At 33.0% G+C, this 72089-nt stretch overlaps 1 pseudogene; it reads right to left on the bottom strand.

Annotated features, from left to right (window-relative positions):
• Window positions 1–33534: 33534 nt before the first annotated feature.
• Window positions 33535–45316, bottom strand: LOC127557347 (pleckstrin homology domain-containing family A member 1-like; annotated as a pseudogene).
• Window positions 45317–72089: the final 26773 nt, after the last annotated feature.

Below are 72089 nucleotides of genomic sequence, written 5' to 3'. Positions count from 1 at the left end.
CCTTATCAAACATCCTGATGATTAAGAGTAAGGGGTGGTATGTTGCAAGATTGAGCAGAACAATTAGGAACTAAGGCTGAACAATTCAGGGAAACAAGGCAGGACAATTTAGGGAAACTGAGTCAGGACAATTAGGAAAACTGAGTCAGGACAATAAAAGGGAACTATGGCACAACACTAGTACTTTACTAAGCATTTGAAAAATGTTATTTCATTTGATGACCACAACAACCTTTTGAAGTAAATGCAATTGTGCCTACATTTTTGCAGAGATTCAATTACTTGTTAAGGTCATCTAGCTAGTAAGCAGTCTGATGATGAATTTTAACTAGGTCCTTCTATATTTTAAGCCCTCTGCTCTATTCACCAAGTTATTTAGTTTACCACTAGGCCACAATGCCTCTCATACTTTTATGGGCATATACAAAATAAATATAACATGATGTTGAGGGAAAGGCACCATCAGATGGGGCATAGAGAAAGGTCTTTTATAGCAGGTGATGCTTGAGCTCAGAATTGAAAGAAACTAAAGCTTCTTATGGATAAATTGCATTCTTAGCATGAAGGACAAATAATTCAAAGTTATGGGAGTGGGAAACAGTTATTATACTACCAGCTTGTTTGGACTTTAAAGTTTGTGGCAGGGGAAAGTGATGCTAAGGATTTAGAGGCATTCTGGGTCCAATGTAAAGGCCAAATATAGCAATTTATTTAGGAGGCAATGAAAAATCCATCTGATAAATAGGGAAGAGTGACATGCTCAGATTTATGCATCTGTAATATGAAAGACATTATGTGAAAGATGGACTGGAAAGAGAAGAGTCTGGGATCTAAGAAATCAATTATAAGTGAAACAATTAGCTGAAGAATTTCTGTAATGTTTTAAAACCCAAAATGACCTGTTACTTCCTTGAATGAAGTCTTCTACTTTTCTTTTTCTCTTTTTGGTAAGGCAATTAGGGTTAAATGACTTGCCTAAGGTCACATAACAAGTAAGTGTCAAGTGTCTGATCCAGATTTGAACGCAGGTTCTACTGACTTGCATCAAATACGATTTAGCTGCCCAAAATTAATTTCCATTAATTATATTATTAACTCCCCCATCTCACATAGCACTCTATTTTGTCTTATTCTAAAACATTCATATTTAACTATTACAACTATTATTATTTGTACACATAAGAATGTAAGCTCCCTTTATCATCTAAGACAGAGTTTTTCACCAAGTAGTTATGGGATAAAGGTTTGTTGAAGAAAGGGAGGAAGGAAGCAATGAATAAACCCACTTAGATATCAAAAATTCTCAACTTTGAACCTATAATATGGTATAGCAGAAAGAACACCTACCTGTCAGGCAACAAGAATTTATTAAGTGCTTATTATGTGCCATTCTACATCAGGAAACTTGGATTCAAATCTTAGTTTCAAGATTTTCTAGCTATATGTCTTTAAACAAATTATCTAATCTCTATGAGTCACAGCTGATTCATTTATAAAATTAGTGCAACAATAGTTATAAACAATTATTAGTAGCATGTACACTTTAAGTAATGTAAAGAACTTTACAATATGATTCTAGCAATAACCCTTTGAAATAGGAATGATTATTATTGCCATTTTATAGATAAGACAAAAGAAGATGAGAGTGAATAAAGTGACTTGCCCCATATCATTGAGATAATAAATGTCTTAATCAGGATTTGCACTCAGGCCTTTCTGTCTCCAAGTCTATGAATCTATAAACTATGCAACCTAGATGCAATAGTATGTATGCTACAGTGTTACTATGATTAAAATGAATATATAAATGTGAATTGTTGCTTTCATTACTTATTTTATAGGACTATTGTAAGGAAAGTATTTTATTAATAGTGGTTTTTAAGTTATTAATATTAACAAAAATGTTGCTCTAAATGATGTTTATTTTCAGTAAGGCAAGGCTGAGACATTTTCAGATATAGTTTCTCCCTCATTCAAACTAAACTTCAATAAAGATCTTTTACTTATATGATAAATGTTTAATGATCTTATATTCTGGTTATATTCTGCCCTACCTAAAGACTACTGAGTAAGAGGGTTATACTGGGTACTCCTCTATTCTATGAAATACTCCCACCCCCATTTTTAGCTCCCCTACTCTACTTTAGTACATGACAGGAGGGACTTTCTGACTCCCTCATCCCCTCCAACCTTTTCTGCAACATGGGTCAGTTCAGTACACAAAGGAGAGCTATTTACTCTTCACTGCCTCTGCTAGGGAGCGTGGAATGTCAGTCAAAGTAGTGCTTGCTGACAGCAATTACTTTTTTTTTTGAAAGGACTAAAACCCCTTTTGGACAATCTCAAACATAACACAACTCTGCTTTTTTCCCCCCACAATTATGCATACCTGAAGTTGAGATGACAGTGACATTCAGACAATGCTCCCAATTTTGCTTGTTTTAACCTTTTGCAAACATAAAACACCCTGAACAACCAAACACTCAGAAAATAGCTAAGAGAGAGGCAACGAATATGTAATTTCTTTTAGGACAGCTGATGGTTGGTATTGAAAGTCCATTACCTAATTTGTATCAAATGTTCTAGTTGATTGCTATTTCTGGATGCTGGGTACAGTGTGCATTTCTGTGGCTAGTTACATAAACTTATATTATTTTTAAATATTTAAGTATGATATAACTACACTATTCAACACCAAATGGGAGAGAGGGTATAGAACAGACAGAAGTATGATATAGCAGAAAAGAAATGGATTTAAGACCAAATATAGGAATTTAGAATATAGGGATTTAGAAACAGGGGAACCTGAGTTTGAATTCATTATTTTGCCTTTACTGTCTCATGTCTGCTTTTTTTCTATCATTCATCTTATATTTCTATCTAGAGTTTTTTCTGAATGTTTTTTATGTACTTGAATGCTCAGTCAATGATGTCAGAGAGGTAGCCTGCTTTAGGGCATAGAGTCTGGGATCTAGAATCAAAAATCTTTAGTCTGAATAATCACTTTGCTATTTAAGATATGTACAACACAGTTCAATAAATTACTGAACATTTAATAAGCACCTGTTATATGTCAGATAACTTGGTAGTCAGTAGGGCTACAAAGACAAAAATGAAATTGTCCCTGACCTCTAGAAGCTAACATGCTATCATGCTTTCAAGGAAACTAGATCAATTGATCAATAGATAGACAGATAGAAAGACAGACAGATGGACAGACAAATAGATAGACAAATAGGTAAGATAGATAACATATACACATACAATACAGAGAAAATATTGGACAGTAGGAATTAGCAGCTAAGGTTTCATAAAATGCCTAACTGGTGGTAGAGTGGAAGGGAGTGGTGTAGTAAATTACTCTTGAAACTTTTCCAAAGAGAGCTAGAAAATATACTGGAATAAAATCAGATGGAGAAATTGAAGCTCATTTTCCCAGCCTATGGAAAGAGTGAGATAGAGATGACTGTCACTACTAAGAGTTTTTAGGAATAATAAGTGTGAAGCATTTCAGTGCAAGAAGAGATTTTGTACCAGGACAGGCTGGATTTGCAATATCATAAGGAGCAAATCAAGACCTGTATCTTCATACATTAAGGGATCCAAGTTTCAAGGCAATTTTTCATACTATCTTGTTTTGAATCAGAAATCTAGATAAGTCTAAGGAAGAGATCTGTGCCTCCATTCTTAGTGAATGTCCTGGAAATATGTATATTGTGATAAGAGCATGTTCAGAAGCAAATAGAAGCTGTGTGACTCAGATTTCAAGAGCAGAGCTGGATCCCAGTTCTAGTTTCTAGCCAAGTTCCAAGTCTAAAGTTGAATAAGCCATGCAAGGAATTCAAGACTCAACAGAATCTTTGATCCTGTCACTCTAAGCTAGCAGAGCTTCTCAGTTGGCTAAGTTCAACAACAATCTACTGTTGCTTAGACACAAATCAAGAACAGGAATTTAAAAAGCTGAGACTGGGAGGATAGCAATAACATTTTGGGATCATATTCAGATAATTTTGGGAACACTGAAAGCTTAAAAGTTTCCAACTTGAGTTGTCCCTAAGATACTTTAATTTTACAACATTCAATATTTCAAGAAAGATACAACAGGAACAGCCCAGACCTCTTTTCTAGAAGAATGTTGAAACTGGCCCTAACATGATGTCCAAGATCAGGAAGTAGCCTAGAAAAATAAGCAAATAAAACAAAAAAGAATTCCTCTATAAAAAGTTATTATGGTGACAGGCACCCTTAAGACACAAATCCAGAAGAAGAGAATGTTTCTAAAGTATTAACTAACAAAACTTCAAAGAAAAGCATAGCTTAAGCACAAATTCAACTTTATATTCAACTAGAAGACATGAAACAGGAGTTTTAAAAATATGTTGTCAGTGAAATGAGAGTATTATTATGAAAAAAATGAAAAAGAAACAAAAGCTATAGAAGAATTGGAAAGAAAATTGTTAATTGATCACTAAGCTACTAAGTTCCAGACACTATACTAAATAATAATATTTATTATTATGTAAATAATAAATAATAACAAGTAAAAAAACAAAAATAAATCTTTTTGTAAGCAGGATATTCCCTGAAAATTAGAATGGATCAAATAGAAGGCAAAGATGTCATACAACAACAACAACAGTTACAATGTCAAAAGGCTGAAAAAAATATAATAAAATATAAGATATCTCAGGGCAACTTAAAAAAAAAAAACCCACAAAATCCTGATATATAAAGCAGATCAAGAAGGGGGAAAAAAGAAAAGAGAAGAATCAAAACACTATAAAAAAATTCTAAAAAAAATTCTTGGACCTAGCCACTGGGGAAATTTATTTTGTTTGACTAAATATATTTGTTGCAAGCATTCTTGTTATTCTTTCTTCCTCAATTGGGACTAAGGGTAGGATGCATTTTTTGTTGTTGTTGATAAAAAATAAAAATAAAATACATTCTAAAAATAAAGGCCCTTTTGCCATAAATGGAAGATGTTTGAAGAAAGCTAGTATTTGTAAGAGGCAGTGCTGAGGATGGAATGCATTTTAGGCATGTTCAAAGGCATAGGAGGCTATTGTAATAGTTCAGATCATCCTCCCATTCACTTGTCAAGTTAAGCTTCCAAAAGTGCAATTCTGACTATATCATTTCCTGTATGAAGTAGAATTCAGGGACTACCTGTTACTTATCTTCTGTTTGGATTTTTAAAACCTGTTATAACCACAGTCCTTGCTTCTTTTCCAGTGTTTTCATATCTAATTCTTCTTTAATGCTCTTCAATCCAGTGGCATTATCTTCCTTGCCATTCCACACATATGACATTCCATCTTCCAACTCCAAACATGTTCACTGCCTTTCTTCTTCCTTATTTCTACTTCCTGGCTTCCCTGATTTTCTTCAAGTCTCAGCTAAAATCTTACCTTCATCAAGAAAACTTTTTCAGTTCTCCTTAAATTTAAGTCTTTCTCCTAATATTACTTTCATTTTATCTTGCATATATGTTTTTTGTTTATTCTCTCTCCCATTATTCTCTAAGGTCCTTGAAAGCAATTTTTCCCCTCTTTATTTTATCTCCAGCGATTAGCAAAGTGCCTACAACACAGGAGGTAGATAAAAATGGTAGCTAACTTGACAAGGGTCTGAATACTATACCTTTTTCTATACTCCAGTTTCTTTATGAATAGGCTAGAATATATGCTATCTAAAGCCTAAAAACTTTCAATTTTTTGTCCATTTTAACTTCTGAGAATCTTTTTAAATCCAAGATCAAAGAATAGTATTTCTCTTTGTCCATTCTGTTGGAGAAAGTTCTATAAATTCTTCTTTCTCAAAATGACAACTAACTGGGAACTAAAATCTTTAGTGATGTAAAGTGTATTCTCAGAATGGAACTTGTTTTTTCTCCTTTTTTTTGGGGGGGGGGGATAAGATTTGGTTTCTTCTAACCTAAAACTTTTTATTGACATTCACCTGTAGTTTTATTAAAGACTACATGTGGAAACTCTGATTTTTGTTTTAACAGTCATGTTTCCTGCAATCCCTTTAAGGCAACATTCCTTGTCTGTTCTTACTTTCTAATTCCTCCATTACTGTTTTATGGGAATTTTTTTCCCCTCTTATTTGTATACAATGTGGCTCATCTTATTTTCTTTTTTAGATTCTTTACATTTCCTAAACATCTTCTTTGCTGGATTTATTCCAGAGGCTTTCTGATTTTTGACTCTTCTTTGTAAGTTAGTATGATAATGAATTGACCCGGTGTGATATTGATCCAATATTTTTTGTAGGCATGCTAATTTTACTAAGACTTATCCAACTTTGATTCCAAATGATATTTTTTTCCTCCAGTCACAGAAATGCTCCCAAACTATCTATTTCGAAGTTATAATGTAGCTCTGTGATTTGCTTTGGTGAAGGGAGTGCCGGCACCTACAAGATCATTACTTCTCTAAAATCCACTTAAATCTTGCCAAAACTTACAAAAGTACAATATTTATTTTTAGGAATTCTGAAATCCCCCTAATTCAACTATAATCTATTGACCTCTAACTTCTCTTATGTAAATCTATTCTTCATCTGCATTGTTACCTGCAGTCTCTTTTCCTATGTGTAGCTAGCTAAACTTCCGTAAAAAGACTGTTTATAATCTGCTTCCTTTTTCTCACTCACTCTCTTCTTTATCCATTACACTCTGCCTTTTAATTTAATCACTCTACCAAAACTGCTTTCTCCAAAGTTATTAATGATCTTTTAGTGACCAAATCAAATGGATCTTTTTCAATCCTCATTACTTTGATCTCTCTGCAATCTTTGACACTTTATACCACTCTCTCTTCCTTGACAGTCTTGTTTCTCCGTTTTTGGGACATCACTCTTTCCTTTTTCTTCCTCTTACCTATAATACTGTTCCTATGTCTTCTTTGCTGGATCCTCCTTCAGATCAGTCCCTTTAACTGTAGATGTTACTAAAATTTCTGTCTTGTTCCTTCTTTTTCCTGTATACTACTTCACTGAGTCACTTTATCAGTTCCCATGGATTTAATTGTCATCTTTATGCTGGTGATTTTCAAATCTACTATTCAGTTTCACATCTCTAACTGCCTTTCAGACATCTTAAATTGGATGTCTTGTAGACATTTTAAACTTGATATATCCAAAACAGAAGCCATTATCTTTCTCCCTAAATTATCCCCTCTCCTATTTTCTTTATTACTATTGAAGGTAACACTATTCTCCTGGTCCCTCAGGCTTGTAATCCAGGAGTCAATCATGGCTTCTTCACTCTGTCTTACTCTATCCCTACTTCCCATATTCAAGTTGTTGCTAAGGTGTTTTGATTTTATTTTTTCAACATTTCTCTAATGTGTCCCCTTCTCTTCTCTGACACTGCTACCACTCTAGTGCAGAAATTTACCTCTTCATTCTGATTATTACAATAGCCTGCTAGTAGATCTAACTGTCTCAGGTCTCTCCTCACTCCAATTCATCTTCCTTTCAGCCACTTGATTTTCTAAAATATAGGTCTAATAATGCCATCTTCCAATTAATAAACTCTACTGTCTTCTTATTACTTTTAGGAGCAAAGATAAAATACTCTGGTTAGCATTCAAAGACATTTATAATCTAGCCCTTTCCTATCTGTTTTAGTTGTCCACAACTATCTTTTATTCAATGACAGTGGCCTCCGGGCTATATTCTGTGAATAAAACACCCTATCTCTTGCCTCCAGACATTCTCTTCTGTCCCTGAAGACTAGGGTGCTTTTCTAACTATCTGTCTTGGTTTTCTTTAGTTATAATTAAAATCCATCTTCTACAGGAATCCTCTTAATTTTAGTGCTGCATCTATGTTAATTATTTCTAATTAATCCTGAATCTATATATATATATATATATATTTTTTTTGATACTTACTTGTATGTTGTCTCCTTCATTTGATTTTGAGCTTTTTGAGAGCAGTAAGCCTCTTGTGGGTTTTTGCCTCTTTTGGAATCCCTACTGCTTAGCATAGTGCCTGGTATATATTAAATACTTACTTAACAAATGTTGATTGATTGAGGAAAGTGTCATGATTCAGCAAAGTACAAATCTTTTGAACATAAGAAAAAAAAAAAACAACAGGATGACATGAGGGAGTGAAGACTGATTTGATAAATTAAAAAATTTAGCAAATATGTCGGCTATAAATATTGAAGATTTTTTTCTCTCAGTTATTATCTGCTGATTTTTATTGCTGAAACTGTGGTTTTGTAAAAACTATACAGTTTTCCTAATACTTTACTCTAGGTTGTTGTTTTTTTAAGGTGATCTGATATAGAAAACATTTTATTGCTATTTCTGCTTTTTCCAACACCTACTATTCTTGATATGTTCTTTATCCATTCTCCTCCCAGAGAGACATCACTTTATAACAAAGAATAAAAAACAACAAGAAAACCAACAACAGTTCTGTAAAACTAAGCAACACATCCAACAAGTCTAGCATTGTATGAAATGTTCTACACCCAAAGTCATTGATCTCTGGCCAAAAGGCAGAGAAGTAACTTCTCAAATCTCTATAGTTTTACTATATTCAGTTATAACTGTTTTTCAGATGTCATTATTGACATTTACACTGTTACTATCATTATTTATATTGTTTTTGTTAATGTGCTTTGCTTTCAATCCAACTCTAGAGGTGTGAGATATGTATATGACGCTCTCTAAGAAAAAGAGTGTAGTTTTAAAATGTAACTTCTATTCATAAATCAGGCTTTGACTTATTAGCTTCTTACAAGGGAAATCAGGAATCACAAAAAAGAATCATCTTAATTGTATATGTGTGTCTGCATATGTGTGTGTGTACATGCCAAGTCAACTAAATTGGCACATATTAAATATCTACTCAATACTAGCCACTGTGCCAACTGCTGAGTGTAATGTTCTCTCTAAAATGTAATGTTCTCTGTTGAGGTTTTCTTGGGGTCTCTGGGAGGAGCATTCTTTTCAGTTCAGTAATCACCACAAGAATAACCAGGGGTTAAAGTCCAAATCCTTTATTATCTCTTTCAAAGTCTTATCTCCTTCACTTGGGGCTTGGCTAGTTTTCTGGAGGCCTATCTCTCTTCTTGGTTCCAGGAGCTAGAGCTCCTGCCTCCTTCTTTGCCCCCTGAATCTCTTGGAATCCAAAGGTTTGTGCTCCACCCTTTAGCCTTCAGCCTCCAGCCTTCTGTCAGCTTGTCTCTCAATCTCTGAATCTCCCTGGTTTAGGCTTCTAGCTTATATGCTACACACAGAGTATAAACCAATCATTATATCACTAGGAAACCATTATTTATTGTAGGATTAAACCAATGCTAAATTAGATTTAACCACTGTCTCCTCAATTCCACTTAGTACCTTGTTTCAAGTTCTGGCCCGTAACATCTCCTTGTAGGATTAAATCAATCATATGGAACCATGCTAAATTACATAACTATTAGCTCTCTCAATTCCACTGACTTAGTACCTTGTAAGAATCCTTTGTTTCAAGTTCAGAGTTCTGGCCCATTAACAGCTGAGGACACACACACAAAAAAAACAAAAAACCCCAACAACCTAATATTTCAAGGAACTCATTGTCCAATGGTGAGAAAACATGAAAAAATGTATGTACAGCCAAGATATGTACAAGATAAATTTGGGGTATTCAGAGTGAAGGCAAAAAGATTAAGAAATGGTGGGAAAAGATCCTTGCAGAAGGTGAAATTTTAGGTAATATTTGAGGGAAGACAGGGAAAATAGGGAGTAGAAATGAGGATAGAGAAGATTCCAATTATGCAGTTTTAGCCAGCGGAAATGTTTAGAGATGGAGGAGGGAGTATCCTGTGTGAAGAACAGCAAGGAAGCCATTGTTACTGGATATAAAAATGGAAAGATAGATGGGAAGGTAATTGTAAAAGCCAAATTCCATTAAGAATAGCTAAAATTTAAATATCCTTAAGAAAATATATACTTAAGATAATAAAAAATATACCAATGGCTTTTATCAGTATTTTTGTCACATTTTGTAGTTTAAAATCTCTTTCAAGATTAAACAGAAGCACTTGTCTTTCCCCTATAATCTTGACATCAAAATTGCAACTTTTAGCTGTATTCACTAAAAAATCCTTAGTAAATGAGTTTAGAAAGTTCTATAAAAGAGGAATCATCAAATTTAAAGCGTAGAGAACCAATGCCTCAGGAATTTATAGTCAGCCAATCACCAAATTCCTGACTAGACTATAGTTTGGATGAAATGGATAGGGCAATATTCAAGTTCTTTTGAGATCAGAGATTAGTAGAAATAACCAAATTAGCATGTATTAAAACCAATACTTCATTGAAAAGAAAAATATAATAAAAACATGTTACATGATCATTATGAACATATTTTCATGTACAAAACAAAAGATAATTCCCGACATTTGTACCCTTGGAGATTGGGCATTCTTTCCTCTTAATTGTAATATTTACTTTACATTTAAATTTCTTCATCATTACAGAAAGTTTTTGTAAAACATTGTGGTAAATGAGTTGTTTTAAAGCAGAAATTGTTAATCTAGAGTCTGTGGTCAGATTCAGGGGATCCATGAACGTGCTAGGGAAAAATGCATCTTTATTTTCACAAACTTCAAATTGAAATGTATCATTTCCTTCCATTTAAGATTTTTAAAAAAAATTCTAAAAGTGGTCTATAATTTTGGCCAGATTATCATAGGGATTTGACGAGTTAAAAAAAACAACAACAACAAAGAAACAACTTAATAACTTCTACCTTACAAATAGGGGAATTGAAATCTGGGTTTTGGAGATTGTTAATTATAAAAGTTTATTGATTTTTTAAAAAGATAAATTAATTTAGTCACACAAAGGATATACTGTTGCTATTGTTCAGTAGTTTCATTTGCATGTGGCTCTTCATGACCCCATTTGGGATCATCAAGCAGATTTGTTTACAAAAATGGAGGATCTTGTGGTAACAAAAGTGCTTTGCCATTTTCTTGTTGTTTTTTTTTTTTTTTACAGATGAGTAAACTGAGGCAATAAGGATTAAGTTACTTGTCCAGGGTCACATAGACAATACAAAAAATGAGTCTTCCTGATTTAGGCCTGACACTCTATCCATTGCACCTCTTAGGTTACCTAGTACAGACAAAGAATTCAATATTTCCAATATTATATGTCCTACATACATACACATTATATGTATATAATGCATATGTATACATACATTTTATCAAATAGATCAAAAAATTATTTTAACTTGCTTACATTTCAAGTCAATAATTATTTTATCTGCAAATAATAAGCATAAAAGAATGCATCATGCTGAGGTATTAAAATCTCATTTCTTGCATTTTCAATTTGAGGACTATTTTATATTTCTGGATCTCGGTTTCCTCAACTATAAACTGAGAGAGTTGGATTAGATTTTTTTGTTATATATTTCCTTCAAGCAAAAATGTGTAGCTATATGCTATTAGTAACTATCAGCCACCTTTTCATCCTTTCTCTCCATATCATCCCATTATTAGTGAGATATTTCAATTTTCAAAGAATTTTCTTATCTGTTATAGTCCTTTCTAATGTAATTCACTATTTTAAGGTGGTCCTGTTTGGATATATTAAATTGGAAAATGATGGTAATAAACAGCAGCATCAATAACAACAATAATGACAATAATAGCTTTTTAAAAATTGTATCTTGTTCTGGTCCCTGTGAAGACCATCCCATCATCTACCACATCCTGCCAGGCAACAACAGAAAATAAGATTGAAAATAGGAACCAGGAAGTCATATATAAACTATCTCAAAGATCAAAAGAGCATAATTTACAAAATGTATTATATATTGAACAAAATTCAGAACATAGTAATATGTACTGAATCAGCAGAGGCAATCTAGGTATTCCTGTCAGGTAAAAAGATCATTTTCTTATTAATCCTATTTACAAGGAATTGATTTTGTCCTCTAACTGCTTTGTCTTGCAACTGCTTAAGTCATCTCTCTTTATCTCTGAACTTCCTTCATATTTGTTTCAGAATTCTGCTGTCCTGTAATAGACTTTTTTAAAATCCAACATTCAGATTTAAGTGACCTAGAAGATGTGTGTGAATGCAAGGGAGTCGGACCTTTAAACCCTATGAGAGACATCTACCCAAAATGAACAAATAATACATCAACAAAAATCTACACCCTGACAAAAAAAAAGTCAAGCAGATTTGTTTACAAAAATGGAGGATCTTGTGGTAACAATATAAAACAAACTCACTGTTATAAAATATTAGAAGGTCGTTTGTGAGAAACATAGCCTGTAGAGCAATGAAGACTGCATGAAAATGGGGGGAGGGAGTAGCATAACTTCAAGTTGCAAAAAGATATATCCCCTTCTAGCTAGAAAGATACAGAAAAGAGATCAGAATTATGTAATAGAGGCTTCATTAAGTAACAGAAAACAAAATTTTCTACTACAAATACTCAAAACTCAAAATATCTGAGAAGCAAATAAATTATATGGATTCATAGTATTATCAGATATAAAATAAACTCCAACAACTGTACAGACATAAATTGTCTCACAAAGATATAAGAATGTTTTAAAAATATTTTCCTCTTATAAACACATATCAATGATATGTGTTTAAATATACATATATAAAATCCTCATCTTCCTGGCTTTTGAAATTTTCCCAAAGACAATTTTGATTTGGGTTATTCTACAGAATATGAACTTGCATCATAATGCCTTAATTCAATTACAGAAATTATTCTATCCTCCCCAAAAATTGTTTATTAAGTACTAAACTCTAAGAATAATGTCACTATAGCAGGTTATTATAAGATTTTTTTTTCTCTCTGAACTTCAGGGAACAAGATGAGAAGGACAAAAGGACACTGATTGGTTTGATCTTTTTTCCTATAACCCTCTCAAGACCTTTTAATTAAACTTCTGAAGTAAGTACATTTCTTTAAAACATTAATCTCCCCCAGGATAGTTTTGTTTCTGATTTTTATTTGAAGAACTTGAGGTATGAATGTCCATTTAACGTGGGGCCACTTTAATCCTCCTTTAGCCACTGGATATTATAATTGAAAGTAGCAGCTTACTTTTTTATATGTTGAGGTATTTTTCCTATCTATTTTATTTCTCTATCCCTTATGCTATTGTTTTTAAAGGAATATTTGTATCCATGAATACATTTTAATATTTTGATGGATTAGCAATTTCTTGAGGCAGTTTAACTAAATAAATCAATCACCAAAACAAAGAGACAAAAAGAATTAGGGAATTACCTCAATCACCAAAAATTTGCTCTCTCTACCAAACATAAATATTTGGTAGCCCATGGCAATGGTGGTTCAGAATATAATATATTTGTAAAATCTTATGATATGCTACAAGGTTAGGAGAGGTATTGTTTCATAAAACATCAAAAAGCAATACATAGAGGAAAAAGTTTTAGAAAGAATAAAGAAAGATCCAATTAAACAAAATTACCCCAATGACAATTCAGAATGAAAATGGAAAGAGAATAATGAACAGACAGAACATGAGAAAGAAATGTACAGATCTCCATGATAAACTCTTTTCTTCATCATTAATCTTGAAGCCATCACATTTCAACCTTGCATGTACTGGATGAATAAACAGAAATGACAGTACCAAAAACAAAAGAAAGAGGAGCTGCATAGTATCACATAAATACACACACAGAGCAAACATAACTATATAAAATACAACATAACTACAAAGTCATGAGATTGTAGTTTGACTTGAATAGTCAGATATATTCATTCTCTCTCTTTCCTTCCCTCTCTCCCTCCCTTCTTCTCTTCCCCCTCCCTTCCCCTCACTTTGTCTCTCTCTTTCTCTTACTCTCTCTGTCTCTGTTTCTTTATACTTGGAAAAAAAAAAAAAAAGAACCTGGAGTTAGGGACTTGATTTCAAAAACAACTTCTAATACTTAATAGATGAGTGGTCTGGCTTTCCATCCCTTGCCTCCACAATTTCCTTTCCCCAAAAGATAGAAAGGGGGGAGATGATGCATCAGAATGCAGGGTTTGTTCATAACTGCATATCTAGCTAAGGAATTTGGAGCAATAAAATCTCTTATCTGTTTGTCTCTTGTAAAAATCCCAGCCTGTCTGACTGACAATACCTTGCTAAAAGACATCCTATTTCCTTACCTGAGTGAAAAGACAACCAGACTCCTATCTTATCTATACCTTGTTCTCTACATGTAAGCTGTTAGCCTGAAAGCTAAGCTTCAAATTTCAGCATATAAAAGCTCTCTCAAACTTTTTAAATTGCCAGAGTCTTTTAGAAACTAATCATTTAGCTTTTTTCTTTCATGACTATAAGAGAATCTCTTTGAATTCCTTCAAATTATAAACCATGACTCTCACACACTTTAGTATTAGCCAAGTTACTACCTCTATGAACCTCAGTATCCCCATCTGTAAAATAAGAATAACTGACACTTGCGTTTCTTACATCACAGATTTATTGTGAGAATCCTTTTTTAATCTTAAAGTATGTTTATCCATGATTTTAGCAATCTAATCATTGTTTCTTGAGATTAGACAAAAATATAAAAGCTAAAATAGTTGATTATTTGTCTTGTGTCATAAGTGGTTTTAAGTAAATAATATATCTTTGAATGTATGACAATGTCATTACTATTATTGCTTCTTTCCCTACCAACTTATGGATACATGAAGATAAAAAAAAATCCTATATCATATTCATAAAAGAAAGTCCTAACCTTATTTTCCCCACTTAATATTTCCCCCCATTCAATGTATATATTGATACAGCCTTCTAATAGTACTTCTTGAGTTTTTTAAATCATTTTTAAAATTGCTCAATTGAAATTCCACAGTTGTATTGTCATTTGTGATCAGATGACCTTTAACCTTACACATATAATAGCTTATTCTTCCAAACAACTGAAACTTCAATCTATAATATCTCTTCACTTTTAATAGTTTCATAGATGCCTTTTGGCATTTCTATCAAACACAGCTGCAGTGGCTTTCAATTTGGACAGGACCCTCATTTGTCTAAGAAACTGTACTATAAGCAAGACTATAGGAAGTCTGAGCTTAAGAAACTCAGAATCAATGGTATTTCTTTCTTATTAACTTGAAAATTCTTAAAGCTTTATCTTTCTTTTTTTTTTTTTAATTCAATGAGTTTTTCATATGGTACTAACCACATATAGAGCTAGAGAGTATGGATTGAGAGAGATGTTAAGATAAATAAGCCACAACCTCTTGCCTCAAGAAGCATGCTATAGATTAGAAGAGACAAAATATAGCAAAACACAGAAAGGGAGAGAGAGAGAGGTCAGAAAAAGTGAGAGAGAGAGAGAAAGAGAGAGAGAAAGAGAGAGAGAGAGAAAGAGAGAGAGAGAAAGAGAGAGAGAGAGAGAGAGAGAGAGAGAGAGAGAAGAGAAGAGAGAGAGAGAGAGAGAGAGAGAGAGAGAGAGAGAGAGAAGAGAGAGAGAGAGAGAGAGAGAAGAGAGAGAGAGAGAGAGAAGGAGGAGGGAGAGAGGGAGGGAGGGATAATTTAAATAAGAAACTATATTCTTATTTTCAGAAAGTTGCAAAAGTGTAAATGGGTGAATTGAAAGGACCTTGAAGATAATTTAACTTCCTCATTTTTCAAAAAAGGCTAAGTAATGTTTAAAATCATAAAATTAGCACTTCCTAAAAGCTGAAAAATATAGTCCAATAACTTACTGATTTGACTTAATGATATGTTTGTGACATCTAAAGTATATATTTACACAACCCAGAAGACAATTCTGAAGTTCAAACATTTTGTTTCCTCCCCATGAAATGTCCATATGTTTAAAATGCTAAATATATGGTTATTTATTTATTTCAATCTTCCTTCCTTTCCTCCTTTGCTTCTTCCTTCCTTCCTTCCTCCCCTTTTCCCTTTCCTTCCTTCCTTCCTTCCTTTCTTTAGAACTTTCTTTCTTCAAAACTTCCTTCCTTTAGAACTTCCTGCCTCTATTTCCTCAATATTGTCTCTTCAGAATTTTTTAGCTTGCATTTTCCCCAGTCACTGCAAATTTTTTTTCTAAGATTTCACAACTTTTAATTGACACATCCAATAGCATTTTCTCATTCCTCATTGTCCTTGATCTTTCTATGATCTCTGGTGCTAGTCACTCTATCTGAGGCAGGTGGAACTTATGGGAAAAGTAGTTTCAGTTTAAATTCTGAGTCTCTAATCAACAATTTCATAGTTGCTTTGCCCTTTTCTCATTTACAATGAGCAATCAAATGACTAATGGAAAGTGCCTGAGTACTTTCATAGGTCTCACTAAAATGCTTGGGATATAGAGACAATACTTAATACTTATGGCACTTCCTGGAGTTTAACACAGACAGAATGTCTGAGGCTCTTTAATTCTACTGGGAATATAACAGCCAATTATAATTGACTGTAATCTTTCCTAAGGACTTGGGCTAATTGTGATTTGATTCTCTGTATCTACTAGTCAGCACCACATAGCAGGATGTGATAGCACTAACAATAGATGTCATAGAGAGTTAATGATTATGACATTCCTCTAATTTTTCCTAAGGATTTTCAGGCTTATGATATTTTATTAATTAATAAGATTTTGAGTTATTAATTGACTCTAAAAATTGACTCTATTTTTGATAGTCTAACCAATAATATATTCATAGCTTTTTTCAAAAAGTAAAGAATTTCAGAGATCATCATAGTCCAGCCTCTGTGATTATTCATAGATCTTACAGACAAAATCCTTAAAAATAGTCTTTTAATATTTCTTTTTGAATATTCACAGTGATTAAAATATTAGTACTTCACAAGGAAGCCCATTTAAGTTTGGTACAGCTGTATTTAAAAAAAAAATTTCTGACTTAAGAATGGAAAGTAGTGATTATTCCACCACCCCCCATACACTTATTTTGTTAGCCAAGAACACTTTTTGACTAAATCAATAATAACAAGTTATAAGCTTGAAATTGGATACCTCTTTGATTCAATGACATTTCATTTACATGCAAGAGGAAGTCTATCCCAATTGGGTGAGAGACTTGGTCATATCCTTCTCAGTGCATGACATTCCTGTAAGAACAAACAGTTTATAAAGTGCTTTGAAGGACAAATGGGATTTTATATTGATTTTGAAAATGTAAGGAAGCCACTGAATTTTACTGAATGGGAAAAGAGTAGAAGAGGATGATATCATCAGTTTTGAATTTTAGGAAAATCACTTTGAAGCTGAATAGAAGCTAGATTAAAAAAAAAAAGGGTAAAGATATGTTATGGGTAGAAATCAGGAGGCTATTGTAGAAACAATTCTCTTTTTGCTCATTTTATTTCTTTACTTGTATTTATACTGTTGTTGAGGATGGTGCCTCCAATGTAGTTCAATGGAAGGCTTCTCTACTACCTATAACCACTTTTCCTTCTCTATCACCACTCAGAAAATTTAGCAGAAGATATTATGGAAAGAATGTAAAATAATATTGCAAAAGACATTCTGTCTATAGTAACAAAAATGTAAGAATGTGATCCATGACTCTAGAGTTAATGTAAATTACCTTGAAAGAACGTAAACCAGCAAAAGAAGCTCCAGCTATCTCATAGGAAAACTTGCACATGACTCTAGATTATCCCTAGTATCATGGGGTTTTTTTTGGTTATTGTTGTTCTATTTCTTTATAATATCTGACTTGGCCTAAGAGTGATGTGGAGATCTACTACTCAGTCCTTTTGACAATAAATACTGGTCTAATGAATAAAATTTCTAAACTCCTCCAATTAATTCAATAAACTCTAAAAAAATCTACACACATATCCTCATGTTGCTGTGGAATGCCTTTTCTTAAGTATCTTGGTATTCTCTCAGCAGATCTGCCATTTTACAACTGGCATAATCAGGGTAGGCATTAATTTTTGATTATTGATTAAAATAATTATTTGATAAAATTATGATTGATTACAATAATTGATTAAAATCGATTAGTGTAGTCAGAGGATCTGCATTTTTACAGTAATTCAGACATGAGGAGATGAAGGCTTACCATCAGATGGTGGCTGAGTCAGATGATGAAATGAATAAAAATGAGAGATGTTACAAAGGTTAAACTGACAGATCTTGGCAATAGATTCAATATAGGGGGTGAGTGAGAGGTGAGAAAAAAATCAAAAGTTGAATTTGACACTTGATTGAGAGTCTGAGGTGATTGGGAGGATGTTGGTACAGGAGGAGAAAGGTTGAATTTTTTTAGGGATGTGAGAAAACTCAAAGAAAAGCTTCTTAGCATAATCATGAATATGTTTATAGAAAGAAGAGATGGATTCAGTGCAGAGAAGGAGAGGAAGATGAGATGAAAGAAAAGGGAGGGGGAGACCATTGGAGATGTGGGATTAGAGACCAGCAGAGTTTAATTTTCTGTATAAATAAATTTAAAAATCATCAACATAGAGATGATCATTGAATCAATGAGAGTAGATGAAAATACTGAATTAAACTGAACTGAAAAAAAAAAGATGACTCAGAATATGTTTTAAAAGATATCTACAATTAGTGGATGTGCCCTAGATTAAGACAGAGCAAAAAGATTGAGAAAGAACAGACAGTAGGAGAAACAGGAGAAAGAGAACTAATAAAACTTGAATGTAGATAGAAGCATTTTTACATCATTATTCTTGTTTTTTTCCCCCTTTTTCTAACATGGCTTATAAGGAAATATGATTTCACACATATAAATGATATCGCAGAACTCAAAGTTAAAAATTAATATTGATAATAAGCATTTTTAAAGAAAGAAAAGAACAGCTCTGGGAATGAGATAATGGCAGGAAGAAGCCAGGTAAGAAGACCAGCATGAAATAGAAGAACAAACTCAGACATGAGAAGTTGTGGAGCTGGAATAACGGTATTAGGCAACAAATTTGACATAAAGACAAGTGAAGAGACAAACATGATAGCAAAGTGGAAAACCCATGTGTCTTAAAAATATATCTGTGACCTTACTATGTCTATGTGTAATGTAGTTCAAAATATCCAACAGACAATTGGTGATATAGGACTAGCATTCAGGAGTGACATTAAGGATTGATATATCTCTCTGGTTTGTGTTGTTATTCAATTATTTCAGTCATGCCTGACTCTTTGTGACACCATTTGGGTTTTCTTTATTGGAGCAGTTCACTATTTATTTCTCTAACTTATTTTATAAGTGAAGAAACTGAGGCAAATATGGTTAAATGATTTGCCCAAGGTAATACAGCTAGTAACGGTCAAAAGTTGGATTTGAATTCAGGAAGATGATCTTCTTGGCTCCGGGTCTGGAACCCTTATCAGCAAAGAGATGAAAACTGAAACCATGGAAGCTAATGAAAGAATGCAGAGAAAAAATGAAAAAAAAAGTCCTAGGACATTTAGTGGATATGATATGGAAAGTCATCTAGTCAAGGAGACTAAGATGAGGTTGAGTATCAAATATTATACAGAAAGACTTTAGCTTAAAAAGTCCAAGGTCTCCCACTGTATCCAGAACTATCTGCAGTCATCCTGATCTATATCTTGCCACTGGACCCAGATGGCTTTGGAAGGGAAAGTGAGACAGATGACCTTGCACAATTAAATCCAATTCACTTGTATGTCATGAATCACTTTCCTGATATCATGATCCTCTTCAGGAATAAAGGATAAACAACAATAGAAATCAAGAAGGATGAGGGTTAAGAAGAATCCCTTAAACTTGGCAATTGTGAGATCATTGGAAACTTAACAGAGAGTAGTTTCATTTGAATGAAGAAGTTGGAATCCAGATTGCATTTGCTTCAGAAGAAAGGAAGAAGTGAGAAAGTGGAAGCAATGAGTACTTCCACTCACTGAAACAATTTTTTCAAGTTTGGCTGAAAATGATTATATTTATATCAATATTTATCTATTATAAATCATTTTGCATATGTGAAGCTTCCATCAATATAGAAACTATCCCTCTTAATTTTTACATTATCTGTAAGTCTAATAAACACAGATATGCTTGTATCTAAGTCACTGATTAAAAAAAAAAAGTAAGCCTATGCAGAGCCTGAGGCCTCCCCACTAAATACATCCTAAGTAGATCATCATCTTATTAATGACCTTAGATCATTTGATAAGAATTCATCTAATCCATATATTTTTTTGTCATAAAGAACAGTATATTTTTCATCACATTGAAATTTGGATAGACTATATTTACAGAATTTCCCTAATCTACACGTTTATTGACAGTGGAGATTTGTACTGGAGACCTATCGCACCTTTTGTTATTCTTATGCTTCTGCTTCTATCTTTTATATAGTTTTTTTTTTTTTTAATTTGAATTCTCAAAACTCCTTATATAGCTATGTCATTGTTTTAAACTCCTTCCTTTTTTTTCTTCCTTATCAACATTATTCTTAATTATGTTATCAAAATTTAATTTGTGAGTGCTTCACCTAATTTTCTCTTTCTTTAATTTCCTGACTGTCCTTTCTTAATTATTAATTTCAATGTGCATGTGTGCTCCTATAATTTTTTCAATTTTCACATTAATTTTTGATTTTATATTTCATATAATGTATATGCTTCTTAATATATTTTCAAATGTTTCTTTGTTCACAACAATTAGAATTAATCATTTTAAAATCTTTAAAGAGAACTTACATTGCCTAAACATATGCACAAATAAATAAAAGTAAGTAGAATTACAAATGAGCAACGAGACTGACTTCATAAACCATTTTCCACTTCCCCCTTTATTCTACTACAGAAGAACATGATTTATACTTAATTCTTCTTTATCAAATTCTTCCTCTTTTAGCTATTAAAATCTTTTCTCATAATTTCCGAAAAATCATTAGCCCCATAATAGGCATTAATATTTTTAACACCACACACCTAACAAATGACCAAAAGTTCTGTTCCATTCAAGTGAGAAGAACAGTATTAGCTCATAGCTTTTCCTGTGTACTTTTTTCAGAGTCTTTACATCATAGACATAATTTCTTGACTCTTTTGCCAACCTCTGTGCATACTGTTTTATTCTATATAATCTCAATAAGGAAATATCAATATTTAAAATACTGCCTAAATCAAGGCAAACACATTCCTTCCCCGTGGAGGTACTATGTTTATTTTATCAAGATATTTGGGATTCTCAATTCTTCCTTTTCCAAATTTGCTTTTTCCCTACTTTCAGAACCAATTTTAATTTAACTGGGGCTCACTATATAAGCAAAGGCAGGAATATCATATAGTTTCAGCCTTATCTCACTGCATTTTAAATAAATATAGTTAAAATGGAAAAGTTTCAGTTTGGGGCCTCTAGCAGAAAGCACACCTGTTATTCAAAGATCAATTATAGTAAAATTCAGGGCTGAGTCTCACTAAGAATGGCCACAGTCACTCCTAACAAGAATCTACTTGAGCACTAAGGGGTTGTGAATCCTGTCTCTGCTTGGGTTGCTTAAATGGAAGAATTCAGATCTTTTGAAGTAAAAATAATTAAACTAAATAATGTAACTTTATAGAGTATGATTGGCTTAGATAAAAGTGTATGAATTTTACAAATAAAAATGTGTCTAAAATAAATGTTTATGACTCCAACTGGATAAACTTCTTTTTGTAAGGATACCTGTAGTTAAGTGGAACTCCCACTGATTTAATATGATGTCTTTCAGAAAAGGATAAATCAGGCAAGACGCAGAAGGAAAAAAAATTATAAAATCTTTTATCTTGCCCTTCTCTTCACTGACTTCCTCTCAATAATTTTTCCTCTTGAAGTAGCAGAAGATACTTTAAATATATCCCTGACTCTGACTTCTATAAGAACCTAAGGCCCTTAGTATTCTTCCTTTATCTGAGTTAGCCTAAATGACCAGGACAAGCTCATCTTTCATCTCTACCCTCATTGTAACCTTTAGATCTGTTTAAGATTTAGCATAGTCCTCACTTTTTTACAGTAAAACTTTCCTGACCCCTCAAGGCCAAGGTATTAGTATTTTCTTTCTTACTTCAAATGAATTTATAAATACTTATCTATTTTATTCACCTTGTGGAAGTAGAGGACAGGGACTGGTCAAGTGCTTAACAATCAAGGCCTGGCAGGAATTGATAGAGTGTGGGATTCAGAAGATTCATTTTTAAGAGTTCAAATTTGGCCTACAATACTACCTCTGTGACCTTGGGTAAGTCACTTAAGGTTACTTGCCTCAGTTCCTCATCTGTAAAATGAGCTGGATAAAGAAATGGCAAACCACTTAGCATCTTTGCTCAATGGCACCATGAAGAGTCAGACATGATTGAACAATGAATGTCTGGCACTGTGCTATGCCCTGGGGATATAAAGAAAGACAAAAAACATTTCAGGCTTTCCACCAGCTCAAATTATAATAGGTAAGACAGCATGCAAACAAACTAAAAAGATTTGTACAAGATAAATTGGAGATAATCTCTAGGGGAAGGCAATTTTAGCTGAAAATTGAAAGGGTTTAGGGGGGAGAGGAAGGCAATTTCAGCTGAAAATTGAAGAGGTTTAGGTGGGATAGGATTCAAAAAGGAAAAGGAGAGAATTCCAGGAATGAAGGCCAGCCCGTGAAAATGCAAGAGTAGGGAGATTGAATGTCTCATGCAATGAACAGCAAGGAGGCCAATATTAACTGCATTGTAAAGTACTTGAAGGAGAGCAGCATATAAGGCAGAAGGTAGGAAGAGGCAGTTTTAAAGGTCTTTCAAAGCCTAATACAGGATTCTTTATTTGATGTTTTGCTTTCCTTTTTGTGTCACAGGTGCCTGACAAGGAGTAGGAGTAAGTGTCTGTAGAAGTCAACTGAACAGCTTTGAGCCAGGATCACCCTCTGTGTCACTGATCTAAGAATACCAGAAAAGGCCTTGAAAGACTTTATTCCAGGACTTTCATTTCAAATCAGCGTTTATGCAATTCTGGCATGCTTTGTATTTGACCAAATAATTAAAATAGGACTTCTCAGTCAGGCACTGTTTTCCAAATCAGCCTTCTTTATTCCACTTCCAGCTGTGTGCCTCTCCATCAAGACCCGACCTCAGCTATGTCTCACCAGGTGATCTCCCTCCCTATGGAAAGTCCCTTTGTCATACCAGGCTCCTTCTCTGGTCAGTTCCTACTGGGAGCTCCCTTTTGGGGAATGATCAAACCTGCCATCTTTTATTTCCATCCCAGCTATTTTTCTGATTTTCTGGACCTTTCAGCACCCTTTTGTATATGGAGAAAGTAAGTTTGCTGGCAATGACTTTCTGTCTGTCTCTGTTTGTGTCTCTGTTTCTCTTTGTTTTTGCTTTTCTTCTAGTCCTGGAATTCACACATTGGAGTTAGCTTTTGCAGCCTCCCCTTCAGAATGGATAACTCCTACCTGAATTGCCAGGTAATATCTTAATATTTAATATCTTAATTCCTCTCCAGGCTGCACTCCAGACTTTTTTTTGGAGCTGAATTGCAGCTTCCTTTTATTTATGGTCTCCTTCCATTAGAATGTAAGCTCCTTGAAGGCAGAGACTACATCTTTCTGCTTGTATTTGTATTCCCATTGCTTAGCCTGTGACTGGAACATAAATCAGTCCTTAACGAATGCTTGTTGACTACTTGTCCCTACACCTCTTACAACAGTATGTGCCACAGAGTAAGCATTTAATAAAATCTTGTTGCTTTGCCCTTGCTCTTGCCTTTGCCTCTCCTTGTCTTTTGTTTGTAATATCTTCCTACATTTAGGTACTTAGTCATTTTTTTAGGTAACTTGTGTACCATCAAGAGAAATTTTAAGAAAAACATTGGTACTCTACTCCTTTTTGATAATCAGCCCTTTTCCTTGATTATTACTAAGAGATAAAAATCCAAAGAACTGATCATTTCCATAATGTTGTAGTCTCAGGCATATATTCAGTTACTGAGTTACCTTTAAGTTTTCACATATTACATAATTCATGTTGCTTTTCTATCTTCTTACAACTGAGCAAATTTATATTAAAAGAAAAAAAATTAGCAAAGCAGCAGTAGGCTCTTAGTAGAACAACATTTCTTTCAATAAATTACTTCAAAGACATTTCATAGATATAGGATCCAACTATATTCTCATAGCTTAAAGAGAATTTCTACTTTTTCAAGAAATTTTAATTATATTTGCTTTGTTTCCCTCTAATCCATACACAAAATGTTGCCAGATTAATTGTCCTACAGCCAGCTCTGGTCACATAACTAAGACTCTTTCTTTTTTTTTTTTTTTTTCAAAAAACCTTTAAGGCTCCCCCTTACCTAGAGAATAAAATCCAAACTCCTCCATTTGGCATTCAAGATCATTTGTAAATTAATCCTAATCTATCCCTTTAGGTTTTTCTCTCTCCACCTCTTTCCTTAATAATGTCAACTCTTCCATTAAATTTTCTTAACTATTCTCTCTACTTCCCAAAATAATTACTTTTTAGTTCTTCTGAAGTACCATGGAATTTTATATCTTACATTGTCCTTTAATATTCTCTTTTATAATGTAGTTATCTCCATTTCAACCTCATTTTTCCTACTAGACTTGTTGTTTTTGTCTTTTATTCTTGAAGAGGATCATAACATCAGAGAGATGATGCAAGTGAATTGGATTTAAGTGAGGAGGGGCTGTGGAAGATCACCTGCCTCACTTTTGCCTCCAGATCCATCTAGGTCTAGTTGCCAGATACAAAACAGGACACCTGGAGATGACCCTGCCATACTACATGCTCCATGAGAGCAGGGACTATGTCACATTCTTTATTTTCCACAGTGCCTAGTACCTGGTAGTAACATAATAAATATCCATTTCAGGCAGGAAAGCAAGAAGAAATAAAATAAGGACAGATGAATTTGTTTTTAAAAAAAATCCAATAATGATTTTACTAAAAAGAAAAAGAAAAATGATTCCAATGACTCTGGAATCAAGAGCACCTAAGTTCAAATCTGGCTTCAGATAGTAGCTATGCAACCCTGGGCAAGTCACTTAATACTGCTTGCCTTAGTTTCCTCATCTGTAAAATTAACTGGAGAATGAAATAATAAAACACTCTAGTATCTTTGTCAAAAACACCCCAAATAGAGTCAGAGAGAGTCAGACATGACTGAAACAATTTAACATCAACAACAACAACAACATTTTCAGAGGGACATGCAGGGACATTAGAAATCAACTCCATAACCAATCTGTATTCCATGTGTAATATGTTTTATTATGTAAGTTTTAGAATGCATAATTTCAGAGATAAAATAGGCCACTGTACATATTTCAAGTTTCATTAATACTTCAAAGAATCTATGACCTCACCATAGCACGCATTCTCTCCATAGATACAATTCTAAGCAGATCTACAATTTTTCATTGTGTTTTATTCTTGTACATATTCTTCCAAAGAATTCCCACAGAGGATCTGTTCAGTATACTAAAGGCCTTCTTCTAGGATGATTTTTTTTTTTCAAATTTTCGAATTTACCTGTGAAATGGCTTTTTTCATATATTCATTGTTGCTACATAATGAGACCACCTCATTTTCTGATCATACATATATTCACATATATCTTAAGCCATTTCTTGAGTAAAAATATAGTAGAAATATCCTAGTTTACTTGAACCCATAATATAAATCTTTAATTTGTTTTCATTTGATATAGGTCTCATGTTACTTAAAGTTATAAAGTTAACTTTTTCTGCATTTTTATTTACTATCAAATTATCTATACATCAAATTATTTATTTTAGAATTGTTTTAAATCTCATTAAACCATTTTTTAAATTTTGTATCTCCATTTTTATTTGAACTTCTGGATTTTTTAAATGCTCATTTCTTCACTCTATATAAAATAAATAAGATCTAGCCTATGAAGTACTTATTTCAGTAAAGTATTGAATAAATATTTAGTAAAACAGGAGCTCAGAGCTCAGAGGTCAGGCTCTATACATGTACCAGACAAAAAAACAAATCTAAGGTCTCTTTGTCTATAGTATTATCTATGAGATAAGAGTGTTTGATGGTTTTGCATAATAACATTTTATATATCTGTAGCATATTTCAAATTTGGGGATATATATATATATATATATATTTCACTTATTGACATTTTCTTAATTAGGCCGCATGGAATAGTGGATAGGGAGCTGAACTCTAAGCCAAGAAGACCTTAGTTTAAATTTAGCTACTAAAACTGTGGCTGAGTAACCCTGATTAAGTCATTTAATTTCTCTAGGCAACTGGTTAATATTAAATTCCATATAATAGTGAAATCACTGGTCAAGTTCCTGTCCCTATCCCACATGGGTGTATGTATATTACAAACTGGGAAATAAATAAGATTATTCATTTATTAAATGGTAAAATCAAAATTCAAGTCCAAATGTCTAGAAATATAATCTAATTTGCATTTCATATACAAAAATATATGGACTACTTTATTTCTCTTCTTTGCTTATGTTGTAATCTTTACAATCTCCTAGCTAAAAATTCATGCATTCTTCTCTGGCAACTGAGAGTATCCTTATAAAACCAATAAGGTAATTGTGAAATTGGAGTTTTATCTCAGCATTTTATTAATTTGTTCATTTGTTTGTTTTTAACAGAGAATTCCATGATCTTAGCAATTAGCTTAATTTTTGTGAAACCTAAGAACTCTAAATATGTTCTTTAAAAAATTTATAATTATTGTTTAGCATATATTGTATTGCTTGCCATCTAGGGAAGAAAAGGGGGAATTTGGAACACAAGATTTTACAAGGGTCAGTGATAATTTTTCAAATTATCCAATGCATATGTTTTGAAAATAAAGAGCTTTAATAAAAAAATAAAAACACATCTAAACAATTGGAAAAAGATCAATTGTTCATGGCAAGGCTGAGCTAATATAATAAAAATGGCAATTCTGCCTAAAAAAAGTTGTAATTAGATTGATTACAATTAGTCTTGAAATTTACAGAATATCACTCAGTCATCAATGATTTCCTTTCACAGGTGACAACATTCCAGATCATCTGCATTGTTATTCAGATGTTATTTTTTATATTTGTCTTAACTAAAACTTATTTCTATAAAAAGCATACATGCCTGCTGGTAGATACTTTGTCCATAAATTGGGCCCTTTACCTAAAAAACAGGTTCAAGTTCAAGATATTCTACACGGAATTAATTAATAAATGGTTTTTAAAAATATATTCACCCTTTTCATCTTAACAACTAACTAGAGCTAGGCTTAAGATAGCCAGAAGCTAAAAGGAGCTTAGAAAGAATTTTTTATATAGGGATGATTCGAATCATTCACTTGCTTTAGTTCTGTGGTTAAATTTGACGAAGAACACTGAATGGATTTTTACTTGAGAAATGCTAGGTCACTTAGATTCTGATTCATATAAATGCCAAGTCTTTTACTATAAAATGTTTCCCAGATCTTTCCTTCTAAGTCCATAGGCTACAATAATATTCCCTCTAGCTAGATAGGAGAAAGAAAAGCTGCTCTATTCTTCCTCTAAAGTGAAAAGGCAAATTCACTTTCTTTAAAAAAAGATGTTTTATATGGACTTAGAACAATTTCATCTGGTTCTTCAGGTCTGATAAATAAACTAAATTTTTATTTATCCACATAAAATATGAGTTTATATCTTTTTACTAGATGAAAATCATGTAGATTAAAGATCTGGTATGCATTAAATTCTCAAGTATCTCATAAAACTGAGCTCAAATTCACTGGATCAACTTTCATGAGATGACTGATTTTATTATTTAGATTATTGAAACAATGAATAAACTCTGATTGTTAAAAAATGGGCAGAAATCATACACTGGAACACATTTTGATGAATATAGAGCTTCATTTACATAATACTAGATGAATGATGTTAATCAAAGGAGCAAAAAGCAGATAGAAGCCTGATGAAAAAGAGAAGAATTTTATTTCTTGTTTTTCTTTCTGCAATTAGTAAGTTATGTATCAGATTAGATTGACTAAATTACAGAAAGTGGGCTAGCTTAAGCAGCCAGTCTTGGAACTAAGGGTAGGTAAGGAAAATAACAACAAAATGAAGGATACATAATACTTTATATTAAGGTTTTTATTTTGCAACTCAAAGTGCTGTATGCATAATAGGTATTTATGATAAATCAAATTGCTTTATATTAAGGATTTAAAGCTTCCACTAGACAATAAAATGAAGGTAATATGTTTTCAAATCTTACCTAAAGCAAAATCTATTAACATCCTATAGTCCAGAAAATGATCCTGCATTCTAGAAGGCTATGGAACCCAAAGGACTGCCAAGTTCCATAAAGCTCTGAGCTATAATTTTGAATATAGTCATAGAGATAACCTGCCTCTTGACAAAAGGAAAGCACTTTAAAATCTGGAAATGCTCATTTCCATGAGTCTGACCACTAACGGATCTTTCTACCTCTAAGTATTTAGAACACAAAGAAAAATGGTGATTTGATTACTAAAAGGAAATATCTATGGACACTAATCACATCATAGACACATGCAGTTTGGGTTAAGGATTAAGGGTTAAGGGGGTATTTTGTTTTCATCTGTTTTGTTTGTTTTAATAATAAGGGACACCTGAAGAAATTTAGGGGGAGGGGAAAGGAACCAAATAGTAGAGAGGACAAAAATGATGTTTCAATAAAAAAAGAAGTGATAATTAATGATACAAGGACATGTAGAAGAGGTTGGAAGAGGATAAGAAAAAATCAAGAGCATTGTTTCTCTTAAGCAACTTAAGAGTAGATGGAGATATAGAGAAGGCTATGTAGAAGAAAAACTGAGGGACTCAGATCTATCTGCTCACAAGAGGAAGTGAGAGTTACTACTGAGGCCGGAGAGAAAGGAAAAGTTGAAAATAAAGAATGAGATTTGATAAAACAGCAGTGTCAAATATTGTTCATAAGGAAGGAACAAGGATTGCTGAGCAGCAGAATGAGTCCAGGGGAATTTCCATAGTGTGGATAAAGTTTGGGGATTTAAGGAACAATGGGATGTCTCAAAAGGCTACTAGGAGGAATTAGCCAATGGACTAATAGGGAAGAATAAGGCCCAGCTGGATAGTAAAGGAGAAAAATAGCAACAGGACAACTCTTATGTCCAATGTGGATAACAGGGATAAAGAAAATCAAAGATTGGAAAGGGGAAACATCCTGAATTTTTTAAAATATGAAATTATCAATAATTAACTGACTTTAATTTGTTGTTCTGTATCTTTTCTCATCTCTCCCCACCCCCACCACCTCTATCCTTTGAGAGCATGAACACCCACAAACAGAAATATACAGGGAATATGCTTAAGTGATGACAGACAGATTTCTTAATTAACTAAAGGCTGAGAAAAGGCCACAACTTCTTCCAAATTAAATCATGTGCAAACATTTTTGTTGCACAGATGGGAAAAGAAGTTGAGACATCTGAAAAGAAAGTGACTTTTACAGTTTTCCTTCACATTCTCATCCTCCTTTCCATTTTAGTTTTTAATGAGGAAGGATACATAAGTGTCTTGACACATGGTTCAGCAGCAGAGCTGGGTCAGATCAAAAAACCTTACTTCAGTGAGTTATGCATCTGAGATGGAATCCCAATAGAATGTTGCCTGCTCCTGAGAATGTATTTATTTCCCACTCAAAAAGTTTAGTGGCACTTGCAAATATTCTAGTAACTCCTCTTCTTAATCAGATTTCCATTTCAGGGAATAATCTTTTAGAACTTTTTACTTCCAGAACATTTTCTTTTTGTTAAAACCTGGCAAGTCTAAAACCTGTCACTTGTATTAATTCAAGACACTGTCATCATACCTGTATAACTACATGATATTAGAATTAATATGAAAGATAAACATTTTTAGAACTGGAAATAACATTAGAAATTACCCACACTAACTCTGTTTTTTTTTTTTTTTTAAATTAGGAAATTAGGAAATGAAAACCTTGAGACAGTAAGTGACTTACCCAAGAAAGAAGGCTAGCTAGTAATAGAGTCAATAATAATAACCCAGGCTCCAAATGATCTAATATTCCTTTTTTTCCACAATCCTCATTCTTTCTCGGCTAATCCTTATCACATCTAGGATCAAATACAAAATATTCTCTTTGGAATTAAAAGACTTTCATCATCTAATGTCATCCTACTTTTGTAGGATATACCCCTAGATGTACTCTTTGACACTAATCTCCTTGCTCTTCCTAGAAGGAGACAGTTCATCTCTTGCTTCTGGGAATTTTTCTTGTTTCCCAAGCCTGGAATACTCTCTCTCTTTTGCTCCACATGTTGAGTACTCTAGCTTTCTTTAAGTCTCAAATAAAATGCCACCTTTTATTGGAAGCCTTGTCTAACTGCTCTTAATTCCAAAACTTTTGCTCTTCTGATTTCTTATTTATTTTGCATATCAATTTCTTTTCATATATTTGCCTGCATGTTTTCTCTCCCACTAGAAGATAAAGTCCTTGAGGACAGGGACTGCCTTTTATATCCCTAGTACTTGGCATAGTATCCAGCACAAAGTAGGTACTTAATAAATATTTCTTGTTTGATTAATAATTTTGAAATAAAAAAGAAAATATAAAACATGCAAATCTTGGAAGTTTTTCATATACTTACATGACAATGGCAGAAAACTTCTTCAAAAATAAAAATAAAATAAAGTTTAAGGGAGTTAGTGATGTCTTCAATGAGGCCCTAAGGGGAAAAAAAAAATGGCTTTGTAGTCAAAAGCCTGCGTTCAAATCCCAACTTTGTTGCAATCTGTGTGATTTGGGGCAAGCCATTTGTTTCTGAACCTCAGCTTCTCAACCTACAAAATCAGTGATTATGGAGTAGATGTCCTCTGAGTATCTCTGAAGCTCTAAATCTGTAAACTTGTGTTACTCTCATTTTGGTAGCAACTCACTGCCTATTCACTGAAATTTTCAATTCATCTCTGAATTAAGAATTTATTACCTCAAAGTATCTTTAAGATTTAATATCCCTTGTGAATTTCCTGATATTGCCTAGGGTAACTGGCATTAACCAACATCTAATGAATTTATAATGGCCAAGTAATGACTATATAAGTCAAGCAAACATCATAAGATTTAACTTGTCCCAAAGTGATCTCTGCTAAGTGCAGTGGGGCAGTGCTATAGGATTATTGGTGATTGATTGGAGCCCTGAAGTATTATATCCAATGCAAGCAAAGTCCATGTCAGTACATCCTGTTCAATTAAGTTAGCAGGACCCCATAAAATATAAAACTACTTCAGGAAATGCTCTAGTTCATAATTGAACTAATAAGCTCTCTGGGGACTACTCATATAGTTCATCAAGAGTTAACAGAACAAAACAAAACAAAACAAAAAACCTTTTCCCTTTAGGCACATAAGTGGTTTTTAGCTACCAACTAGAAATAATCACAAATAACTGCTTATAAGATCCATTGGCTGCTATGGTTTGCCCCAAGATTAGAAATCATGATAGAAAATCCACCATTTGTATGCCCATTTCTACATACTAAGTCGATCTTGAACACAGTTAAGAAATTTTTCTACTTGAAAACAATGATGTTGACTAAATTTATAGGATCATAGATTTAGAGTTGAAATGTACTTTAGTTCAAGTCCTTTATTTCACAGAAGAGTGAATTTAGATCCAGAAAGGTTTAACATATACATTGCTCCTACATACTAAAGGGGAAAGATGGTATTTAAATCCAAGTCCTTGGTTTTCCTACTATACCATATTGACTCAAGCATATGACTTGGCTCCTTTACAACTCTAAAATTATAAACTTCTATCATCAATCAATTAATTAATCAAAAACATTCATTAAGTTTCCTCCTATGCTTAGGTAGGGGAAAGACAAGGACATTTGATATGAACAGACAATTTTCAGATGAAGAAATTGAAACGATTTGTAGCCACATGAAAAGGTGCTCCAAATCACTATTGATCAGAGAAATGAAAATTAAAACAACTCTGAGATACCACTAAACACCTGTCAAATTGGCTAAGATTTCAGGACATGATAATGACCAATATTGGAGGGGATGTGGAAAAACCAGGACACTGATACATTGTTGGTGGAACTGTGAATGGATCCAACCATTCTGGAGAGCAGTTTGGAACTATGCTCAAAAAGTTATCAAACTGTGCATATCCTTTGATCCAGCAGTGTTTCTACTGAGATTATATCCCAAAGAAATCTTAAAGGAGGGAAAGGGACCCATATGTGCAAAAATGTTTGTGATAGCCCTCTTTGTAGTGGCAAGAAACTGGAAATGGAGTGGATGCCCATCAATTGGATAATGGCTGAATAAAGGATGGTATATGAATGGTATGGAATATTGTTGTTCTTTAAGAAACTACCAGCAGGATGATTTCAGAGAAGCATATGCATGCTACTTCAAAATGGCAAATTTTAATCACAAAAACAGCAGCACATAAAATTCAAGATTCGTTAAAGTAAATGTTTTCAAAGCTGAATCATAAAATAGTACATGCTTTATTTAAATTTACTATGAAATATATGAAACAAATATTCTTTAGAATTATTAATCAATTTATGACATTGCATAATATAATCTAGTTTTAGAAATGTATGTATTACACAGCTAAGAGTTGTAATATTAGTATTTTGATATCCCTAGTTTGAGACATTATCTTAAACAGCTTAATGCAAATTATGGTACTCAAAAACAATCATGTCCCAATGTTTTAAACCAGTAAGGTAGGATCATGAACACGTTGCTCTCAAAATGTTTAGAAATAAAATGAGAAAACACAGACATTGTAATATAGATTATCAGAAAACTTATAGGACATAAAATGAATAATTAAGAGGGGTCCATCAATTATGTCTTTACATATAAAATAGACATGAAATTTTTCACTAATCTAAATATTAAAAACAAGAAATATTCACAAAATAATGATAAGAAAAAGCAAATCTCTCAAAAAATCACACCAAATAATTTTCAAAATACTGAACAAAGCAAGGCCTTATATAACTCAGTATAAAATGTATTTGATTGAAATGTTTAGAATATAGTAGTTTGAATTCCCATTTTTCTCTTTAACTCAATTTAACCAAAACTCTGGTTAGATTGATGGTTCAATATCTGATATGAAAAAGTTGCCACTCACTTTAAGAATCAATACATTTTTAAAAAGGGAAAAAAAAGTTTAATTTTCAGAAATGTCAATATTCTAAAGAAAATTTTGTAGCAGCACACACTTAAGATGCAAATGAAATATTAATCTGGTGATTTTTCAATAGATATTGTTGATCAATCAAAAAGTCTGGATGTTAAAATATCTAAGAGGCATTCACATCAACTTCTTTTTAGAATACCAATATAACCTTTCCATTCCCTTGAAAAATTTATGTTTTTAACTTGGTATGTGTGAAATTGTCAGATTTTTGAAGAGCAATTTACACAAACTTTTAATCACTCAGTATAGCACATAAAACATTTTTTAAAAATTTCTTAGTAGGTACTTATATAAGTATTTATTGAACTGAATTTAATTCCTTGGTACTAAAATATATTTGGAAGATAGTTTTCTTGGAGTGAGAATCTGGACCTTGAAGTTCCCTGGCTTGGCCTTCGCAAGAGATTTTTAAAGTCTTTTCTTCTCCATGGTAGAGCTTGACCCCAGAATGCTATGAGAGTCTGTGGAATGTGAGGTGGCTGCTGCTACATGGACAGAACAAAAAGTTGTTCTGTTTTGAAGAACATTTGGAATGCTCAGAAGATGCTAACCTTCCAGGGTCCTATTATGCTACTATGGCACCAGAAATTGCTTTAAACCAATTCTCCTTTGGACTATTAACCCAAACAAAGACAGTTCTAGATATTGTTACAATTGCAAAGAGATTATCTTCCATCATTACGTCATTCTTTATAGTCTTGGATTTCATGAACCTCCAAAAGTGTTGGAGAATCCAAAGAAGTTCCTTTTGCAGTTCATATCTGAATAGTCTATTGTATTTTCATTGAATTGAAAGCATCTTCTCTCCCATTTCTTCATCCCTACTTCTTGTGTAATACAATAACCACTTTGATAACTGCATTATCTGAAGATGGCACAAAGTAAGGATGATGGTTTTGTGACCATTTCAGATTATTCCTATCAGTACTGTCACCAGATCCATTTATTTCTTCTTTCTGAGTTGGTGTTATAACAAGCACACCACCCACAATTTTTGTCCTGTGAGACAGTTGATTTTTACTACCTGGAGTTTAAAAGTGGCCACTTAAGCTACAGAATGAAAATATGGTTTCTTTGACCAAGGGTGCTTCTGAAAATTTTTAATACAAGGATTCTTGAGTCCAAAGAACAATTTGTAGTAATTCAAAGAGGCTGAACCTTTTAGAATACTTTGAAAATCAGTATCCTGCTGCTAGATGATACTTTGCTTCAACTTATTTTCATTAATATATTTCAGCACAATTTCTAATGGACATCTTCATGGCCTTTGAGTTTTTAGAATGAAGAGTGGTAAACTTATTTCTGTTACTTTTTATATTTTTGTTCAAAAAATTTTTTGATTCTATTAGGTCTTGCTGATCATTGACTTGTAGAAAGCATTTCCTCATTTCTCTATTCATTATTATCAAAATAGAATTCTGCCTTTGGCCTGACTTAGGTGTATTGCTGATTTTTGAAATGTAGCTGAATTTGATAGTTCTAATAAATAGGGATCTAGAAGGAAGGTGAATTATCCAGATATCAGACTAGATAATCCTCTCTGGTATCCTATCTGGTACCTCCACAAAAAAAATACTCCGTGTTCTCATTTTCTTCAATGTCTAGAAAACCACAAATTTGAGTATGACAATCTATTTAAGGCATTTTTCAGCTTAAATATTATATAGGGTCTAGAACCAGTTCTCCCAGAGTGGGATGAGAGGGATGATGCCTAGAGCCTTGGCTCAACTTGGTAGCACTGTTCCTACCCATGTCCCAGGGATTCTCTTCTTTTAGCTTCTGCCCCCTCTCACCTCAGGCCTACCCCTCTAAATGGATTTCTTTCCCATTTTCCTCTTACCTGACTCCCCCTGCTCCTCTTTCAAAAACTTTATTAGCTCTCTCTGCACCTACTGAGTCATCTGTTCAACCTTAAGTTTCCTACCAGATTCCAACCTGAATCTATCATCTTAAGATAGTTTTGTACAGTATTTGATTTACAGAAGATAAACACACTGGGATGAGACTACAGAGCAGTGAGCAAGCGGGTAGTCAGTAATAGTTTTGTTTTTAAAGTTACCAAGTTTTACCCTCAGAAAAAAGAATTGTTATTATTATTATAGAATAAATAATTAGAGTATTATTAATGTAACCAAGATATAAATAGTAATTTCTACATATTTTCCAGCATATCAGTTTTGCTGTTGCTCATGAAAGAGACATTCAGTTTAGAAATGTCTGTCTTCTAAAACTTGCTTCCTTTAAAGAACTATAATTCTGTGTGTAGAACTTGGAGGGAGTTAATGGATGTCAATTTAAAGAGTGTCTGTTTTGCTTCAAGAGACATCAAGTATATCACCTTGTCTACATGGTTTTGGTTCCACCCACAATGAAAGTAGCTATCAGAAATGATCCTGTCAATTCCTTCTGTTATGTTTCCACAGAAATCCACCCCCTTTGTGAGAATCTATTGCCAGCAGGGTTTTCCTGCCATTCTTGCTAAATTCTAAGACAATGTCATTAGTCATAAAAACACTAAAGCTAGCTTTAGCTTTTAAGATGCTTAAAAAGTTAAAATACCAGGATGTGGAGTGGATACACTGGAAGTTGAAGTAAAACAATGAGAAACCCCTTTTCAGTGCCCCCAGGGCTTTTTTTGAGGTGCTGGAGCAAAAGTAGAAATAAGATATATATGGATCTTTTCACAAAAAGCAACACATCACCTATCCAGCAATTTATATTTTCTAGGCCCAACCAAGTAGAAGCTAGATTAATTAGACACTTTGCTGGATGCAAAGTTGGAGAACCTGGATTTACTACTGTTTACTTTGAACCTGACAGTTTATCTGGGACTCAATTTCTTCATCTGTAAAATGAAAGTGGCCTGTCTAGTTCTAATCTTATCCACTAAAAGGAAGGCTACTAAAGAAAGCCTCAGCAGATAAATAGACATTGTAAAGTCTTCACTCAGATCTTATTTACTCTTATCTTACACAGGAGCCCAGAATAATACATCATCTGACTCCTCAGCTAACAACAAATTAGAAATGAGAGAGTGGAGGATTTAAGATCTGCAATACAGAGAAGCAGAAGAAAAGGATGATAATTGTCTTCCTTTAACTGAAGATATAATAAAGAAAATATTTTTCAAAATATAAAGGAACTCAAAACACGTAACATATTGAAACCATTTAATTCAGGGACAAATCTCTAACCTCAACTATTTCTTAGCTTGTCTTTGTATTAATGTTACATTAATGATATCTACAATGATAACTAATAAGCATATAAAACATTTAAAATATTGTTTTGTATAGAAAAGTGTTAAAATTATTAATAAAAAATCACAAATAATATCATACTTTAAAATTTAAAAGGCAGTTTAAATGTTATTCTATTTGATGGTGTCTTAAAAAAAGATCACATTGGGGTAGCTAAGTGGAGCAGTGGATAGAGCACCCAGTCCTGTAGTCAGGAGGACCTGAGATCAATTTGGCCTCAGACACTTAGCACTTACTAACTGTGTGATCCCGGGCAAGTCAGGCAAGTCACTTAACCAACAAACATATTTAAGGAGGTAATCTTTGACTACTTTCAGCACTAACTGAAAAGTATACACACATACACACACAGATCTGCATGCATTGTAAAATCAAAGATTCAGCTGCAGAATGGTCCACAGAGATGATGAAATCATAAAATCACAGGTCCAGGGAATGTGAGGAATCTCAGATGTTAGCTATAAAGATCCCACTCCTTTATTTTACACATGGGACATTGATGTTTAGGAAGGTCAGGTAATTTGTTTAAGTTCACAAGAAAACTAAATGGTAAACTGGGATGCAGAATAAGGTACAACACATCAAATTAATTCTTTCTACCACTACCTCTCATCAATGGAAATTACATATGTAATTTCAACTGATCCTCAGTTGGTCCTATCTCTAAGGAAATGAGAAAGTATGATATTGAGTATTTCCCCATCCATAAGTTTCCTAAAAGTCTAGAATTGTCCAAATTCTTCTGAAAATCAATTTAAAAAAATGAAAATAAGGACCTATTCCCCCTCCCCCATTATTCTCATTTCTATTATATCACTTAATTAGGTATCTCTTTCCTGCAAGCTTTCTTCCAAATCAAATCAATATAGGTATATGCAAAATTTAACAGAATATAGTACAAAGAAGATCAACCTTGAAAAATACATGTCTTGAAGAAATATCTATTTTGAAGTCTTTTCTCTAATAAGTATTTGTTATATGATCATGAATAGTTACGTAACCTCTTAGTCAAATTCCTAAGTTGTTGGTAACTGTAGTTTTATTTGTTCAGTCATTTTCCAGTCATATCTGACTCTTTGTGACCCCATTTTGGGTATTCTTAGCAAAGACACTAGAATAGTTTTCTATTTTCTTCTCCAGCTCATTTTACAGATGAGGATCTGAACTTGCTCAGGGTCACAAGCTAGTATTTGAAATCATGAAGATGAGTATTCCTTATTGAAAACGAGCATTCTATCTGCTTTACTACTTACTGCTATGGTAATAATAGTAAGATATAATAACAATAGTAGTAGCAGTGATAATAATATGTGTAGTAATCACAATAGTCATAATAGTACATGTAGTAGTATATTACATTTAAATTTTGCAAATGAATATGAATATTATCTTAATTTATCCTCATGACAATCCTAGTGGGTAGATGTTATTATTATCCTCATTTCACAGATGAGAAAATTGAGGCAAATTTGCCTGGGTCACATAACTCATAGCTGTTCAAGGCTTGATTTGTTCTGCATGAGTGAAAAGAGCCAAGTCCATCACAGTTGATCATCATATAATCTTGCTGTTGCTGTGTACAATGATCTCCTCATTCTACTCACTTCATTTAGCATCAGTTCATGTAGGTAGGTCTCTCCAGGACTTTCTGAAATCATCCTGCCGATCATTTCTTATAAAACAATAACCTTCCATTACATTCATATACTATAACTTATTCAGCCCTTTCCCCATCCACTCAGTGGAAACTTCATTTTAGTCCAATTAAGATCAATGAAATATTTTCTTTTGTTATAGTTACTTTATGAGGGGAAAGAAACAGTGTCACACAGTGATTTTATTGGTATAGAAAACTTCCACTGAAGAACACCATTTATCAATGCAGGTAAACACCAGCTTCCTCTTCAATTTATCCTTGAGAACTTGTGGTGGGATTGAGTGGGGGTAAAGGAGAAGTCACATGCCTAGTTCAAGATACTATCCAGTATTGTCAGTATTGTAAGAGATATTATTATTATTTGACTTTTTAATAACTATCTGGAAGCCAGTTCTTTCTGATTTGGAGTTTGGCTTTCTAGGTATTATATTATACTCTTTCTGAATGCCTCAAAGTCATTCCCTTAAAAAAACCAAGGATCTGTGATTATATCAGTGAAGTAAATCATTGCATCATTAATAGATAGTAATATCTCTGAGTCTTAGTAAATAGTTTCATGAATTACTTATAGTTGAAAATATCCTCACTGGGTGTTCATCCTTTTCGTAATGAACAATCTAAGCTTAGCTAAATTGTTAAGAATCTACTAGAGTTTATACTTGATTAGGCTAATATTCAAAACCCTTTGTCACCTCCATTCTAAAGTAAGACTTCAGTGTAGGAGCTTAGTTGAGAATTACTTTTTTTTTGGTGATTGTGAGGAGAGTAATGGGATAATAAACACAAATGAACCTATTTAGAGCAAAATATGTTGCTTAAGAAAATAAGATGTAGTTCTTGCATTTGAGATAGGTCCCAAAACAAAGGCTCTCAAAAGCTGCCTTTGAACTGAGAAAATCAGCTGTTTCATAGGAATCTGATAACCTATGAGTTTGCAGAGTTAAGATAACTCCTCTAAAGTGATTTATAAAACTAAAGTACAAGACAGTCATGTGGCCTGATACAAATCAAGATGAACTATAGGAAGAAATGGGAGAAGAAAACCCTTATCTCTTAGCTATGTTAGTGGCAGAAATGTTACAGATTGATGGAGGACAAATCCTTATCCTTCAAAGGAGAGAGCAAACAGAGAAGAACAACAATTGTAATTTCAGATACATTGACATCAGCTCAGCATTGGCTTTGCAGAAAATCTTGCTTTTTAAATAAAGCTCCCTTATATTCTTCAAATTAATACCTCACTTAATTGTTCCTCTTGCCAAATGAGAAATTTGACCTCAAATTTACATTATTTAAAATTCCTTTTTTGATCTCCATCTTACTATAAACCCATACCCTTATTTTCAGATAGTAATTTTCTCATTTAATATATGTATCTGTTTAGTATATGTTCAGTTGCTGGTACTATTTTGATTTATTTTTTAGCATCTCCGTAGATTCATTCACTAATTTATTCATTCAACTAACGTTTATTGAGCATTTACATCATGTAGGATATGTTATTAGATAGTGGAAGATGCACAAAATTTAGATAAAATATGGTCCTTGGCATCATTGAACTTATAATTACAGATTCATGTTAAAAACAGCAATGATACAAAATACTACAGGCTAAGTATATTAGAGAGGCACTAAACAAAGTACTATGTGAGGTCCTAGAGGGAAAGTCATCACTAACTATATAATAAAGGAAGGCTCCTAAGTATATGACATAGGAAGTTAGATTTAAAACATGGACAGGACAGAAAAATTATTTGGCAATAGGAATAATTATCAATTATATGTAATAATTATTATCACTAATTATAATTATCAATAATATATAATAAAAGGTCATGCCCAAAAATTATAAACATTTTTGAGAATTAATAGAAAAGTATGCTTCCACATTTCCTGTTTAAACTTAAATTAAGGCCTTCTAAGAAAGTTCAATTTTGGGGGCATCTAGTTATCACAGTGGATAGAGTACCAGCCCTGAAGTCAGGAGGACCTGTGTTCAAATCTGGCTTCAGACATTTAACTCTTCTTGGCTATGTGACCCTGGGTAAGTCATTTAACCCCAATTGTCTCAGCAATTTTTTTTTTTTTAAAGAAAGTTCAATTTTAAAAAAAGACTTAAAATTTCCTTCTTTTGGGTATCTCTTTTGTATTTCTCTTTGAGATGATAAAATTTCGAGGATAGACAAACATATGAATAGACAAAAAAGGAAAGTTAAAAAAAAAAACAGTTGCTTATAACACAATTGATCATTTTGCAGATTAACCTCATTCTATGCAGAAATCTACAGATTTCTCCACATCAATTTGGAATTTGAGTTACAGATTTAGTTGCAGTGAATAGATTGATTTAAATGAAGCCCTACATAGGAGGTTGGACCTCAATTTTGAGACAGCAAAAAAGTCAGCAACAACATGTTATTCCTATGAATTTAACTAACGTTTTATCACTGACTAGTTTAAAGATTTTTAACCTAGGCTTCATGAACTTTTGTTTTTTGATAACTGCATTTCAATATAACTGGTTTTCTTTAAAATTCTATGTAATTTTTTATGCCTTTAAAATGGCTCTGAAAAGGGGACTTTGATATAAAACATTTAAGAATCTATGGTTAGTAGGCTCAAAATACTAGTACCATTTTCAAAAGAAATAATGGTGATGAGGAAGCTAAACCACCAGTATTAATTTAGAGATAAACTCTCCATTTTCTCATAATCCTGATAGACAGAAAAATCTAAATTTGGGATTTGAATTTTTGTGTAAAATTGATATTGTCAAAATATGTTAAAAGATGAACAGATTTTAAAATATCAAAACTGAGTCAAGTTTTGTTAACCATAGAACAATTGGCTTATATTTTTTATATTTGTAGGTGTGTATATGTATTGATATGTTTACCTGATTTTTAAAATTTTATGGTGTGTATTTCTATTCACCAGTACAGATTATGATCCTTTTATGTATGTATGTTTGTATATGTATGTATGTATGTATCACAGGAGACTATTAGATCCTAAGAATTCTATCTCTAAGAGGGGGGAAAAATCACACATTTTTCAGTTCAATAGGCATTTTGTTAGTTTATCCAAAGCCCTGAGAAAAGACACATATAGTTTACATAAGAGAATCCTTCTCCACTTGAGCCTATAATTATGTTTATATTCATTGTTACCAAAAAAGACTAGTCTTTTTAATTGACTGATACAGAATTTGGGAAAAGTAGGATGCATTGGTTGATAAAATAATTCATATTCCTGATTATAAATTTATTTGATAGAAAAATATTCTTCAGAGCTACTGACTTTACTATGTTTGGGAACATATAAGGCCATCTCTCATGAAGCTACCCATACTGTTGGGAAGAAAGGACTATAGAGATACAATAGAAGCAGTATATTCCATTTGAAAGGGTACTGGTATTTAGACTCAGATGATCTAGGTTCAAGTTTCCACTCTGGCTCATTACCTTGTGATTACAAGAAAGCTTACAAACCTCAATTTCTTCAACTATATCATGTGGATACTATTATGCTATTTTTTCAAAGGGCTATTGCAAGAAAATTTTATGTCTTTAAAAGAAATATTTTATATCTTCAAGTATTAAATAAAAGTGTAAATCTTAGTACTTTGCTCATTTTCTCCCTACTTGAGATATACAATTAATCAATCAATCAACAAATATTTATTAAGAGCCTATTATTAGCAAGCATGATTTCACTGGTTTTATACACACATATAAATGCATGTAATTGTCTTCTTATTCATTTAATTCTTTGGTTTTATAGATCTTTTTCTTCTATTAGCCTATGTTTAGTTTAGTCAGTTTATTCACATTTAAAGACCTTCTACTCACCAATGTATAATGTATGTTTGAGTTCCAGATGGTAGACCTGTTTGTAGATAGGCTAAAGTATTCAATTACAAAATTACCAGGAACAAATTAGCACAGTATAAAGGGGAAAAAAGTGAGAAAGAAAATTCAGAATTTATGCATAGTGGCAAGCCAGTTATAATTTTCCACAACCCATGTTAATCTGTCAATACAGGCAATGATCCAAAATTCTTAAGTCCATTAAATTCTAAAATGCAAATTTTAGAATTTAATTCTGAACTTCTCAATCTGTGTTTTGATCTACAATCTTCCAACTTTATTACCAATAATGTCCATCATGTTAAAAATCTCTGTTTAATACTATTTTATCAAATATATATTCCAAAGACAATAGGAGAATGGGCCTTTGGCAAATCCTTAAGCCTAAATCCCTAATGATTTCTTGGTAAGGAGATGAAATTATACATTCAAATCTCCCTTGTTATAGGGTGCTTCTATATAAGCAGTTTCCTTCACTAGGTAAATTACAAGACTGATTCAGAATAAATTCTATGTTTAATCCATTAAACCTTACTGATATATTGTTGAGCTATTAAATTTCATAAGACTGATTCAACTTTAGAGATTTCTTCACTTCATAACTATCTCCCATATAGTTAGATGATAGAGATGGATATATATATGTCATATTTATATATATATATGTGTGTGTATATATAAACATACAGATATATGTGTATACATATATGGTTCATACTACGTATATTTTATGTATATAATTATAAAGGGAAGACAGTATGACATAGTAGTCAGAGAACTGGCCTTAGAGACAGCAAGATTTAGACCTGTTTTACCTATGACATCTAGCTATATGATCATGAGCAAGTCAACCAAATACACAGTGCTCTAGACAAGCTTTGTAAGACTTGTTGAAGAAAAGGTTCCAACCTTCATTTGTAAGAATTTCCACACCAGGAATTTCCTTATGTAATAAAAATCACATCTGTCTAGATTGTATTTTCTATCTAGTACTAAGTGCTAAGTACATGATTTTTTTTCTTTTGATAGAACATAAACTTTTTGATAGCACAGATTTTTTTGTCCTCCATAAATATATTCCCGAAATCTATCACTGAGCTTAACATGTGGTAGGAACTTATAAGTTGCTAATTAACTGATTTATTGATGAATTAGAAATTTAAAGGGCCTCAGAGGCTCTCCAATTCAATGGCTATTTTATTCCAAAAGCCATGAAAGATGCTTTGGAATACTTAGAATTTGGTCAGTTATCAAAAGCCAAAGTTATCCACTGAATTCTGGGCCATTCTCAGTTGTCTTGACCTTTATCCTGACATTGTACTTCAATAAGGCCGAAGAGAAAGTGAGACTGATAACTTAGTGCAACTCTGCCTCCCTTAAATACAACTCACTTATAAGTCAAGACATCACCTATAATGGTATTTGTCCTTTTCAAAAAGAAAGCACAAACAATTCAGTGGCCTCATTTTTCAGATGACAAAACTGAGGACCAGAGGGCTATATAATTTGACCAAGGTCACACAAGTATTAAATTCCAGAAATGGGACTCAAACTCACGTTCTTTGACCATGAATCAAGTACTTTCTTCCTTAACCAACTATACTATATCTCAAAGAGATCCTGTGATATATATTAGCTGGAATTTTTACATTTCTATAAAATTAACATATCAGACACTCATAATTTTTGGACATGCCTTTTTTCTCCAATTAGATCTCTCTCTCTTCTCGTTCTCTCTCTCTCTCTCTCTCTCTCTCTCTCTCTCTCTCTCTCTCTCTCTCTCTCTCTCTGTATTTATATTCATTCCCTCTCCAGAGGCAATTCCCCTAGTTTCCTTCCTTCCTAGTTTTCCACTGGGGTCTGAAACAACCTGTGAGAGCTAGAAATGGCCTCAGGGAGTTTTTTCTCTTTCAAATCTGAAGCTAGGGCAATTCCCCCATCTGGTATTTTCATTGTCTACATGAGAGTCATCAAACACAACAGCAAATGGATCAGTTGGAAACCTTTCCCATGCTGTGAGTAAACAGTAGGGCTCCATGTCTTTCCTTGAAGTGGCTGATGAGGATGATATAGTTATACGAAAACAGCCTAGAACTACGTATATTGGTCTGTTTATTATTTTTTTTCCCTCAATTGGAGTTTAGCCATATAGATGCATATTGTGTTTTTCATTATCCCAAACTGCAAGAATGCATGATTTCCTCCTTGTGAATGATATTCCTTCTACTGATATAAATCATAATTTCCTCCTTAACTCTGAATCAGCAATTTGATGTAGCCCCCAACAACGAATGAACAAGCAAATAGCAACAATATGAAAACTCATCAGCTGGTGATTAATTCTATAATGTTGAGCCACTTTGGATTTAGGGAGTCTGGCTTTGGAATACCACATATATACGGTATCACTGGGTACATTCTCAAAACATTTACAGCTTGCAAATCTTTCTACTGTCATAACTATAGGCAACCCACTGTCATTCCTACACTGTGAAGCAATATATATAAGTAAGACTTCAGCAGAAAATGGTCTTACAGGATGTAGAGAGAGAGGAAGATATATTTGAAGACTAACCTTCAGAAAGAAAATAACCTTGAGCATGTTAACACGATATTAGGGAAAGTGATATGCTAGGAAGTGGCATAAGAGGAAAGTGACATGATCAAGGGAACAGAACAGGAATTAATTCAGGGGTTTTCAACTCTAGTTTTAGGGCACCTTATGTCATTGATTAACTTATGGGGCACTCTGAAAATCTTAAAATCAAATCTTAAAACAAACTTATCTTTATGTTATGGTAAAATAAGTCCCTCCCCTACACTCTATGCCCCTCCCAAAAAAGTAATACCTTTAGCAAGTAAGAAAGGTGAGAAAGAATCAAATCAATTTAAGAAAGCCTCCTTACTAAGTTCACTATACTTTTACAGCTGTTCAAAAATCTTTTTATTCATTCTTATTGACTCCTCATTTCATTCCAAATAGCTATTCCTCCAAATCCATTTCATTCTTCTGAAGTCTCCAACCTTTCCTTCTCTCTGGAGAATTCATCTCCTAATTTGTTGAGATACAGGCCACATTATGTGAGCTCCTTCAATTTATTTCTTCTCTTCCCTAAAATGTCTTTGTATCCTGACCTATATTTTTCTATTTCATTGCTCTCATATTTGAGGACAAAATTTATTTTTCTTTTTTATGGTTCTCCTATGCTACTTATCTCATACTTTTCAACCTCCTCCAGGGCTTTGATCTGTCGATTAATCCCAGTCCCCACTGAATCTTCAATATCATCCTCTCTAGGATGCCCCATGCTAGTCCCTACAAATGAGCTCCAGGGGAAAAAAAAGTAAGAAAGGGAAAAAAAAATAAGAAAAGGAAAGAAATAAGGTGGACAAAGGTAAAGAGAGAAAACAAGAGAGCTTACACTGATAAAATCATCTATTTCATGCATTAAAAGTATATAAACTAGATTTATAATCAGAAAAATCCTGTTTCAAAAGCTGGTTCTATTAATTGCTGCCTGAGTGATTGATGTTGAATCACTAAAATAAGCTCTCTGAGTTCCAGTTTTTTTCCTGGGCAAGGTAAATCAGTTGGATTAAACAATATCTAAGATACTTCCATCCTCCATAGAGCTGCCAAAGTGATATTTTTAAAGCATACTTCTAATCATGTAATTCCCTTGCTCAAAAAGTTACAGGGGCTCCTTACTGCCATTGAAGATATCCAACAAAATAAGCCTTAATTTAAAGCTCTTCACAATCTATCTCCAACCCATTTTTTTAGGGTGATGGCATATTGTACTGTTTCATACATTCTGTATTGTTATGTCTCGTACACAGCATTTAGACCCTATTTTCATGTTTTTGTATAAAATTTTGTATATGTCTGGAATGTCCTCCCTCTTCATTTAGAATCTCAATCTTTTTTCAAAGCTGATATCTTACATTAATTTCTACTGCCAATAACCTCTACAGTAGCTAATCCTCACTACAACTACTAACACAGCCTTGTACTTACTTTGTAAATTGGAGTCCTGTCTGTTCTATTCAAGAAACATTCATTAATTGTTTGACATAGTGAAGATCTCATTTGAATACTTATTCACTGAATACTTATATTCAAAGTATATAAAAAGAAAAGAATACCATTTTCAAGGAACTTATCTATTCTGAATTTTTCCTGAATATGGTCAGACATTTTCCATCTTTGCAATTTCATTCTATACTTTCAACATCACCTCCTCACAAAACTCCATTTATTTATTTTTCATTTTTCATTTTTTTTTTTTTTTGCTTTTTGCTGAGGCAATTGGGGTTGAATGACTTGCCCAGGGTCACACAACTAGGAAGCATTAAGTGTATAAGACCAGAATTTGAACTCAGGTCCTCCTGACTTCAGGGTTGTTGCTCTATCCACTGTACCACTTAGCTGTCCCTATTTATTTTTTATCTTAATGTCTGTTTCAGATTCTTCTCAGTAATTAAAAATAAATCTTCTGTGATCTTCAAGTCATGTTACTTTACCCTTGAATCAAAACCTATGATCCTTTATTACTTTCAATATGATATTGCAAAATTTGAGACATTGATAATGTGCTGCTTTTATTATTATTATTATTATTTATCTACATAGCAAACAGGATGGTTCTTTGTGCATGTTTATCCCAGCCTCTCAGATTATCAACCCTCAAGGACAAGGCAAATAGTACATCTATCATTTTATTATTTACAAGTTCAGTGACATAGACATACAATACAATGAACAATTATCACTGAAGTGCACAACAATAAATAGCAAGATGTTTTGTATTATTTTTTCATATACTCTTGTGAATTACTTCTTCCCCTTCCCCAATCCTGTAATTTTTCTTGAATGAAATAAGAGGAGCAAAGATAAGAAGAACATATGCAGAAGACAACAGAGAGTTACTTCAAGGCAGCATGATTTTATAGGATCATTACAATTCCCCAAAGGGAAAATCATCATCAAACACTGGAAGGACCAGAATTTAAGAATATCTCAAAGAAACAAGAAAATAAATTATTCTGACAATTGATATGTCAGGTGTTCAAAAGGTTTAAGCTTAGTGGGAAATATAACATGATGAGTTTGAAATCTGACCAAAAAAACCATCATTGCGACATTGTAAAACTTGAGATTTTCAATCAAAAGGAGTTAACTATTGTCATTTTGGCTAGACTTGAAAAGCTGGGCTGACTCAAATGAGAATGAACAGGGAGCAAAATGATATGTCATTACTTCTTTCCAGTTCCCATGAAAACACCATTACTTATTTTATCTTAAACTGTTAAATGCCTTTGAAGATAAATCAGTCTCCAGATTCCCCCATCTCTGGAAATTTGACTCACCTCAGACAAAAAAAAAAACAAACCTGAAAACCAAGCCAATACTGTATTATAGAATCTTTGCTTATGGGGTAGAAAGAGTTTCAGATTTTAAATAAATTTCAGTCTAAAAACATCTTCAACTAATTAACCTTATGATACCCAATTTACCTTCTATCTTAAACTACAGAATGAGAATCAGTTTTATTCCAGTATATTTCTCTCTTAGAAATCCACAACTCTACAACATATCACTGTCTCTTCAAGCATTTATTTTGCTCATTTCCTCCCCATGGAAAAAATAGCCTTTAGAGGGACCAATACTGACAAATGGCAATATAGTGGTTATTAGTGCCAGCAAAGTTCATTGGTGTTCAGTATGCTTGACAATTGCATGAAACCCGCCCCCTGCACTTAGAGTCATGATAAATGTTTCTTATTTTAGGAACATGAATTCCTCCAAGGTGCCCCTGGAGAGAAGCCCTTCAAGCTTTTCCGACTTCCTCTAAATGTTTAAAAATTGGACTCTCCTCCAGTGTTCTGAGTAACAATTACTTGGTTTCTCTGTAGGGGGAAAAAGGCAGTTTCTCTTATTGGCTTCATGTGACATCTTGCCGTTTCCCAAACTTGTTGCATTAGCTCTATCATTCAAATGCTAAATTAATGTTTCAAGTGTGCTATGCCCTTTCTAAGAACTGAACTATTCATGGCAAAACTAAGTGACTCAAATAGCTAAGGAAAAAGAAAACATATGAAATAACTTAGTGATGATTTAAAGGTAAAGAACATCCTAAAGCTTTGCAGAATCTATTCATGGGATGGCCAAATTATCAATTTAAGCAAACTACCCCAGTAACACAAACTGACAAAAGGAGCTTCCCATTTAAATTGCACAGAGAGAATTTCTTTCATATGATAAAAAATTCAAATTGTTCTCCTTAAATCAACTTCCCTTTATAAGGTTTGAGGTCATTGTCTTGAATTTTAAAACTCTATTTTATATACATATTTATATACATGAAATATATATATATATGTTTATAGTACTAATCACATATAACACAAGGAAGATATTTTGAAATGTGTTCTACATCTACTATTGAAAGTTTTTTGGTTGATATTTACTCTAGCCTAACAGGGTTATGATGCATGTGACTTATTATCACACACTGTATTCCAGGTATAGGGAATACCCACATCCATGCTTTGACCAGGCTGTTTCCTATTCCTTGTCTACATTATTTTTCTTACCCCCTCTTCATAAAATCTTTACCTTCTTTAGAGCTCAATTCAATTGCTATTTCCCACAGTCTTTTTTAATGTCCCAAACAAGTACTATTTCTCCTGTCAAAATTTCTTAGTATTTACTCCATAAATATTATATTTATTTTATGTGCTGATATGGTTTTCCACAGTCAAGTATAATTTTCTGAAGCCAGGTATTATTTATAGTTTTCCTTTTTTTTTTGTATCTGAAGCATACATAATGCCTAGTATATAGTTGGCACTTATTAAATACTTATGAATTAAACCATGAAACATTAATTGATATTAAATGTATATGAGTAAGAGAGAGAGAGAGAGAAAGAGAGAGAGAGATTTTTAATCAAATCCTTTACAATTGTCTTATATCATGTATTGCTGACAATAGCTGTCATTCACAATTGTTCATTGTACAGTGTTGCTTTTATTATGTACAATATTGTCATTCTGCTCACTTCACTTTGTATCAATTTATGCAACCCTGTGTAGGATTTTCTGGAATCAGTGTGCTCATCATTTATTATAATGGAATACTATTCTATTCTGTCACAATCATATACCATAACTTTTTCAGCCATCTTCCAATTGATGTTCATCCCCTCAATTTTCATTTCTTTGCCACAGAAAGAACAGCCATAAATATTTTGTATGAATAAGTCTTTTTGCTTTTTCTTTGTTTTTTTTTTTTTTTGAATTATTAGACCTATTAGTGGTATTTCTGGGTCAAAAGATATGATTTTGATAGACTTTTGGGTGTAGTTCCAAATTGTTTTCCAAAATGGTAGCATTAATTTGCAACTTCAGCAACAGTATTTTAATTTCCCAATTTTCCCATATCCTAACCAATATTTAACATTTCTTTTAATGACATATTAGCCAATCTGATGAGTTTCAGATTTGTTTTAATTTTCACTTCTCTAATCAATAATGATTTAAGCATTTTTATGATTATAGAAAGCTTTTATTTCCTTGTCTGAAAACTGTTCATAAACTTAACCATTTATCATTTGGGGAATGACTTGTAGTCTTAGAATTTAACTCAATTGTCTATATATTTGAAAAATTAGGCCTTTATCAGAGATATTTGATATAAACTTTTTTTCACAGTTTTCTGCTTTCCTTCAAATATTAGTTGCATTGGTTTTGTTACATTTTATAATTCCCTATGTCTTGTTTGGTCTTAATTTTTTTTTCCCCATAGATCTGGTAGGTAAATCATTCCATCCTTTCTTAATTTGCTTATGGTACCACCATGGTATCACCATGTCTAAATCATCTAAAATCTTATCTTGGTATATGATATGAAATGTCAGTCTAAATAGCCACTTTGTGTCATACCATTTTATAGTTTCCCCATTAGTCTTTGTCAAATAATGACTTTTTTTGTTCTAAACCTCATTATCCTTTAAAGTTTTTTCTGGTTGTCGCTCATGCCTGGAATGTTCTCCATCCCCAAATCTCTCCACTGACCTTCCTACCTTCCTCTATATTTCTCAACCCTTCTGTTAACTAAACCTATTTATCTTGTAAAAACTTGTTTGTTTAAATTTGTTTGCATGTTTTCTTTTCTATTGTCAGCTCTATAAGTATAAGGACTGTCTTTTTCTCCCTCAGCTTACTGAGGATTTCTATTTGACTGAGGAATTCTATTGTTACTTATATAACCGTAGGAGATCAAAAATAAAAAAGAAAGACCCTATCAATCTGATTTATAAGATTCTAAATTGATTTGGATATATCATGTCCAATGGGGCATTACAGATTTTACGTTGGGAATGAGGAATGAAATTTGAATGAAAGCTAAGATTCTGATAATTTGTTGCTAATTTGATGTGTGTTCTTAGAGAAATAAGAACCAGGTTTTTTTTTCCCAATGTAAAAAGGTTTCTGTTTTCTTAAAATATTAAAAACCTTAATTTATAGGACTTTGGAAACCTTGAGATTGTATTAGTTTCATAATCTAGTTTAAAATCTTAAAATTGAGGCTTAATCTCAGGGCTGGGATTAACTATAATTCATTTCCAATTTCAGAGATATCATTTCATGATACTACTATCAAAAGCTCTGTGTTAATAGATTCTGATTACATTTTAACTACTTAAAAATACCACCCATGGTCTTTCAAATAAAATACCATGAAAGCTAAAAATCTGTTGAGTACTATATAACATTTTAAATTGTATTTATTTCCATAATGATTCCAACTGGTTTTTAAAATATGCTTTAGTAAAACTCTATTTAACACCTTCCCCATGACTAATCAGGCTTTTCAGATATTTTCTCATCCATGAAAAGAACTAAATATATCCTGTACTTTTCTTCCTATATAAATTTTACTTCCTTATTCCCCAAATTTCATAAATTTATTGACTTTGGGATGTTTGTAGAACATGAATTGATTAAAAGAAACAAATGAGAGAAATATGCAATTTTAAAAAATTACAATAATTTCATGTTAACATTTAAAATGATCTGGAAAGGGACGAAAATACACTCTGGGCTATAGTTTTCATCTTTTGTAGTTATTTAGAAAGGCTCAGAAGTGCCCAAGGTATGTCCATCCCACAGATGAGATATATTCTTATTTGAATTGTCAAGAAAAGATCTGTACTGCAATGTAATTATTCTTTCTTCAATTAATATGATTAAACTTCTTTAGTGCAAGGAAAAACAATATGAAGACATTCACTTTGAGACATGGGCTGAGGTACACACTGGAGATGGATGGTATGGGTCCTGCACTTTAGTAAGAAGAACAGGTTGTAGTCATAGAAAGCATATAAAAGAATACAAAGTAAAGAATACTGGATTGTGTCCAGGGTATATACATTCAGTCTCTTACTTTGTTACTGTGGGTATGACCACCTCTGTGGACTTCATTTTCCTTACTATGAAATCAAAGGACTGAATAAATGATGTCTGAATATAGTCAGGCTTGGTGGAGAAATCAGATTAAATCAAATTGTCTACAGGGGGAAAGTACAACCTGGCTCTTCACATTCAGCCTCAATAGCACAAATTAATCAACACATATATTTATGACTTGGCTTCCTTGTTTGAAGTCTTTTTGTTCTTTAACCTATTATTCACATGGCTGCCAAAGTGATTTTCTAAAAACATAGTTTGTACCATATCACTCTCTTACTAGATAAGCTAAATGGCTACCTCTTATCTCTAGGTTTGAACTTCTCATGGTACAGTGGAAAGAGTGCTGATTCTGGAGTTAAAGGATCTGACATTCACTACCTTTGTCAACTTGGGCAAGGAAGTCAGTTATTTAAATAGCATCTGACATTCTTCTAGTCTACATCTATGGCCCAATAAACAAACTCTTATTTGGCTTTTATAATTCCTCAAAACCTTATACAAACTTACCTTTCTGACATTGTTTGCATCAATTCATATCATGCATTCTATGGTCTAGCCAAGCTGACTTTGCTATTTTTGAAACATGATACTTCATTTCCAATGTCTCTGCCTTGTTATTAGCTGTCACCTATTCCTGGAATCAGAGGTGTGCTAGAGCCAGTTAATAGGAAAAAGAAGTTGGCCCAATTACTAAATTTTCATCGAGGATCTACACCTCTGGAATCAACAAACACTCCAAATCCTGCTTGATTTATTGTTTTCTTGATTGCTTAGATTTCAAAAAATGATGGTAAAAATGCTAATAATACAATTATTTTGAGATCCAGTTATTAAACTGTTTAACTTAGAACATATTTTCTCTTCTATCTCTTAAAATCCATAATTAACTTCAAAGTTCAGAGCACAAACTCTGTCTTCTACAATCAGGAATTCTCAACCTCAGATTTGTGAACTTTTTTTGATTGTTTTTTGAACCAAAAACATATTGATAACTACATAACAATTTAACTAATTTTCTTTTTAATCTTACATATTTAATTTAAATGATTTAATAATAGTATCATTTATACAACATTTTAATATTTGCAAAATGATTTACAAATATTTCTTTTTATCATCACAACTCTGGGAGGTAGCTGCTTTTATTATTTCTGTTTTATACATGAAGAAATGAAGACAGACAGAGGTTAATTGACTCACCAAGGCTCTCAAATCTAGTAAGTGTCAGGCTGGATGAAACTCAGGAGTTTCTGATCTTGGACCAGTGTTCTGTCCACTGTTCCACCCAAATTCCTCTGTTTAAAAACAATATTCTAAGAATGGTGGATAGGCTTCACCAAAAAAAAGATCCATGGCATAAACAAGGTTGTCTTTTACATCCTAGCTATCTCACTCAATTGTTAGTGTTTCTACCCCTTCCATATTAACTTTACTTGTATTTATTTCACCTTTGCTTATATATGTATATATCACTTACCCCAATAAAATGTAAGCTTTTTAAGAGAAAGGACTGTTTCCCCTTTTTCTTGGCATTCTTGGAGCCTAATACTGTTGCTGTCATATAGTAGCTATGGAATAAATATCTTTTAATTGATTGACAGATAAATATATAAAAATATTATAGAAGAGACAGAGAAACAATACTTTGAGAAAATGAAAAGACATTTAATAGCAATCCTGGGTCTTCATGACACTGAACAATTCAAGAACATGTATGTTTTCCTGAAGTCAGTACAGAAAAATATCTGCATTACATTTTTGGACTTGATGTGGAAACTTTTCACCACAAAGAAATATGAATTGAAGCTCCTTTGGATCCTATGTTAAATGCCACCTCTGACTATATTCAGACACCATTTATTCAGTCCTTTGATTTCACAGGTAAGGAATGTCCTATTTTTAATGTGAGTTACTTTAAACCTAAGGAATTATTAATTACCAGAAGATCCTGTATTGTGATGTTTACTCATATTACCATTTAATAAGGACAAGAAGTACTCTTAAGTGAGAGTGTCTGGAGTACATTTAGACTTCATCATTTCCTTTACTTTGTGCCTAAAATGTTAACATAAAATTTGGATAAAAATGAATTATGATTACAATTAATCCATGGTCTCCATTCAAGTTCTACTCCAGAACCTCATTCTGGTTTGTGGAGATGACTTTGATTTTGACCAGTGAAGCATGGACTCTATCTGTACCAAGCTGGAAAGAGTTAATGACGTCAGTTTCCTGAAAATCAGTCTTGTCAAGTTTGGAGCAGCTCATCACCAAAAGACTGGCTACTACATGATGTGATTTTTTGGAACCAAAACTTAATACTGTAGCACAAAGGAATTGTCTCCGCATTAGTTGAGAAAAGAACTACAATTAAGAAACGACTGACATTTTGAAGTATTGATATACATCATTAGCAAGGTAGAATACAAACACCATTATGATTCTGTAAAAAGAATCTAAAATGTTTAATGAGATATGGGAGATTAGGATTTAACCTGTTATTTCATCAACAGAAGGAGCACAAGGACAAAAAAAACCCCCTCTACACATCCAAGCGAGCACTTTCAACTTAGAGTCTTAGAGATTTGCCAGAGCACTAAGTGGTTAAATGACTTCCCAGAATCACAAACTAGTTATGTCAGATGAGGGCAAAATGTGGTATAAAAGGGCAATGAGTTTATTCTCATGATGTTCTTTACAATCTTGCTAACAGGTGTTATTATTTATTGGATTTTTTTTTCATTTCATTCTGAGTATCAAACATATTAGTCTCTGAAGAATGGAACATTCCTAGAAATGTTAAATTTCTACTCCTCCTAAAAGAGGCCAGACTTCTAAAACAAACAAGTTATTTTAATTCCATTGAAATGATTATATGGCTTAATGGAGAGATGGCTCTCTCATAATCTGGTATCAGAACTTGAGTCCTATTGAAACATTCACAAGCTTTATCATTTTTGCCAAGTCACATAATCTCTTGGAGACTCAGTATACTTTTCTCTTAAATGGCAAATTTGACCTAAATGATCTCTCAAGTCTTTTTGTTCTTTGATATAGTATGATAATGTCCTTTGAACTTTTATAAAGTAGCATATATTTATTCTTCTTAGCCTCATTGGATTAAATGGAAAAGGTGAAGATGAATCAAACAAGGCAAGATTTAGTGAGATTTTGCAAAAGTTAAGCCATTAGTCCCACAATCCACCACTAGGCATGTGAAAATTATATGAAATGTTTCTGTTAAAAAGTTTTATAATAAAATGAAAAATAAACAAAAACTAACTCATAAATCTGAAAGATGTTCAAGTCTGTAATCCTTAAAGTTTAGTTTGAATTAGAATTTGCAAATAACATCATGTGTACAATAGTAATAATGATGTGACTAATCTTAATATAGTATTTAAAGTTTTTCAAAGTACTTTATATATATTATTTTACTTGATCCTCACAAGAACTCTATCAGGTAAGTGTTATTATTATCCTTATTTTTCAATGAGTAAATTGAGATTGATAAACAAGAAGTAATTTGCTTGCCACAGGGTAATATCAACAATGAATATGTGAGGGGACATCTGAACTCCAGTCCTTTGTTCATTATCTATCTTCAAACATTTCCAAGAAGCTTTGTCTTATGTAACTAATTTTCACTGTTTCATTTTATTTTGTCTTGCCAACTTACTACAGTTTTGAATTAGAAATTTCAGGAGAGCACATTCACAACATGCTTCCTTCATTCTCCATATAAATATGGGAATGAGCACATATGTATCTTCTGTTGGATTCACATTACTAAGACATAATAAATGAGAAAGAGAGAGAGAAAGACCTATAGGTCCATACACAAACATTTTCCCCTCTGGGTAGTTGTTTTATTTCTTTTCTTCAGCATGTATTTAATTGATATGTTGTCTAATTTTTTCTTATAAATATTTACTATGTGAACTATAGATTTAGTTGGTAAATGGAGTATTTCCAATGAATTCCATTGTACTTCTGTAAAAGTCAGTTTTTTTTTCCCTCCTAAAGGAATATTTATTTTGCTAATTGCTTTTCATTTTATGTTTTCCTCATAATTCTGAACACTAATATACCAAGATTAAATGTGAAAGAATTAAGTCTCTACAAGAGAAGATGCCAAAAAAACAAAAACAAAAACAAAAACAAAAAAACAACAACTATTTGATCTTTATGTCTTGAAAATATATAAAACTTCAGGTTTTAATTCTGCTGTTAGAATTTATGCCTGAGAAATATGTGTATCTTTTCTTCAATAGAATTCTGATTTTTGTTGAAATGGTAGAAATAAACAATATGATCACAAAAGTGTTGAAATATCATTATAAAGAATAAAAATGTATATATGCTAAGGAGGAATAAAACTCTTTTTAAAGAAAGATAGGCATCTATTACTTTTTCCTTAGAATCCTCAATTTTGCTTGTCATATATTTATAAGGATTGCATGAAATATTCACTTTAAAATAAAAATAATGCAGAATCTATCATAATGGTTTAGAAACGATTAAATATACTTATTTTTATTTAGTATTTTTACATTTACAAAATATGTTTAAATCTAAAGTACAGTTCCGGAATACTGTCTAATGTAAAGATTATAACCAATGTTAATAAAAAACCAACAAAAAGTCATAACTGTAACTTGTCTCTCCACTAGGGAAGGCTCAGCTAAAAAGATGTACCTTGCACAAATGTATATGACATTTAATGTCACTCTTGAGACACCAAAGAGCATTCAAAGGCAGGCAATAGAATATACAAACATATTTTGCCTTTTTCAGTATTTCCACAAAGAAAATGATCCTAATAAGCAGCAGCATAGCTTAGTGAAATTCTGGAACTTGAGAGGTGAGTTATTTCTGGCTATTTGACAAATTCAGTGCAGCTTTAGGAAAAATAAGCCTCTTTAGATTTTTTCTTTATTGTTAAGCTCGACTTCCAATTATTTTGAAAATCTCAAGTAGTCTATGGATATAAGAAATGGCATAAAGGATGCCATTATAAGATGCATGACAGGAAAGGAAGAAGGTTACTGACATAGGGAAAGCAAAGGATAACTAATAAAAACTCCACATGCCCTACTAGTATTGCTATAATGTCAAGAAATATGGAAGCAACAACATCGACATAATTTTATTTCACTATACATAATTATATATCATATTATATGCTTACATATTAATATATTTCAATATAATTTTATTTATATTAGTATTTATATATTTGGATATTTGGATGAAGCTCAGATGTCATCTATATTAGTGCTCTGTCCTGTATAGATTGTATTTCATCCACACATTTGTGAATATTTGTTCATATCCTTCTCCTAAGTTTTCTGTGTTGAATCTTCATCTACAATATGTTCCCCTTTAATCATAGTGTTTCCCCCAAATCCATATTGGATCTTCTCTTTTATATTTATATATTTTGTCTTGACAACTTCATATGAGTTTATCATGTCTAAATTGATGACATATACCATATGTATATGCATGAATATATAGACATGTATATTTTTATATATGCATATGTATGTGTATGCATATGTGTAATTTATATTTAAATGTGTATGTATATTATATCATTTAATTTTAAGAGTTAGGACTACATAATTTTATCCTCTGTGAATTTTGTTTATATTTAACAAAAATTATAAATTCTATGAAAATCATGTTTAGTTCCCATTTAGGAAAATCCTTAGCATTTAAGAAGAAGTTGGGTTCTTTGCCTAAATTTACATTTATATCTATCTCCAATTAAGCCTTAGTCTTTCAGTATTTAAATTCACATTAATTTAAAATAGTAGATTATATTATAGTGTTGGATTAGACAAGTACTAAGAAGGGAAATTGAAGAAAGAGCAAACCTTTAGGAGGAAGACTTCTCTCAGTCCCCAAATAAGTGAAATGCATTGTCAGCATCAGCAATGGTCTTCTGCTCTAAAATGCCTGCACAGCTCCTGGTTATCCTCCATGATCAAATATAAATCCTCTATTTGGTTTTCAAAACCCTTTATAACCTGACACCATCCTAGCTTTCCAATTTTCTTACATTTTACTCGCGTTTATGTATTAAATGATTCAATAATACTGACCTTCTTGCTTTCTTTGCACATAGCATCACATATCTCAAGTCTTTGCTTTTCACTGGCTATTTTCCATAACTGGACTGTTCTCTTTCCTTATCTTTCCTTCCCAGCTCAATTTGTTTCATTCAATCCTTAGTTTATATACTATGTTCAAGAAGCCTTCCCCCATTCCTTCCCAATAGTAGTGCCTTCCCTTTGAGATTATCTCAAAGTTACCCTGGATAACATTTTGAATCTGTTTCCATTTTGTCTTTCCCATCATACTTTGAGTTCCTTGATGGCAGGGATGTTTTTGACTTTCTTTGCATCCCCTAGCACTGTGCCTGGCATATTAAATATGATTCACAAATGTTGACTTGACCATAAAGATTTCAGAATACTTAATACACACACACACACACACACACACACACACACACACACACACACTTTTAAAGCGAAATAATAATAGCACTTACTTCATAGACTTGCCATGAGGATCAAAATAGATGATAAATGCAAAGTACTTTGCAAATCTTAAAATAATATAAAAAATGTCAGTTACTTTCATTGTTATATTCCTCAACTAGATTACAAGCTCCTATAGGGCAGGTACTATACTTCCTATCTATTTCATATCTATACTTATTTCAATGCTTACTATATATTTGGAAAATTACAAAGGTACTTGAAAAATCCATGCCTAGTAACTCTCATGCCTGTGAGTGTAATGTGCACTCACAAATGATATTAAAAATACCAGTCTGTCTCTCACAAGGAAGGCTTAACCTTACTATCAGTAATGATGCAGTATAATTAGAAAGTATTTTTTTTTACGATATCATCTCATTATTGCATTACAAAATAATTTTTTTACTCTATCATAGGATGAAGATAGTGATCATATTATTACTCAATCTTCCCAAACTCAAGCTAAAATTTTTAAATTATTTTATTCTATCCATCTAACAGACTTGCTGAAACCTTCTAATTCACTGAATTGTTCACTGTCATTTTATTTTCCAGCATGGAAAAGATACCTTTAGTGTAAATTGAGGCCCTCATAGTAAACAGCATTTCTTCTCCATATAAGTGGACATATTAGTGCTACTTACAAAAATAAATTTCCTATTTTCAGGTATCATTATGTAGATCACTGCATGAATTTTGTCAACACAAATAAAATAATCCATTTTAGGAAGAATAGAAATTGAATATTAATAAAATATCATGAAAAACAGATCAGCAGTAGAATAATTACTATTCTATTTCTTAATTACGCCCCACTTTACTATCCCAAATACAAGTTTAGAAAATTTTACTATCAATTGATATGTGCAAATTGAGTTGAAGAAAGAGCTAGACATATTCAGAGATTATTAGAGCTGGAAAAAAAAAGCACACCTTATTGCATACATAATACAATTCTGTAGATGAATAAAATGAAGAACAGGGAAATGAGAAACCTCCAAGATAACATAGTAAGTTAGTAGCAAATTTAGACCAGGAACCGAGATCTCCTTAACTTCTGGCTCAATGCATTTAGTCCAGTGTATCATTGCCTCTCTCAGGGAATTTCTTAGAATGATCAATGCTCAAAAAATTATTGATTCAGTGATTAGTAGAAATATACAGAACTTAAGAGATTTAGCTCTCCTGATCTGATTAGAGCAAGTGGAGTGGGGAAGTAGGAAGTGAGAAAAGTCAGAGTTACAAGACCTAAGTTCAAATTCAAGATCTGTTGCTAAGCATATGTCTTTAGGCAAGTCATTTTACCTCAGTGGGCCTCAGGTTACTCAAAAGAAAAATGCAAGATTAAAGACTTTTTCTTTCTCTATATATTGATGCTATTTAGGTCCTATTAATGAGACTCTCACTCCAATGAAAGAACAACTGGGAAATCTTAAGAATTAATTTATGAGAGAAATAATTTTTTATCTTTTCCATGGTTTGCTCCTCCTTCTGTCCTCCAGTTTTCCCCCTTCCTCTCCTGGCACAGAAGTAAGAAGTTGATGGGTTCATCATTTAAGCAAAACTACCCCAATTTGGTTATATATCTATTTTAGATAATTCTCTGCATTCATATTCATCCTTAGCTTCTCTACTTTCTTGTTCCATGTCGCTTCCTTTCTCACTTGTTGCCTTATGCTCTAATGTGTTGAATACATATGGATATATATATTTAGCCCTTCTCTCTTGTCCTCAGATTAATAAATTCATAAACCTTAATAGTTCCTGAATGGGAGCTTCGAGTGGCAAGGTACAGATGAATGAATGATAGTGTGGAAGAAAGCAATTAAAAATCTATACAGAGAAGAAAAAGAGAAGCATTAAACATATAAAATAATAGGAGAAAAAAAGCTGGACTTAAAAACAGTTCTATTGCTTTTTGTTAAACTTTGATCAAATCACTTCACCACTTTTGGTCTCAGTTTCCCCACATGGAAGGAAGGGAGCATTTGTTAAGCACCTACTATATGCCAGGCACTGTGCTAAGTGATTTATAAATATTGTCTCCTTTGATCAACACAATAATCATGGGAGGTTTATAATTATCTACATTTTATAATTGAGCATACTGAGGCTGGAAGAGATTAAAGAGTTGCCCAGGATCACAGAGGAGGTGGGACTTAAACTTGAGTCTTCTGATTCCAGGTGAAGCTATCTATCTACTTTACCACTTAGCTGCTCAATTTTGAAAAAAAAAAGTATATATATTTATTAATAAGGTTCTGATTTCTTGTCAGTCCTAATAGCCTGTAATTCTAAGACTTCTCTGATTCACAAGAATCTTGCTCTTCTCAGGATTCTAATTATATCTGTCAATACCCTGAGATTTATCACATGATTATATTCCCTCTTGCACTTTTCTTAATTGTTTCTTGAATATCTGCCTTTTCTTCTCTCCCCACTCACCATAAAATTAGTCTTAGACAAGACTATTCATTAATGCTGATTGGCAGACACCATATTTTAAAAAAAGAATACCTAATCTTGAGTAAGAAGACTTCAGTTTAGATCCCAGTTTGGCCATTAACTAATTGGGTGGGCAATTGACAGTCTCTCAGATTCTTATTTTGCTGATAGGAGTTTGGCCTAGGTTACCTGTAACACCCCTTCCAACTCTTAACTTTCACATATAGCTTGGTTTGCAAAAAGCATTATCTTTTATGATTACCACTCAGCCATTTAAGAATGAGCATTTAACTTTAGAGTACAAAACTTTTTTCACTTAATTAAAATCCCACAGCAAAGATAATTCTCAGGGGGAAAATAGTATAATAGTTATGAAAATATAGATGTTTCTTAACATAAAATAAAACACTAAATGTTTGTGCTATTAAGTATGTTTAATTATCTCCTATTCTATAATCAAAAATCTTCCTTTAATTATGTCATATTCTTAAGACATCATGCAGGTAAGATAACATATTGCTTAACATACTAAATTCAGAGTCGTGGAGACCAGGGTTCAAATAGTCTGAATAGGACTAAGTTTCCTCATTTTTAAAATAAAGATATTTAGAGACATCATTGCTCCTCCCAGTTCTAAATCTAAGATCCTGACTTTTCAAACACTTCCCTGACTTGACTTCTTTCTCTTAATCTACCAAAAACATTGTTTCACATTGTTACAAAGAGTGGAATTTCCTCAGTACTCATTGGCTTTGATCTTTCTACCATCCTCTAATACTGTTCTCTGTCCTTTCATTATTCTGGGTAATCTCTCCTCTCTTGACTTTTTGTACATTGTCTTTTCTTGCACCTTTTATTTTTTGTCTAATTAACTCTTTTCAGAATCTTTCAACAATCTTCCTCCAACCTCCAACAATGTATGTGCCCTAAGTCACTTGTCTCTGTCTATATTCTGATCCTTGGTAATTTCATTTACTCTCATGAATTCCTTGTCCCCTCTCTAGATACCTCCTAAATCTTTGAATCCAGCCTTAAGCTTTCCCCTGATCCTTATTACTGTATCTCCATGTTTCATAAATTTGATGTGGAAGGAAATTTTAGGTCAACTTGTCCAACTATCTCACTTCATAACTGAAAGAATTATGTATGTTAAGTGATTTGCCTCACATTACAGAGGTAATCTGGTAGAATTGGGATTGAACCTAGGTTCCATGATTCAAAAACTAGTACACTTGTCTATGATACCTTGCAATTTTCCATGTTGGATTGTATCCATTTAGATGTGTGACCAGTGTCTCAAAATCAAAATATCAAAAATAAAAACAGCTATCCTCTTCTCAAAGCTAACCCACTTATAAATTGTCTACTAGATAAGACCTGGCTACTAGATATGTCATTTAATTTCTGTCAGGCTCATTTTCTTCATCTTTTAAATGGGGATAATTATAGTAACTTGTAAAGGACGGAAATTTTGAAAAGGTTTGCTTGAATCAGACAACAGAGCACTTAAGGCTAATTACCTATTTGATGTGAGATAATTGCTCCATATGCATATATTTAGAAGAGATAGTGGTGTAATGGCTCTCCTCACCATTGGTGCTTGCTGAATGTTTGGCGGGGAGGTAATCATTGCCAAAGATTGGCGGGCTGAAGGAGAGAAGTCAGAATCATTTGGCAGCAGGATGAGGAGGAGAGAGGCTGGATACTCTGGACTCCAAAATCCAGGATACATCTTTGGCAAGCCACGTGTCAGCTTGCTTGCTTCCTTCATTTCTCCCTCTAAAGACCAAGAACTTTGATTGTTTCTGACTCTGACTGAACCTGAGATCCTCCAGGGAGCTAATGCAGACATTATATTTGGCACCCCAATGTGGACTAAAGACCTGCACATGAAGAAGTCCCTGTGGCCAGGAAGTAGGGTGAGTATTAAAATAGACAAGCAGAAAACTTTGTTAAGGGCTGAAATGAGGCAGATCTTCCCCCACCCCCACATGGAGGGAGCTCTATAAAAAGCATATTTAGGTTAATAAAGAGGCAAGCTTTGCTTGTAACTTAGGAACAGATTGGTGGACTCTTAGAAAAATTAGAATGTATGTCCCCTTAGTTCTTCAAGGAAGAAGACATAGAGGCAGATAATTGTAAACTAGTTGGAGAACAACTAAGTAAACATTACAATGATAATGGTCCTGATTCAATTTCTAAGGAAACATTCTATACATATATACAACATATATATGCATGTATACACACACACACACACACACACAATATCTATATATACAACATAATTCAATTGGCCTTAAAGAATACCACAAATTCTAGAAAAAAGAAAAGTTTTAAGGAGAACAGCCAGACAAGGAAGTGTGAGGAGAAAGAGGAAAAGAAGAGGGAGGGTAATGAAAAAACTGTTGAAAGGCATGGGGAGTTGAGTGAACTTAAAGGGTGTGATGCTTCTCACTCTCATAGCCCAGCTTCACCTTCACCTAAAAACAAGCAGGCTCTTGACCCTCCCCCATCAACTTCACCTTCCTGGGTGGAGGGAAGAATAGGAGTGGGAGGGGCAGTGATACCACCAGCACCTCTCCCCCAGCAACCACCCCCCACATGACTTGATTGCAAAAAGCACTACTTAAAGACAAAGAGGAAGGGCAGAATACAGCTGATTTGAGAATAGAAATTTATCCTGTGATTCAACAGCTTAAATCTTCAGGTCAAGAAAGGAGAAAATACACTCCTTTTAATCTAGAAATTATCAAAGATATGAAAAAGATTTGCACTTTTTATGGGTCTACATCAACTTATGTTAAGATGTTATTACAGAATTTAACTTATGAAATTTTAACTCCTAGTGATAGGAAATTTATAGCAAGGACATGTTTAGAAACTGGACAAAACTTGTTGTGGCTTTCTGAGTATAGTGAACTCTGTAGAATACAACCCAATGAAATAGGCAACCTGGAGTTAATATGCCAATCACCTGTGACCAACTAACAGGTGTAGGTCTTTATGCAAAAACTTCAGCATAGATTAATTATCCCATAGCAGCATAGGAGCAAATTGCTTCTGCTGCTATCAAAGCATGGGTCATCCTTCCAGGAAAGCAAGATAGAGGGGAAGACTTCACAAAAATAGAACAAGGTCCAAATGAACCCTTTGCTGATTTTGTAGGATGTCTGCAGACAGCTGCCATATGAACTATTGGTGAAAATGCAGCAACAGAAATTATGATAAGACAACTTGCTAAAGAAAATGCTAATGAGGTTTGTAGAAGAATTATACTAGGACTGCACAAGGATGCTCCTTTAGAGAAGATAATAAGACGCTGTGCCACAGTGGGCACAAATACCTTTTATACCCAGGCTGTGATGCAGACTTTCTAAGATCCGAATATGGGAAGACAGGGTCCCTTTTGACAAGGGAGTTTGACAAGGGAGTCCAGTGAGAGCAGCTCTATTATCTTCAGATAATCGCCAGGTAATGTGGAGAAATCCAGAAAATGATGAATGGAAGGGACCAGATAGATTAACTGCTTGGGGGAAAGTGTTAGCCTATATCTCCACAGATGGAGGAGGAATCAAAGAGTGCCAATGAGCTATATTTGCTTTGTCCATCAGAGAGAGATGGAGAAGATCCTTGAAATGAAGGAGAAGACCCAAGAAACATCAGGTGGTTCCATCGCTGATTGTGCTCACCATTGAAAGAGCATGGCAGTTATGGCAATGGACTTATGGACATCAAAAATTGTTAATGAGACTTATTCAGGACTTCAAAACCCTCAGGAATAATTGGAATCCCTGAGATATGATAAGATTGTTGCAGGGTTTCAAAATCTGCAGGAATCATTGGACTCCCTAACACATAAAGTAATGGACAATTGATTTTGGACTATTTCTTGGCTGCTGACAGAGGTGTATGTGTGATTATCATTTACATACCCTCCTTCTAAGACTTCTGGAAATCTTTTACAACACTATGTTGATTCATAGTGTTTGTTATATCACTACTTGCATGTACAATTCATGTTTGTTACACCACATTGAGCCTGCACTGGTTATGGGGAGAGTCATCACTAATAGCCTGTGCTTTATTGCTATGTACTTGTGTAATATCTCCCATACTGATGGATTTGTGTATACTTGTTTCTAGTAAGACCTTTCAGCCCAGAAATCCACTAACAATATCTGGCTTGATTCCCTACTACCCTTTGAAGTTTAAGGAGAAGTCAGCAAGGGCATGATCATTTCCTTTTTAGTGCTTTTACCTTCCTTCCTGAGAAGTGGGTGGGGAGGAGACGTGATCACTTCCTTTTTGGGGTTCTCATCTCTCTGAGAAGTCAGGAGGGTGTAACCACATGTGTTCTAAAATAAAAGAAAGCAGGAGATGTAGAGAGCTAAAATTCTGAAAAAGGTGTGCTAGAATCAGACAACAGAGCACTTAAGGCTAATTACCTATTTGATGTGAGATGATGGCTTTATATACATATATTTAGATGAAATAGTGATGTTATGGCTCTCCTCACCATTGGTGCTTTCTGAATATTTGGTGGTGAGGTAATCATAGGTAAGGATTGGAGGGCTGAGGGAGAGAAGTTGGAGTTATTTGGAGACAGGACGAGGAGGAGAAAGGCTGGAGACTATGGACTCCAAATCCAGGATTCATCTTTGACAAGCCACAAGGCAGCTTGCCTGACTCCTTCACTTCTCCTCCTAAAGACTAAAAACTTTGATTATTCTTGACTCTGACTGATCCCAAGATGCTCCAGAGACCCTTAGGTAGTAACTATCTAAGAAGGTTATTCAGAGGATCAAGTGGAATAATGTTATATGAAACAAATTATAAATTTTATGTAAAGTGTTAACTCTTGTTGCTATTGTATAAAAGAATAGGAAATAAGGATTAGATCTGTAAGTTTTGGGTTCTTTTTTAATATTAGCAAACCTTGGGTGGATAATTGTCTCTATCAGAATAGATCTTCAATTCTAAAATTTTTAGCCTTAAAGAATAGACTGGAACATCGAGAGTTTAAGTGACTTACTACAATCACAAAGCCAGTATGTGTCATAAATAGGACTTGACTTGGAGGGCAGCCCTATATCTATTAAGTCATACTATTTCTTATTATCATACTCATTATTATATAATAATAAATGTTGCTTAAATTAAAGTTGGATTTTTTCTCTATTATAAATTAGGAAAATAAGGGAGAATATAAATGGATAAATCTTAAAAATTGTTGAAATATTTTCCCATCTTGGTATCTAGAATTTTCTATTTCTAACTTATTAAGCATTGTACAAGAAAGTAAATCTCAACTTTAGAGATTACCACATTGAACTAAAAGTTATTCTAATTTGGCATTTTAATCCCTTTGCTACGTCATTATTTTGTGTCCTAGAACAAGTCTCATCTTTCTGCGCCTTAGTATCCTAATCTGTAAAATGAAACAAATGTTTTTTCTAGGCATTTTCAACCTTTAAAAAATTAAGAAGAGTTTTGATTTGTGATGTGGGATTTTTTGGCATTAAGTTAAATTGTATATTTTTAGTGTTTTCTGATTTCCTTTCAAATGAAATTTTGGCCAGAGGTGTACATGTGTGGGTGGAAGAATTCTCTTAGGCTGTAATTTGGTTTCATGCTTTTCTGTAGGAATAAAGGTTAGATTCAAGGATGTCCAATTGCCTGCTGGCTCTTTGAATAGGGGTGAGATTCCTGATAGATGTGGATAACATATATAAAAGCTTTCAAAGTGACCTCTTTAGTTATTGTATTTTGTCTGAAGATTTCTGCAGGATTTAGGTGGCAACTTTTGGGCCCCTTTAATGAAGCTATGTCCTATTAAAAAAACACAGACAGATACTCAATAGGAGCCTTTAATGCTTTGAGGGAAAAGAGTAATACAATGTGCCTATACTGGAATATTTCTGTAACCTGACTTAAATGATTTTTCTGTGATTTTTTAAAAGTTCTGTTTAAATTCTTGTATCCAACTGGGGATAGTACATAGAAAGATTCAGCATTCAGCAGCTAGTCTTTCTGATCCTTATGTTAACTCATTCTCCAAGTCTTCTTTTATCCCTATTTTTTTGGTAAAATAGTTCACAGAAGGACTCTCCAGGAATGTAAACATTTGTCTGATATTATTATCTTGAAAATTAGGCCATTATATGATTCTGAATAAAGTTTACATACCTAGAATTAAACCTATTATATGTGTGTGTGTGTGTGTGTGTGTGTGTGTGTGTGTGTGTATTTGAATTCTGAATGAAATTCACATTTCCAGGATTATGCCAATTATATGTGTTTGTGTTAATGTGTATGTATATGTATGTGTTGAATATACTTACATGTGTGTGTGTGTGTATCCCCTATCACAAGTGACTAGTACAATGCTAGAGAATAATGATTAAATGTATATTTATTCATTTGACTTACATATAGATATAATCCAATATTTCTTTTCTTTTTCTAGTTTTTATAAAGAACAATTTTTTTGGCTACTTTCTCCCAAGTAACTCCCTTGAAGGTAGGGAGTACATTTTGTTTTTATGTGAAAGCAACACAGTATCACAGTATAGTTGTAAGAGCACTCCCACTCAAATCAGAAAACTTGTGTTTAAATTTCGAGTTCATCATGAACTACATTATTAGTGACTCTGGCCAAGTCACCACTTCCCAATATCACTGTTTCCTCATCTATGAAGTAGAGTAGATGTAGTCTGAAGCTCTTTTCAGCTCTTCATTAATAAGCCTACGATAATTCCAAGAATAGAAATATAAGCAAAGCAAGTCCTCATTTTAAAACCAGTCATACCAGTAAAACCAGTAATTGCCTTCTATTTTGTGAAGCTTGATTTTTTTTTATATTAAAAGTACCCCTTTTCTATCCCTTTCCTATTCCTTCTCTCATTTTGTTACCTACCAATAATATGAGCAGATTATCATTTGACCATTTAGGCTCTCTTGGACAATGCAAAATAATGTTGACCTACTCTATTTTCATATAATTAGAAAGAGTTTGGAAGAATTCAAATAGAAAAAAAAATAACAGTGTAATTAAATCAGGTCACACTTTCTTGTTCCATAGAAGGTGAATTTTAACAGACAGCCTGTTTGTAAGAGCTATTGTGAAAGGAGTACATTATTATAATGAGTATAATAATAATTATCATCCTTTGCAGAGGGGTTAATCCCTTAGGTATTAATTTAGCTTTCCCATAAGTAGGCATAAAGTCTATATTATTCTCACAGCACTTTTCATACTATGAAAGATTAAGGTCTGCAGAGGCAAGAAGAGAGAATAGTTGAAAATAGACTTCAAACAAGGACAGTGAAGTCACTGTCAATGTAAATTTTGCTTCTGCAGAGACACATAGAGTGAATCACACATTTCCCACTAAATTCACCTCATATTGTACTCTTCCAGTTCAGAAAGGAAATCATATGAAGCACCTGTTGCATCTGTTACTGTCTTTAGTGATCAAGTCTGCTTATACAAGCCCTGAATTTGATGTGCTTCAGGCATGAACACAACTGAAACAACTGAACAACAAAATTTTGCAATATATCTGATGCACAGCAGAGAGACTCAGTTCAGGAGCAGTCTTTCTATGAGGATTAGCCAGTCAATAGATCATTCTTTTTTTTGCCACTTAACAAATTTCAAAAAAAAAAATGATTAAACTAATTAAATCTATTTGTGAAACCGGGTAGAGATCAAATTAATATGGTTTCACAGCTTTTGTAAAGGCATTATTATTAACAATGATATATATGAAATAATTCAGACCATGGCTAAATTCATTAATTTAGGAACCTAGCCTTCCTCACCACCATTCATTTTTCATTTCCAATCAGTCCTTTTCATACTGATTCACATAATACTGATATACAAAACCCTAACTTACGCAGCTTATAATGTAAAGTGCTAACATAAAAATGTAAGTGATAGTAACACATTCAGAACCATACAAACAGCTTTCTGCATCCTCATTTGCAAAAGTTACCTCCAAACTATATCGCTAGCAATTTATTCATATTGTTTAGTTATATGCATACATGTATGTATAGATGTATATTCAGGTATACATGCTATATACATGTAGTAGACATGCTTCTCACACTTGTAAAAGTCTTCACAAAATACCCAAGAGGTTCTTATGGATCACAGAATACACACACACACACACACACACACACACACAGCTAAAGTGCAGGTTTATTTTTTTAAGTTATAATGTTTTATAAGTGCAAAACCTTGAAGGCAGATTTCTGTGTACTTCTATATGACTAACCTTTGGATGCCCATCACAGCTTTTTTTTTTTTTTTGTAGCACATTGGAGTTGTTAGTGATCCATCAAGCAAAGAAACTTCCCTCTTAAGAAGAAAGTCAGAGACTACAAAGCAATAATCAGATTACAGATGTTTCAGTCCTTAATAAGGCAATCCTATGGGAATTCATTTACTTGTTCTCAGTCTCTATCATACAGTTTCTAGTGAGTTATTCCTTTCTCAGTTGCTTCTACATTACTCTATAGTATATAATCAGTGGAATCTTCCTATATGTTGATTAGGATGGATTTAGTGATGTTGGGTTACAGTAATTTAGAATTGACCTAATAGACTCAGCAAAATTAAATTCTCTATATTACTTCTTGACATATTTTTAAGGCTCTTGAAAATCAAGATATGATATAAAATTTGAAAGAAAAACAATCAAAATGCAATAGAAAGCCTTAAATACTAAAGTAAGGAGAACTAAACTAATAGGCAAATTAGTAATTATTTACAGATTAGATTTCTGTTACATGCAGTTATAGAGTTTTGGGGAAGGTTAAGTTGATATAGGATGCACTGAATCTATAGAAGCAATCAAAGAATGTTTCCGAAATATTTCATGGAAATTGATGAAATATCCTTTATTTGCAATAGAAAATGAGATCTACATCAGGAATAAGTTTGTATTGGACATGTATCTAGGAATCTTAAAAGTTTAGTTTGATATCATCTATTGAAATGGATAAGGAGCCTCAGATATTTTCTAAAAGTGAGAGCTGGGCATGTCACTTATTTCTTTGTGTCTTACTTTCCTTGTACTGTAAAAATAGGAACAAATAACTCTATGTAATTTTACAGAGTTATTGTGAGGATCAAATGAACCAACATGAAAAGTTCTTTCCAAACTTAAAACTTATATAAATGTTATCTATGATGATAATAATCATAATGATGATAACTATCATGAAGTCCAAAGGTGTCTAGTACATTGTAACCTTAGGTAGCCTCAATAGAGATGTTAAATCATTAAGTATGGATTAATTTTGTATGTTCTTATAGACATTGATAAAAGTCACTTTGAAATCTCTCGTCTTCCCCCATCATTCTAGGGAACAAACACATGGCTCTGCTGAACAAGACATATTGGGACATTTTATTAAGCATTATTAAAATGTGCAATATCATATTCACAGATTGTTTTTTAAACAAATAAAAGTGTGCTCATTTGGGATATCTTAATGTCTATTTACTTTCTTATCTCAGGCACAAATGTCTAATAAATATTAGATATCCCAAATATCTTACCAATATCTATTTACTTTCTTATCTCAAGCACAAATATCTAATATATATTGTCTATCCATGGCTAATATATATTTTCCGTTCATCTTCTATGGCACCCATCCATCACCATGGCATCTAGCATTTGAAGAAATAATGGGCTAAGAAAATCCCAAAAGAGGTAACAAAGAGTTTGAAACTATTAAAAAAAAAAGACGGAACAATCAATTTTTAATCAACAAGCATTTATTAAGCACCTATTATGTACAAGTCATTGTACTTGGATCAAACACAGGGAAAAAAAAAGAATTCCAGCTCTTAAGGTATTTTTACTCTATTAGGTGAAACAACTTGCCTAATTGGTGGCATAGTGGATATAACGCTAGACTTGGAATCAGGAAAGCTTGATTCCTGATTCAAATACTTCAGCAGACATTTATTTGACATTAGCTCTCTCATCCTCAGTTTTCTCATTTGTAAAATGGGAATAATAATAATGTTTACCTTATAAAGTTGTTGTGAAGATCAAATGAGATATTATGAGTAAAGTGCTTTGTGGACCTTAAAGTACTATATAAATGCTAGCCATTATTGTTAAGTAAGTATATTTATAATATATATCTATGCACATAAATACAAACATATATACATGTAAATTCTATATGTAATATGTTATGTCTTATGAAACAAATATAAGCTTCTAGAAGAAAGGAAGTTCTTAAGTTATTAAATATGTAAAATCAACAAACAAAAAAGAAATCTCAATCAAATGCCCTGAACAATAGTCTAATGTTCTAATAGACTACCCCATTCAGTTCAGGGACCAGAAAAATACTTTCATCCCAGAGTTATTTCTTTCTGGTATTTGTCATTTACTCCATTTTTTCTTTAAAAAAATCAGTGTTCTAAGACTATATTGAGAGCTTTGATTTTAAATTATCAAGTTTAGATTTGGTGCATTTTAAGTCAAGGATGAGTTTTAGCTTTTATTACCTATTTTAAAGATATGTGATTCTTTTACATTTAACCTAGCTGAGCATGCTGCTATGTAAGGAACACTTATTTAACTAAATGTAAGTTCACTGAAGTGTTGGATCAATATTTTCCAGACTGTCAATCAAGCTAAGAAAATACAACAGTTTGACACAATGTGCTAAAAATGCTTCTGTGATAAAAGCTGCCAGCACGTGTGGGCTTTGGACTTGGAAGCAAAGCAAGTTCACAATTGAATACCTGTATGCCAGCTTTCATGTAGCTGTATTCATACCCGTTGCTGATCTATCTTCAGAACTTGCCACAGGCCATTTACTTTAGTTTAGGAAATGTGAAGGGAGTATATATAATCCAGAAAGAAAGTACATTTAATATAGTTCAGAAACTTTTTTTTTTTTGCTTTCTCTTCAGGACTGCCTTTTAAAGCACTCTCTCCTTCACTGTCTTCCTCCCCATGTACCTACCTCCTTCCTCTTCCTCTCTTCTTCTTCTCCCTCCCTTGCTCAACTTCTCCCTCCCATTCCCTCCTCACCCCTTCTTTCTATCCTCTCTGCTATATATAATCAGAGCATCATGATGGACATGCAACTTTTGACAGATCTAGAAGTAAGGGATGATTTCCTGACAAAGAAGAAAAATCTTTCTTTTTTCTAAAGGTTTGGACAATCACTCCCAAAGTGAGACAGTAGGATGAACCATTTCAATGTTTTGTTCAATATCTAACATATAGTTATTACTTAATAGTCATTAAGGAAGGCAAAGAAAAATAGAGAGAAACCTCAAATCTTGATATTTTGCTTTTCTAACTCAGTAAGATTCATGTAAAAGTCTTAATCACTGATAGAAATAGTGTAATAATGTATAGTGTTTTTTTTTTTTTTTTCTGATACGGGCCTGAATTTCAACTTTAATTATTATCTGTAATTTAAACACTGCCTTTGGAATTGAGTACAAATATTACATGATGAGATCTTTGATACTTGATTTTCTTTTCTCTTTCATTTCCTCCCAAAAATTACCTTTACATTAATAATTATAAATACAATACTTTTGAGA

Source organism: Antechinus flavipes, chromosome 3, assembly GCF_016432865.1.
Source record: "Antechinus flavipes isolate AdamAnt ecotype Samford, QLD, Australia chromosome 3, AdamAnt_v2, whole genome shotgun sequence".
Classification (NCBI taxonomy): domain Eukaryota; kingdom Metazoa; phylum Chordata; class Mammalia; order Dasyuromorphia; family Dasyuridae; genus Antechinus; species Antechinus flavipes.
This window is presented reverse-complemented; position numbering and strand designations above follow the sequence as displayed.